This window comes from Jaculus jaculus, chromosome 9 (assembly GCF_020740685.1).
Source record: "Jaculus jaculus isolate mJacJac1 chromosome 9, mJacJac1.mat.Y.cur, whole genome shotgun sequence".
NCBI lineage: Eukaryota > Metazoa > Chordata > Mammalia > Rodentia > Dipodidae > Jaculus > Jaculus jaculus.
Genome location: NC_059110.1, coordinates 113696856 through 113766824, shown reverse-complemented (window position 1 = coordinate 113766824; position 69969 = coordinate 113696856). Strand labels below are relative to the sequence as shown.

The 69969-nt window shown below is 49.7% G+C and overlaps 2 protein-coding genes across 3 annotated transcripts; both read left to right on the top strand.

Annotated features, from left to right (window-relative positions):
• Positions 1–23275: 23275 nt before the first annotated feature.
• LOC101596804 (keratin, type I cytoskeletal 14) lies at positions 23276–27370 on the top strand. Of its 2 annotated transcripts, XM_004655399.2 has the most exons (8): positions 23276–23794; positions 24959–25041; positions 25576–25732; positions 25914–26075; positions 26161–26286; positions 26384–26604; positions 26693–26739; positions 27125–27370. In XM_004655399.2, exons 1-8 carry the CDS (start codon positions 23276–23278, stop codon positions 27220–27222), a joined length of 1413 nt encoding a protein of 470 aa, XP_004655456.1. In that variant the 3' UTR covers positions 27223–27370. The 2 variants fall into 2 exon arrangements, with proteins under 2 accessions (XP_004655456.1, XP_045014448.1); XM_045158513.1 differs by lacking the exon at positions 25914–26075 and having other exon boundaries at positions 26182–26286.
• Positions 27371–38585: 11215 nt separating this feature from the next.
• Krt9 (keratin 9) lies at positions 38586–45281 on the top strand. Its single transcript, XM_045159556.1, has 11 exons — positions 38586–38658; positions 38984–39060; positions 39433–39939; positions 41207–41289; positions 41413–41569; positions 42090–42251; positions 43001–43126; positions 43235–43458; positions 43834–44246; positions 44637–44765; positions 44812–45281. The coding sequence occupies exons 1-11, from the start codon at positions 38586–38588 to the stop codon at positions 45279–45281; spliced, it is 2421 nt and encodes an 806-aa protein (XP_045015491.1).
• Positions 45282–69969: the final 24688 nt, after the last annotated feature.

Sequence of the window (69969 nt, the reverse complement as noted above, 5' to 3'; positions counted from 1 at the left end):
CATACCAAAGGCACTCCTCAAATGTCTGCTGGCCCTTGGCAGTCGTTCACATTTAAGACCAAGATGCAAGGGAACTGATTTGAGAACATGAGTGTGCAGCACAGGGGTTGTCCTCGGGAAGATCTCACCATGGCGTCCTCTGGTGGAGAATAACCAGCCCCTGATGTCAGTGTCCGCAGGCCTTTCCCCTTTGAGGGATCTTTTTCGGAAAGGATGCTTCTGCTTTCGTGTCTGGGTTCTGAAAACTATCAGCTGTTTGGAAGCTCCGTGGAGGCAGAGAGCTGGGAGTGCCTTAGTCTTACTTTGTGACTTGCTGACTGATGACTTCAGTGTGTTTACCCCGTTGCTGGGCCTGACTAGTGTCTGTGCTTCATTCAGAGTCCTTGACGGAGTAAACCTCTGGCTTCTCCCAGGCGAAAGGAGGAGTGCTTGGAGGATGGAGTCACTATGGAGGCTTCATTCTTGCTTATTTTTATTCTTTTTTGGGGGGTGGGGTCTCTCTAGTTCAGGCTGACTTGGAATTCACTATGTAGTTTCAGGGTGGCCTCAAACTCATGGCGATCCACCTACTTCTGCCTCCCAAGTGCTGGGATTAAAGGCATGTGCCACCACGCCAGGCTCTTTTATCTATTTATTTATTTTTAGGGCAAGTTCTCACTCTAGCCTAGGCTGGCCTCAAACTCATAGCAATCCTCTTACCCCATCCTCCTGAATGCTGGGACTGTGGGTGTGAACCACTACACCTGGCTATGGCTTCCTCACTTCTGATAAAGTCTTCTAACCCATCCTTCTATCTGTTTGTGTCAGGGTCTGACCACATATCTCGGGCTGGCCTCCAACTTGTGATCCTCCTGCCTCAGCCTCCTGGGCACAGGGATATTACAAGTGTGCACCATCACACTTAGCTGCCATCTTCTTGTTTCTAGATCGCCCACTCTCTATGTTCAGAGGCGCCTCATGTCTCCTATGCCAGTGATTTTCTGGGGTTTTGATGTGTGTGCGATCCGCTTGGCTCTTGCCTCTGCACCTATAAGCACTGAGTTTGCTTTGTGTCTTTCAGGTCCTCACATTTCACTGTTCCTGATTTTCTTGAATTTTGTTCATAAGGATTTTATGCACTTACACATTCTGTTACTGGTGATCCGAAGGTGCGATGAAACTACACACACACACACACACACACACACATATATTTTTAATCTGAAGTTTCTGCTTTATCCTTCAGGGTTGCTGAGCATGATTCATTATTTTATAATGAATAACCATTGTTAATTGTTCAGCAAATATGTCTCCCTTTTTATGGTCACCAACCTTGTCTTCCAGATTACAGGGTGAACCTATGACTCAGAATGAGAGCATCAAACTCTAGTACCCAAAGATAACTACTGGCAGCATAAATACAAAAATACTTATGTCTATTATACTTACTGCAATCAATTTAAATTTTTATTTTATTTTAGTTTTTCGAGGTAGGGTCTCACCCTAGCCCGGGCTGACCTGGAATTCACTCTGTAGTCTCAGGGTGGCCTCGAACTCACAGTGATCCTCCTATCTCTGCCTCCCGAGTGCCGGGATTAAAGGTGTGTGCCACCATGCCCGGCTTGCATTCAATTTTTTTTGTGTGTTCCTGGGATTGAAGCTGGGGGCTTCACACATGCCAACCAACTACTTTACCGCTGAGACCCATTCTCAGTCTCAATTTTTATCAATATTATGAAAGAAGTGCTTTTCTGTATTATTAAAACTGTTTTACATTTCGGTGTCCTTCCCACTGTTTGTTGTTGCTGGTGCCATAGGAAATACCATAGCAGCAAACATTTTCCTGCATGACATTTTTTATCAATATTTTGGATTATTCCCTTAGGCTAGATTCTCAGAAGTGTAGTTATTAAATCGGTAGATATGAATGTTTCAAGGTCCTTGGTTTGCAATGCCAAACTGACTTAAGGAGACACTATGCCAACTTGTGTATATGCCAGTAGGCAATGGGACTGACTCTTTCACAATGTGCTCCTCAGGTTTGTGTGTTAGTTTTCTAGCACTTCTTTTGCGAAGTCATCCATCCCTTTTAGAGCTGATGTTGTGAAAGGACCCTTATGCAGAGACACGGTCTTGGGCTATAAAACAACTCCCGGGCTTGTGCACTTGATCATGAGCTGTTCGGGAGTGAGCTGTCGGCACACAGGAAGTGGATCATGCCACCTGGGTGTGGTCATCATCTTAGACAGTGTACCTCCACTCAGCGAGCCCGTGAGAAGCTCCATGAGAAAGCAGCTCTTTGATAGATGTAGAAAATGAGCTCTGTAGTAGTCAGTTTTGCAATATTGTAATGAAATACTTGAGGCTGGGTAACTTTATACAAAGGTTTGTTTCAGGGTTGAGGAGGTGGCTCAGTGGTTAAAAGCGCTTGCTTGCAAAGCCTGCTGGCCCAGGTTTGATTCCAGTTGGGCACACGTGTGCACACACACACACACACACATGTGAAAGTAAATAAAATGAACAATAAAAAGGGTTATATTGGCTTATGGTTTTGGAGATTAAAAGCCCACAAGTGGGTCAATCCCATTGGTTCAGTCTGCTGATGGCTTTCTTGTAGGCTGTCTCAAAGTGGCCCAGACCCTCGCTTGACACAAGGCAAGGGTGTGTGTTTTTATGTCTTCTCTCTTTATGTATGTATGTATGTATGTATGTATGTATGTATGTATGTATGTATGTGTGTATACACACACACACACACACACACACACACACACACACACACACACACATATTCCCACAAGAATTCATTTATGACCTTAATCACTTTTCAACAGATCTGACCACCTCTAAACACTGTAGCTGGGTTAAGTTGTACCCTCTAAATATCATTAATACATGACTATAGGAGTTGATTGCCTGAATTTCTTTCTTTCTTTCTTTTTCTTTTCTTTTCTTTTTTTTGTTTTTGGTGTTTTGAGGTAGGGTCTCACTCTAGCCCAGGCTGACCTGGAATTCACTCTGTAGTCTCAGGGTGGCCTTGAACTCATGGCAATCCTCCTACTTCTGCCTCCTGAGTGCTGGGATTAAAGGCATGCACCACCACACCTGGCTAAATGTCTTCTTCTTCTTCTTTTTTTTTTTTTGTTGTTCTGTTTTTGTTTTTCGAGGTAGGGTCTCACTCTGGCTCAGACTGACCTGGAATTCACTATGTAGTCTCAGGGTGGCCTCGAACTCACGGAGATTCTCCTACCTCTGCCTCCCAAGTGCTGGGATTAAAGGCATGTGCCACCACGCCCCGCTTTAAATTTTTTCTTTTTAAAATTTTTTAATATTTATTTTTATTTATTTATTAAAGAGAGAGAGAGAGTCACACACACACACAAGGAGAGAGATAATGGGTGTGCCAGGGCATTTAGCCACTGCAAACAAACTCCACAGGCATGCACCCTCTTGTGCTTCTGGCTTACGTGGGACCTGAAGAATTGAACCTGGGTTCTTAGGCTTTTCAGGCAAGCACCTTAACGGCTAAGCCATCTCTCCAGCCCCCTGCCTGAATTTCTATGGGAGAGAAGTGGCAAAGGCCATAACATGGTCTAAAGTAATTAAAGAAAAAAAAAGGATAGAAACCTTTTTGGGGTCTGACAGCAAGTTAGATACTTTGAAGAGCAGGAATGATGTTTCTCTTCTCCAAAGCAGTTTTGTGTCTTGTGGACACAAAACATTTACCTTTTGTTATTTATTTATTTATTTATGTGTATATTTGTAGTGTGTGTGTGTGTGTGTGTATGTGTGTGTGCCACTCAGGGTCTCTTTCTGCTGCAAATGAATGGCCATCTGACTTTTCATAGGTGGGTAGGGTATTGAACCTGGGCACTGAGTGATCTTCCCAGCCTCACATCTACTTTTTTTTTTTTAATTTTAAAAATTTTTATTTATTTAATTGAGAGTGACAGACACAGAGAAAAAGACAGATAGAGGGAGAGAGAGGGAATGGGCGCGCCAGGGCTTCCAGCCTCTGCAAACGAACTCCAGACGCGTGCGCCCCCTTGTGCATCTGGCTAATGTGGGACCTAGGGAACCGAGCCTCGAACCGGGGTCCTTAGGCTTCACAGGCAAGCGCTTAACCGCTAAGCCACCTCTCCAGCCCTACTTTTTTCTTTTAAAAAATTGTATTTTTATTTATTTGAGAGAGAAAGAGGGAGGGAGGGAGGGAGGGAGGGAGGGAGAGAGAGAGAGAGAGAGAGGGAGAGAGAGAGAGAATGGCACATCAGGGCCTCCAACTGTTGCAAATGGACTCCAGACACATGGGTCACCTTGTGCATCTGGCTTACTGGGGTCTTGGGCGATCGAACCTTAGTCCTTTGGCTTTGCAGGCAAGTGCCTTAACTGCTAAGCCATCTCTCCAGCCCCACTTTTTAAAGAAGGACAATATGAAGGCAAGAATGTGGGAATCTGGTCTTCCTTCTGGAAAGGCTTACTACCCCTTAGAATTCTCAAGCTAAGATCCAAGTCCTAAACCAGAGTGTCTTTCCTACTTCCTAAGATCCTAGGTCCAGGAAGCAGTGTAACTCAGTGTGCCTGGCACTCGCCTGTTTTTGAACACACCCTTGGCTTCCTTCTGTTTGAGTTAGTGTCAAAGTTTGTGAAATACTGTTTTAGATAATTGCACAAAGTGCTAGTCATTGACTAGCTTCAGAGTTAATGACAACCCCATAAAGTGCATCTGCTGATGTGAATGAATTAGTGGTGAGCCTGTAAGGTTTTGCTTTCTTTGGGTCCTTTGTTTTCAAGAGCTATAAAAAGCTCCTGGTGTCTGAGATAAGCAGTTTCTTATGCTAGACCTCTCACTGATGGGGCTTGTTTAAAACCTGCCTGGCTCCCTGAAAGAGGAACACAGATGAAGCTTGTTTTGCTCCTCCACAGCAACCCTCCGTCAGTACCCAACGCAGGGCTGCTCAGCGCTCAGTGATCACTGGTGGGGCCAAGCCACCGGGCCTTGTCTGAGAAGTCTATTCTTTCAGGCTTCTGTAGAACTATTTTTGTGAAAAATATATTTTATTTATTTATGAGAGAGAGAGAGAAAGAGAGAGGAAGAGAAGAGAATGCCAGGGCCTCCAGCCGCTGCAAATGAACTCCAGATGCCATGCGCCCCTTTGTGCATCTGGCTTACATGGGTCCTGGAGAGTTGAACTGGGATCATTTGGCTTTGCAGGCAAACGCCTTAACTGCTAAGCCATTCTCCAGCCCCCTTCTGTGGAACTTTCTTAGAGGAGTTTATGGAGGCCTCCACTGGGAGGTATTGGCACTATAGATGAGAAAATAAATACCTTTCTGAGCTCTGGGAGGATGGAGCCCAGAGACTCTTTGTGTGTGTGTGTGTGTGTGTGTGTGTGCGCGCGCGCGTGTATGTGCGTGGTTTTTCAAGGTAGGGTTACGCTGTAGCTCAGGCTGACCTAGAATTCACTATGTAGTCTTAGGGTGGCCTGGAACTCATGGTGATCCTCCGACCTCGAGGTCCTGAGTGCTGGGATTAAAGGCGTGCGCCTCCACGCCCTCTATACTTTTTGCTCTACCCGCTGAGCCGTCGCTCCAGTCCCGGCGCTCTTTCTGCTTCCTCCGCTTCACACAGGATCCTTCTTCCTCCTTCACTGTACAATTGCTACACAGACAGCAGATATGTTTTTTCCTTTCCAGCTTTCCCCCTTCCATGTGAATAATGTGAGTATATGAAAGATACAGAAAACAAGCCAAGATTCAATCCCCCAACCTCCCACATAACTCCAGACGCAAAAAACTGGCACGGTTTCTAATGTTTATTTGCAGTGGCAAGAGATCCTGACATGTTCACACACACATGTGCATAAATAAACAAATAAATAAAATAAACCATCAGGGGCTGGAGAGATGGCTTAGCGGTTAAGCGCTTGCCTGTGAAGCCTAAGGACCCCGGTTCGAGGCTCGGTTCCCCAGGTCCCACGTTAGCCAGATGCACAAGGGGGCGCACGCATCTGGAGTTCGTTTGCAGAGGCTGGAAGCCCTAGTGCGCCCATTCTCTCTCCCTCTATCTGTCTTTCTCTCTGTGTCTGTTGCTCTCAAATAAATAAATAAATAAATAAATAAATAAATAAATAAATAAATAAATAAAAATAAACCATCAGTATGCGAGGACACATGAGTGGGTACTATGGCATCCTGGTAGTTCTAGTTACGAGGAGGATGAGGCAGGAGGATCATTTGAGCCCACAAGTTCACCTGGGAGACCTCTCAAAACAAACACACAGGAAATGCTAACAAAAAGGCATGCACCAAGGATATTGACTGCTGCCTTATTTGTAGAGACAGAGACTGGAAAATTAAAATTTCTGCTAGGCGTGGATGGGTTGTATAAATAATGACTCACCCATAATGTGGAGTACTAAGCAGCCAGCACGGTGGATACATTGGACCTACGTCAGATGATAAGGAGGGATTCCTCTAGGCATGTGAAGAGAGAGACAGAGAAAGAGAGAGGGAGAGAGAGGGAGAGAGAGAGGGGGGGGAGAGAGAGAGAGGCGCATGTTGCAGTGCTGTTGTTTTGCCCATGTGAAATAACCAGCCCGTCTTTCCTTACTGTAAATGTATGTGGCACGTGTATGATTATACCAGTAACAGGATCATGAAGGACTCGTAAGAAGCTGTTAACAGATCACTGTGGGGTGTGAGGTGGGTGAGAGTGAAAGGGGCCAGGAGAGGGGATGAAGGAAGTCAACAAAAACAGAAAAGGGGAAAAAAGTGAACATATTTTTTTCTACATATGCATAAAATTGTGTATATGTGTATATAAATAAATAAATAAATTAAATGGGGCCAGGGGAGTTCTGTGGTGAGGCCAGAGTGCACAAGACCCTGGAGGCTCCATGTCCAGCATTACACACATAAAAAAAAAAGAAAGGAAGGAAGGAAGAAAAAAGAAAGAAAAAATTAAATACCAAAGAATCAATTTGTTAAGCCAGGTTGCACATACCGGTAGTCCCAGAACTTTGCAGGTGGAGGCAGGAAGAACAGAAGTAAATTCAAGGTTATCCTCACAACATACTGTGCAAAAATATCAGTTAATCAACTTGTTAAATATCACATCAATTTTCTAATTAAAAAATAGATTGCTGGACTGGAGAGATGGCTTAGCCGTTAAATCTTAGGACCCGGGTTTGATTCCCCAGTACCCACATAAGCCAGGTGCGCAAGGTGGCTCTTGTGTCTGGAGTTCCTTTGCAGTGGCTGGAGGCCCTCATGCACCCATTCTCTCTCTCAAATAAATAAATATATTTTTTTAATTTTAGGGAAAAAGAGAGAGAGAGAGGGAGGGAGGGAGGGAATTGGCATGCCAGGGCCTCAACTGCTGCAATTGAACTCCAGCCACTTGTGCCACCTAGTGGGCACGTGCAACCTTGAGCTTGCCTCACCTTTGCATGTCTGACTTTCATGGGATCTGGAGAGTTGAACACCAGTCCTTAGGCTTCGCAGGCAAGCATCTTAATTATTAAGCCATCTCTCCGCCCAAATAAAATATTTTTTTTAAAAAAAATATTGTTATTGGGTGTGGTGGCACACACCTTTAATTCCAGCACTTGGGAAGCTCAGGTAGGAGGATTACTAAGAGTTCATAGCCAGCCTGGACTGCAGAGTGAGTTCCAGGTCAGCCTGCAGTAGAGAGAGAGAGACCCTTTAAAAAAAGGTTGGAGAGATGGCTTAGCAGTTAAGGTGCTTGCCTGTGAAGCCTAAGGACCCAGGTTCAATTCCCTAGTACCCATGTAAGCCAGATGCACAAGCTGGCACATGCATCTGGATTTGTTTGCAGTGGCTAGAGGCCCTGACACACTCATTCTCTCTCTGTCAGCCTCTTTTGCTCTTTTTCCCTCTCTCTCTCTCTCTCTCCAATAAATAAATAAATAAATAGGGATTGGGGAGATGGATCAGTGATTAAAGGCACTTGCTTGCATAGTCTACTGCTTAGGTTCAATCCTACAGCTATCCGTGTAAATCCAGATGGGCATTTGTTTGTAGCAGCAAAAGTCTCTGGCACATGTGTGTGTATGCATACACACACACACACAAATAAAATTAAAAAATAGATTGTAAGGCAGAGTCTGTAAGCCAAGCACTAGGGAGGCAGAGGTAGGAAGATCTTGAATTCAAGGCCAATTTAGGATCTACATTGTGAGACCCTGGAAACTCCTCCCTCCCCCAAACCAATCCACCAACCAAAATAAACTATTAAACTATTCAAAATAAACTATTAAAACAAACAACAAAAAAACCCAAAACCAAAACGAACAAACAAACAAACAAACAACAACAACAAAAAACCAGAACCCAAGCCACGTGGTTAAATTCCCTGTTTTGGCTTGCCTACTTTAATATACTTTGTGCTCAGAATGATGATCAAAAATGGAAAATCAGGGGGCTGGAGAAATGGCTCAGTGGTTAATGTGCTTGCCTGCAAAGCCTAAGGACCCAGGTTTGATTCCCCAGTACCCATGTGAAGCCAGATGCACATGGTGGTGCATGCACCTGGAGTTCAATTGCAGTGGCTCGAGGCCCTGGCTTCTCCTCCTTCTCCTCTCTCTCTCTCTGCCTCTTTCTCTTCTTAAATAAATAAATAAATAAATACCAGAAAGTCCAACTGCAGTGGGAGCGCAGGCCTGGAGGAAGGCAGCGTGGAGCAGTGGGAGCGGCCGGAGACCATCCTGGGGTTGGCCTGTGAGTGTGACTGGGGCCAGTCTGGCATCTCTCTGGTTCTGTTTCCTCACTGGCACACCGCAGGTCTTAGCACCTGAAGCCGTTCACGTGAGGGTTCAAGGTGGCAATGAGCGGACAAGGCACACGGTTTGTTTCAGTTTCCAAATTGGCCCAGTCCGTTATTGCCTCATTTGATTCTTGCCACAGACAGTCAGCTGTGTCCTGCCTCCTGAGGCGGAGCTGGAGCCAATGCCTCCTCTCTGCTCTCTGCCAAGCCTCCTTTGCCAACTCCATGAGACTGACTCAGTGTCCCATTTTATTTTTATGTGAAAAAAAAAAAACACCAAAAGTGAGGCTCAAGGAGGCTGGGCAACTTACTCTAGGGAGCATGACTGGGAGATGGAGTGTCAGAAAGGTTCACAGGTGATCAGACCTCTGGATTCATTACGTGATGGGATCGGGCTTGCTCCAGCCCCAGCCTGGCGAGGCCAGCCCACGTCCGCTTGAGACCGCTCCTGGCCAGGTCCTGCGCTGGGCTCAGGGTGGGGCTGTGGTGAGAAACTCAGGAGCCACCCTGGCCTCGGTGAAGCACTTCCTCATGGCATGCCACCTCGCGGGGAGGGCGCTCTTTGCCCTCTTCAACCTCGAGCAGCTGGGGGTGGACAGTGGGCGGCGCCCATGGTGGCAGAACTCTTTCTCGACAGGCTGGCTTGGGCTCATGTCTCCCCTTTCCCCTTCCGCCTCTGGGCGAAGTTGTGGGGGGCTGGGCACTGCAACCTACAAAGGCCTCAATAGTGGCTACTGTCTGCCCTGTCTGCTAACGTTGCCTAGAGAAGACTTGAACTTTACTTGGCTGGGGGTGGGGGGTGGGGGATGGGGAACAAACCTCCTGGGAGCAGACCTGTGTGGGCTGGATCCCATCCTTCCACCTGCCTCTGATGAGAGAGAAGAGACCAGGCCAGTTCTTAGTCATGGTAAGCCCTTGCATGGCATAGGTAACCTTTTGGAACTCAGCCCTAAGAGGGTAGCTTTACCTTTAAGAATCCACAGGGGCAGCTGGAGAGAATGGCTTAGTGGTTAAGCACTTGCCTGTGAAGCCGAAGGAACCTGGTTCCAGGCTCGATTCCCCAGGATCCGCGTCAGCCAGATGCACAAGGGGGCGCTCGCGTCTGGAGTTCCTTTGCAGTGGCTGGAGGCCCTGGAGCGCCCATTCTCTATCTGCCTCTTTCTCTCTCTGTCTGTCGTTCTCAAATAAATAAATTAATAAAAATAACAACATTTTTTTCTTTTTTTAAGAATCCCCAGGGGAGACCTGCTTCAGCTGGCTTTGCTCCGTCCACCAAAAGACTGGATGCACAGGTGTGCGTTTCGTACTTCTCCCTCCCCTTTCCGTCATCTCTCCGCTGGCACCGTCCACCCCTGGTGCCGCTGTCACAGCCGTGCCCACCACTGCAGCCGTGCCCACCACTGCAGCCGTGCCCACCACTGCAGCCGTGCCCACCACTGCAGCCGTGCCCACCGCCACCACTCCTTCCCAGCACCATCTCTACCAGCGCCACCACCACCCCGCATCCCGTTTCCAGCATCTCCGCCGCAACCTTAGCTTTCTTTCTTTCTTATTTCCTATGCAGTAAGTTGGATAAGGTGTAAGAAAAGTCATGGAACACACAGACGTCACTCAAGCTAGGATTGCTGAAGGACAGATGCACCCTGGGTGTGACAGCAGAGGGATCCTCCTCACTGCATGATGACAGAGAGCTCAATTAACAGAACACTGATGTCAGGACACCTTTCAAACAGACAAACAAAAGACCCAGCAAATGTGGCAGCACAGACTCCCATGAGGCTTCCTGGAAGCAGTGTGTCTGGTGCTGGATAAATGGCTGCTGGGTGATGCTTCCAGTTCTTTTTTGTTTTTATTTTATGTATTTATTCTGAGACAGACAGACAGACAGACAGACAGAGGAGAGAGAGAGAATTGGTGCACTAGGGCCTCAGCCACTGCAATTGAATGCCAGACACTTGCGCCATCTAGTGGCCATATGTGACCTTGTGCTTGCCTCACCTTTGTGTGTCTGGCTAACATGGGATCTGGAGAGTCGAACATGGGTCCTTAGGCTTTGCAGGCAAGAGACTTAACTACTAAGCCATCTCTCCAGCCCATTGCTTCCATTTCTGTCCATCTCGATAATCCTATCTTTTCATGAAGGCCACCATCTCTTCTTCTCCTTTGCTTTGCCAACATCCTCACTCCCATAATCTAGTTTTTTAAAAAATATTTTATTTATTTACTTATTAGAGAGGAAGAGGCAAATAGAGAGAGAATGGGCATGCCAGGGCCTCTAGCCACTGCAAATGAACTCTAGAAGCCTATGCCCCCTTGTGCATCTGGCTTATGTGGGCCCTGGGAAATAGAACCTGGGTCCTTAGGCTTCTTAGGCAAATGCCTTAACCACTAAGCAATTTTTACAGCACCCTCCTTTTTTGTGTTTTTTTTTTCAAGGTAGGGTCTCACTGTAGCTCAGGCTGACCTGGAATTCACTACGGAGTCTCAGGGTGGCATTGAACTCATGGTGATCCTCCTACCTCTGCCTCCTGAGTGCTGGGCTTAAAGGCATGCGCCACCATGCCTGGCTACTTTTATCTTTTTCTTTAACATCATAACAGACATTTCTACTAGCATTCAGGTCAAAACTACATTTGCTTGTCAATTGCAATCATAAGTTGTAAGAGTTTGAGAAGGCATAACACACAAGAGTTTGGCTAAGAAAAGTCAGGGCTGGAGAGATGGCTTGGCAGTTAAGGCGATTGCCTATGGAGCCTAAGGACCCATGTCCTATCTTTCTGCAGATCCCATGTAAGCCAGATGAACCAAAGGTGAGGCAAGGGCAAGGGCACACATGCTCAGTAGGTGCTGCAAGTGTCTGGAGTTCAATTGCAGTGGCTAAGGCGGCATGCCAATTCTCTCTTTCTCTGTCTTTCTCACTCTTTCTAGAAAAAATTAAAATAATTAGTGAGGCGCTGGGAAGATGGTTCAGTGGTTAAAGATACTTGTTTGCAAAGCCTGCTGTCTCAGGTTCAATTTCCTAGCAACCACATAAAGTCAGATGCAAAGTGGCACATGCGTCTGGGATCCCAACACGCTGGGACAATGAGAGTCAGTGCCCGGAGACTCCAAAGCCCAGGGGCCACTAGTCTGACGTACCTTTGCACTCTGACAGTGTTTTTTTTTTTTTTTTTTTTGCAACAGTAGAAGACCCTGTCTCAAAGAAGGTGGGGAGCATGGACACCTAGAAGTTGTCTTTTTTTAAAAAAATATTTTAGCCGGGCTTGATGGTGCGTGCTTTTAATCCCAGCACTTGGTAGGCAGAGGTAGGAGGATCGCTGTGAGTTTGAGGCCAGCCTGAGACTACTTAGTGAATTTCAGGTCAGTCCGGGGTAGAGCGAGACCCTACCTCAACCCCCACCCCCAGTATTTTATTTATTTATCTTCAAGGATAGAGAGCGGGAGAGAATGTGAAGGGGGGTGTGCCAGGGCCTCCAGCCACTGCAAACAAATTCCAGATGCATCTCTAAACACATAAGCCACTTTGCGCATCTGGCTTTACATGGGTCCTGGGGAGTCTAACCCTGGTCTCTAGGGTTTGCAGGCAAGTTCCTTAATTGCTGAGCCTCCACACATAACACACACACACACATGTGTGTGGGCTAATTAAACTAATTCATAAAAAATCAGTGAGAGTCTCCTATGAGAATAAATTGACCATATAGAATTTACAACAAGGAGTATTTTTATATGTAAATCGACTTTACCCATCTCATTTTAGTATAATTTATAATAAATTTAAAATAAAGCATATCCCTTTTATCTCCTGGATAGATGGTTAAACATTTTCTGGTGCACACATGAATTAAAACTCAAAAATTCAGGTGCCTGGGCTGGAGAGATGGCTTAGCGGTTACACGCTTGCCTGTGAAGCCTAAGGACCCCCGTTGGAGGCTCAATTCCCCAGGACCCACATTAGCCAGATGCACAAGGGGGCACACGCATCTGTGGCTGGAAGCCCTGATATGCCCATTCTCTCTCTCTCTGTCACACTCAAATATATAAATAAAAATGAACAAAAAAAAATTCAGGTGCCTAGTTTGTATTCTCCAGAAGCAGACCTTTGGAGGCCAACCTTGAACCCCAGTCTCTCCAACTGTGGGGGGCGCTGATCCTCCCACTGTCCCACATGACCTCTCTCAGTCTCTGGGAGTGAATGGGCTGTGGGACCTTGGATCTGCTCTTGGACCTCTGCCTGGTGGAAAAGATTCCTCCTGTCTACCCTTGAGGTAGGAGTACTGGGATGGCCCCTCTCTCTGTCCCCGTCCCTCAGTCCTGGTGGCTCAGGACTGCTGACACAGCCATTCTGACCGGGGTGCTGACTCTCTGGCGACTCACTCTCTGGTTCCCACAGCCCTGCCCCTGGCTGGGAATGCCCTCCCTACCCCACCCTCCAGAACTCTTCCTGCTTTCCAGCACTGAGTCAAGAAGCCCTTTCTAAGAAGCCGCCCCACCTGGCAGCTTCTGGGCTCGGACCTGCCTTTGGCCTGTGTGTGTGTCCTTCACCATCAGACTGCTTGATGGCAGGGAATGCCTTTGATTTTTATTTATTTGTGAGGAGGGAGAGAGTATGTGTGAGTATGGACATGCCAGAGCCTCTTGCCACTGCAAATGAACTCCAAGATGCATGCTCCACTTTGTGCATCTGACTTTACATGGGTGCTGGGGAATTGAACCCCAAGCTGGCAGGCTTTGAAGGCATACACCTTTAACTGCTGAGCCATCTCCCTGGGCTACTATCCATATTTTTAACAAACTGAATATGATTCTGGGTACAAACACAGCATCCCACACATATTCTTACCCTGCCTCGCTTAGAATCCTGGTGGCTTTGTTAAGTATTTTTCACTTAAAATTTTTTGGGGTCTGGAGAGATGGCTTAGTGATTAAACACTTGCCTGTGAAGCCTAAGGACTCCAGTTCGGGGCTCGATTCCCCAGAACCCGTGTAAGCCAGATGCACAAAGTAGCGCATGCATCTGGAGTTCATTTGTAGTGGCTGGAGGCCCCGATGTGCCCATTCTCCCCCTCTCTCTCTTTCTCTGCTTCTTTCTCTGTCTGTTGCTCTCAAATAAATAAATAAAAATAAAAAAATTTATTTTTATTTTATTTGTGTGTGTGTATTCATGAGCAAGCGAGCGCGGGCACACACACACACACACATACTCTCTCTCTCTCTCACACACACACACACTCACACACTCACATACTCATATATGAGCTCCAGGGCCTCCTGCTGCTGCAAATAAACATCAGATGCTTGAAGTACTTTTTGCATCTGGCTTATGTGGGTGGCTGGGGAATTTAGCTCAGGCCAACAGACTTTGCAAGCAAGTGCCTTTAACCATGGAGCCATATTCTCAGCCCCATTTTTCACTTTTGAAGCCGGAAGTGCTAGGTGTCTTTGGACATGTCCCTTTCTCTCTCTGAGGCTTATGTTTCCACCTATTAACTCATGAGGCTGGTATAGACTGAAGCCGTGACTTTTGGAGACCTTCCAGAAAGAGGGAGTTTCTTCCTGGCAGGCTTGAAGCCAGGCAGGGCAACTTCCTTGATGCAATGGTGAGAAATTCCTCGACCCTTGGCCCTTCTTTATCTTTGGTGTGGGATTTGATCTCTGCTCTGTCAGCTTTGCAGCAAAGGTAGGAGACATTGACAGGTCCAGACACTGAAATGCTTGCCTTGGCCCATATATTGAGTTCTCACAAGCGCATGGCTCTGATAGGCAGGCTGGCCTGGAAACCGGTAGGTGGAGGCCCAGATTTCTGGGGGAAAGGGAGCCTGAAGCCTTGGGGTGGTGTTCTCGGCTGGTGGTTGGTTTTTGCGCCTGTAGTGCGGGATGCTGGTCTGTTCCAGGCCTCTTTCTATCTCCACCCTCCGGCCACAGAGGCTAGAAAATGACGGCCCTGAGTGCTCTGAGCACCGAAGGCCGAGGCTTCATGGGGACAGAGATGACAGGGTGAAGGGTTGGCAGAGAAGGAAAGTCTCTCCATTAGAAGGAAAGTCCCCGGGCCTGAAGATCATATTGCCCACCTGTGGCTTCAGAAGGGCCCTTCCCACGTCTTTCCTAAAGAGTTGACCGGACAGGAAAAGACTGTACAAAATAAGGACTAGGCATACTTTTAATCCCAGCACTCAGGAGGCAGAGGTAAGAGGATCACCGTGAGTTTGAGGCCACCCTGAGACTACATTGTGAATTCCAGGTCAGCCTGAGCTAGAGTGAAACCCTACCTTGAAAAACCGAAAAAAAAAAAAAAAAAAAAAAAAGGATTAGGGAATTTGGCCTGGATATGGTGGCGCACGCCTGTAATCCCAGCGCCCAGGAAGATGAGGCAGGAAGAGCACTTTGAGTTCAAGGTTAGCCACGGCTACACAGTGGGACCCTGCTACGAACAAACACAAAACTCGAAACAACACCAACCTTTCTCTCCCAGAGGAAAACAAAATAAACACCAAACTAAAAATGACAAGAGAAAGCCATGGTACCTCTCCAAGTAAGGTCAACATGGGAATGTCTTTGGCTGGCCAGTGAGAGGGTTCCAGGACACCCAGAGTTGCTTGGGGGTTGGAGGAAAGAGCAAGAGAGTTCTTCCTGTGGGCATGGGCCCCCCCCACCCCTTCCTCTCCTGGAGCCATATCCCCTCAGAGAATCCAGGACAAATGAGGCTCTTGAGCCCAATGGATGATAAGGAAATGCTCTTTAAAAAAAAAAAAAAATATATATATATATATATATATGTGTGTGTGTGTGTGTGTGTGTGTGTGTGTGTGTGTGTGTGTATTTAGGTCAGGGGAAGAGATTGAGTAAAGGAAAGGCAGAGGGAGGGCTAATCAAAATCCAAGATGATATAAATAAATCATATGGAAACCTACTTTTTTGGACAATGGAACACTCGGGAGCCATAGATTGTTGCTAGAAAATATCAGTGCCAGGGATGGGATGCCTTCCAGTGAGTTGTTGGCCAGGGAGGTCCCTGATGCCATTATAGGCCATTGCCAAGGCCCTTATTTTCCCACCAGGATTAGATGATAAGACCCTACTTCTGAAGACTCCACATACTTGGGCTGCGAGGCCACTGAGAAATCCTGCTGGAACTGAGCTGATAACCTCCTCCATGTAGACCAGCTGACAGGAAGCTGGAAGAAGCCATCCTGCCTGCAGTTCAATGGGAGAGAGAGAAATCACCAGTGAAGATACTCAACAGTGGACACTGCAAGCCTTATATTTGGCCAGCCAAGCCCGTTCCATGGGAGGAATACATCCCTGATACTGAAAACCTACAACAGGGGTAGTCATGAGCCTTAGGGGTGTAACGTCTGCTGCTGTCTGGCTAAATGTATATACTATGCTCGTCAAACTGTCCAGTAAGCACTTCTCTTAATGTTCATACCTGTATATTAATGCTACTCTCACTTTTGGTAGAGAACATTTTCTTTTCTTTTCTTTTTTCTTTTTTGGTATGACTCAGAAGGCATCATGGTGCTGGGAAGAAGTGAGAGAGGAGTGCTCAGCACTGCAGTATCTCTACCACAGCTTCCAAGGCTCAGGGTCCATTGCGGAAGAGGGGGCGGAAAGAATGTAAGAGCCAAAGGAAGGGTAGGACTCCGTACAACGTGCTCCCTCCAGACGTAAAATGGCCTGGATATCCATGACCTCACAGGGCCTGACACTACCTACATAAGACCATCATAATAGGAGGAAAAGATCACGACATCAAAATTAAAGAGAGACTGATTGAGAGGGGAAGGGGGTACGATGGAGAGTGGGGTCTCAAAGGGGAAAGTGGGGGGAGGGAGGGCATTACCATGCAAGATTGTTTATAATCATGGAAGTTGCTAATGAAAAATAGTTAAAAAAATAAATAAAACAAGTACCAACGAGCCAAAAAGACATATATATTTAATTTATTTGAGAGAGAGAAAGGAGAGAGAGAGAGAGAGAGAGAGAGAGAGAGAGAGAGAGAGAGAGAGAATGGGCACACCAGGGCCTCCAGCCATTGCAAATGAACTCCAGATGTGTGCGCCTCCTTGTGCATTTGGCTAATGTGGGTCCTGGAGAATTAAACCGGGATCCTTTGGCTTTGCAGGTAAATGCCTTAATTGCTAAGCCATCTCTCCAGCCTGAAATGCTCTTTTCAGGTATAAAGTAGAGGTTCAAAGATGAAAGAGAAATAGGATTTATGCTTTATTTCTGTGGGTTTCTTGCCAAGTTTGATTGTGAGAAAACAATAGGAAAATCTAAACAGATATTATCTATTGTTCAAAAGTGTCAACTTTGGTCAGGCCAGGCGTGGTGGCGCATGCCTTTAATCCCAGCCCTCTGGAAGCTGGGGGCTGAGGTAGGAGGATCACTGTGAGTTTGAGGCCACCCTGAGACTACAGAGTGATTCCAGGTCAGACTGGACTAGAGTGAGACCCTACCTCAAAAAATGAACAAAAGAAAGTATCAAGGTCACTAAAGACAGGGAAAGACTCAGGCAGTGTCCTGGACAGTGCATGGACAGAGGAGACAGGCCAGCAAATGCACTGTAGGACCCAGACCTGGGCCCTATAACAGAAGGGAGCATTATTGAAAAAACTGCCAAAACTCCAGGAAATCCTGGGGCTGATTCGTGGCGTTGTTTTGAACCAATGTTAATTTATTGTCTTTGAAAACTGTACAATGCTTATGTGATATGTTCTCTGCAGGGGAAACTGGGTGAAGCGTACAGATAAGTTAGGTGGCTTTGAACTCATTTTATACCTGAGGATGACCTTGAACTCCTGACCTTCTTTCCTCTACTTCCCAAGTGCTGGGATTACATATGTATGTCACCATGCCTGGGCAGTGGTTTTCTTTTTCTTTTGCAACTTCTTTGGAGAGTCTAAAATTTCAAAATAAAGGCTGGAGAGGTGGATCAGAGGTTCAAGGTGCTTGCTTGAAAAGCCTATTGGCTTGGGTTTGATCCCCCAGTACTAATGTAAAACCAGATGCACAAAGTGGCACATGCTTCTGGGATTTGTTTATAGTGGCTAGAGGTCCTGACCTGTCTATTCTTTCTTTTTTTCCTCGCTCACTCTCTATGCTCACAAATTAAAAAATTAAAAATATTTAAATTATTTCACAGTAAAAAAATGAAGAGACAGGTATGAGGCCAGGACATCCTAACACTGGGGAGATGGTAAGTGGAGACAGGAGGATTACAAATTCAAGGCTGGAACTGAGGACATGGCTCAGCAGATAAAGACCCTTGCTTGCAAAGCGTATGGGCCCAGTTTTGATTCCCCAGTATCCACGTAAAGCCAGATGCTTAAAGTGGCACATAAGTTGAGTTCATCTGCAGTGACAAGAGGCCCTGGAGTGCCCATCTCTTTCTCTCCCTCTTTTCCTCTCTCTCAAATAAATAAGTTACAAAATAATAAAAAAAAATCTAAGGCTGGCCTGGGCTACTTAGGGAAAGCCTGTCTCCAAAAATCAAAACCAAGGGCTGCCGAGATGGCATCAGGCGCTTGCCTGTGAAGCCTAAGAACGCAGGTTCGAATCTCCAGGTCCTACGTAGTCAGGCACACAGTGACGCAGGCATGCAGGGTCGCAGTTGCACATCTGGAGTTCGTTCACAGCAGAAGGGCCCTGGTGTGTCCACTCTCTCTCTCTTCTTCTTTCTCTCTCTCAAAACTAAATACAAAACAAAAACAAAACAAAATGAAAAGCGCTGTCTATCCCAGTGCAGCCCTCTCTGTGAAGGAGATAGCGAAGGGGATGATGGGGAGCATTGACACAATACTGAGAACACTGCACCTCCCTGACCCCAGCACACCAACGTGCGTGGCTCAGAGCTGCTTCCAGAAGCCTCTAGTTGCCCACCACCCCCATTTCTTATCAGGACCATCTCCACCAAGTTCTCGCTTTCCATCTCCGTGTCTCTGAGGTGTGGCTAGGAAGACCTCGTCGGTTAGACCGTGCAGTAGCTGTGGTCAGTTCCATCCAAACCAAGTACAGTCTATGGGTGGGACAGGGGTATCTGAAGCTTACAGATCCAGGGGACGGTCCATAACGGTGGAGGGAGCTGGGCCCCCTTTACAGAGATCCACGCAGAGAGAAAATTCCCCACTGGCACCACCACCAGCGAGCACACTCCGGGAACCTCTGGCAGAGATCAAGCACCCTGTATACCTTAGGCTGGAATTCAGATCCACCCCCAAACACACCTTAGAGCTGGGACACAAGGATCTGCCCACAGGGACACCACTTCCAGGCAGGTGGATAAAGATCTAAGTTGTGAGCTTTAATGAACTCCTGAATGTACTGGGGGACGTCCATTCAAACCACAACTGTGGGTTAAGCAGTTTCCCCATGGTCAAGGGCACTTGGAGATAGGGTCCCTGCAATGAGGGGGAAGCAGGTAAGGACCATGAAGAGATCATGCTGGGTTTGAGGGACACCAGGTCCAACGAGTGAGATTCTCCGAGACAGAAGAGGATGCAGAGACACATGCAGAGGCCATGGGAAGATGGAGGAATTGTTTTGGGTTTTGCAGCTAAGGTCAGGGGAAAAGTCTATCCTTGGGTATTCAGAGGGAGTGTCGCCTTGCCACCTTGATTTGGGACATCTGGTCTCCCCACCTGAGAGAATAGGTTTCTGGGGTTGAGGCAATTGACTTAACAGTGACTTGGGAAGGGCAGCCCTGTGAACCATGCATGTGGTCAGCTGTTTCCTGACACTTGTTTATAAAGGATATTTAAAAATTTCTTTATTTATTTGAGAGAGGGAGAGAGAGAGAGAGAGAGAGAGAGGCGGATAGGTAGAGAATGGGTGCATCAGGGCCTCCAGCCACTGCAAACGGACTCCAGATGCATGTGCCACCTTGTATATCTGGCTTACGTGGGTGCTGGGTCCTTTGGCTTTGCAGGCAAGTGCCTTAACTGCCAAGCCATCTCTCCAGCTCCTATTCTTACCATCTTTTTTTTTTTTTTTTTTAGTAAAAGGCGAAAGATTTATTCGATCTGAAGAGAAACCAGAGTATATTCTTTTTTTTTTAAATATTTTTTGTTCATTATTTATTTATTTATTTAAGAGTGACAGACAGATAGAGGGAGAGAGAGAGAGTGGGCGCGCCAGGGCTTCCAGCCTCTGCAAACGAACTCCAGACGCGTGCGCCCCCTTGTGCATCTGGCCAACGTGGGACCTGGGGAACCGAGCCTCGAACCGGGGTCCTTAGGCTTCACAGGCAAGCGCTTAACCGCTAAGCCATCTCTCCAGCCCCAGAGTATATTCTTACCATCTTTATCTTTTGGGTTCCCTTTGGAGGAGGGTCAGCGGGTGGAGGTGGAGCAGAGGAGGAGAATGCAGAACAGGGGCTTAGAGAAGAGGAACAGGAGAATGGGGGAGGAAGGAGGAGGAGGAGAAATGGGGGGGAGAAGGCTGGGGAGGAGGAGGGGGGGGGCAAGGGAAAAGAAGGGTCTGGGATGGAGAAGGAGGGAGAGCCGTGACGAGGAGGAGGGAGAGCGGGTGGGAGAGGAGGATGGGGAGGAGGGAGAGCAGGGGAGGATGAGGAGGAGCGGAGAGGGGAGGCGGGAGTGCGGGGAGGAGCAGAGGGAGCAGGGGAAGCAACAGGGGAGGAGTGAGGACGTGTCTCTGGAGCCGAACCTGACGAGGGAAGACTTCCGCTGGCCTCGGCTCCAGAGGTTCCTGCACAAAAGGGGACAAGGGTCACCGGTCATGCGCACAAGTGGGGTTGGCTCCAGGAGGGATCCCCTCACCTCCCACCCTGGCCAACAGCAACAAGCCTCCTACCCAAAGCATGTGTCCCTCAGCGAAAATCCCTACTGCCTCTCACGGGGGAAATTGCAGGGCTGGCCCAGGGCGGAGAGGACCGCTTTTTGGAAGGAGATTAGAAGCGTCTGTCAGGAGCGGGTGGAGCCGGGTGGAACCCTGGCTTACTCACATCCTCGCCGGTTCCTGGATTGGCAGATTTGGGGAGCCTTGAGCCTCAAGCATCTGCCTCAGCCTTGCCATCTAAGCTCTTAAGTCCTGCTGGGGGTACGAAGTGACCTTGGCTCTGCAGGCAGCTGGGGCAGGGTGGAGCTCCGCAGCCCGGGCACCGCTTCCACCCTGAGCCAAGTAGATCCTTGGAAGACTGCGGCCTCCAGCGGGGGTTGTCGGGGCCTGTCTGGGGAGATAGGACGCGTCAGACAGCCCCAGACAGGACCACATTCCTTCCTCCCAATACGCCCGCCCGCAGGGGTCTGGGATGCTGGGGGGGGGCTGGTAGGAGGAGGCTGGGGGCCAGAAAAATGCCGTTTGGGGAAGTTTCAGGGAGAGCTGCGAGAGCTGAGGTCTTCACAGACACACTTCCAAAGCAGTCGACCAGGCCTCTCTCTGGAAGTGTCCCTTGGCTCTTGGGAGCCTCAGAAGTCAGAGCTTCCACGTCCATCCTGGCCACACCTTTGGCATAGCCCTGCTCCTCTTCCAGGTGCCCGCGGCCCTCCCAGGCCCAGCTCTTGGGTCAGCCCCATAGGGGATCAAAGGAGGGTGCGGGAGGGAGTCAGTCCCTTGCCTCCCACCTTAGCTGCTTTGGGCTTTGCGAATACACGAATACACGAATACACGTGGAGCCAGAGGGAAAAAGTCCTCTAGGCCTGTTCTAGGGATGCAGCCCCACTCACTTCAAGATGGGCTCCAACCCAGCTTGCTAGACTTTATGCCACGAGCAGTTGACAAGACCCTTTCAGTCATCTTCTTGTGGGACCCTTGGAGCTGCCTGCACTAGGAACAGTGGGTGCTCTTTTTTTTTTTTTTGCCTGCATATGTGGGTGTGGTGTACATACTTATATGTGTGTGTGTGTGCATGTGTGTGGCCACACATGTGTGTGGGAGGGCACGCACGAGTGTGTGTGTCCATGTACAGAGGTTGATATCAGAAGTCTTCCTCAGTCACTCTCCACTGTATTCTTTAGTTTTTTTTTTTCTTTTAGGGAGAGAGAGAGAGAGAGAGAGAGAGAGAGAGAGAGAGAGAGAGAGAGAGGAGAGAGAGAGAGAGAATTGGCACGCCAGGGCCTCAGCCACAGCAATCAAACTCCAGATGCTTGCACCACCTAGCGGGCTGTGTGACCTTGTGCTTGCTTCATCTTTGTGCATCTGGCTTATGTGGGATCTGGGGGAGTCAAACATGGGTCCTTAGGCATTGCAGGCAAGCGCCTTAACCACTACGCCATCTCTCCAGCCCTTCACCGTGTTCTTTGTGACAGGGTCTCTTGCTGAACCTGAGCTTGTCAGTTAGGCTGGACTAGCTGGCCAGCAAGCCCTAGGATCCTCCTGTCTCAGCCTCCCTGGTGCTGGAATTATAGGCAAGCATTTCTGTGCCCCACATTTTTATGTGGGCACTAGGGGATCTGAACCCAGGTCCCCATGCTAGTGTGGCAGGTGATTTACCTGCTGAGAAATCTCCCCAGCTCTAATGGCTGCTTTTTTTTTTTGTTTTTGGTTTTTTGAGGTAGGATTCCATCTAGCCCAGGCTGACCTGGAATTCACTATGTAGTCTCAGGTGGCCTTGAACTCATGGCACTCCTCCTACCTCTGCCTCCCGGGTGCTGGGACTAAAAGTGTGTGCCACCACACCCAGCACTAATGGGTGCTTTTTATTCCCATTTTTCAGAGCAGCAAACTGAGGCTCCGAGGATTGTCAAGTCCTGGGTCACACATGACTCTATGCTCTTTCTCAATGTCTTTGGCTGTGTCCATTAGGCTACCTGCCCTTGTTGACTGAGCACCTAATGTCACAGGTATGCGCGCAGGGGTGTGATGAATGGTAGGGTCTGTGCCCAGGGCTAGGGAGACCTGCCCGGAGTCTGAGCTGCCACCTGGCTGGCTGATAACGTGACAGGCTCGGTGGCATGGCCAGCTCGGAGTAAAGGCTGAGAGAGAGCGCCTCTGAGCAGATTGGCGTCCTTAGCAGAGAGTAGGGGTGGGGGTGGGGGACAGCCAGGCTGGTATGCCTCCAGCCAGCTGCCATTCCCCGCAGTGGTGGGCTCCCGCCACAGGGAGTGAAGGGCTGTGCAGGTAGTGGCACTAACAGCTAACTAGCTTTATGGTGCCCCAAGACTCTGTCCCCCGCCCCTCCCCCCTCCCCCCCTCATCCTGGCTGAGCCCAGCCATGGGGTTCCTGAGGGCTGCGGCTCCCTGGGCCCCATGGGAAAGTGTAGCCTGCAGGCCCACCTCTCCCCTGGTGAATCACACCTGGCGGGACAAGAAAGCCCCAAACACCCCAAACAATGAGTTTCCAGTAAAATATGACCGACATGACGAGGCGGAGGAGAGGAGGGATCTGGCTGGGAGTTGGCGCTGGCTTGTGGGTGATGAAAGCCAAGGGGAATGGAAAATGCCAGGCCCGCCCCCTACTCATAAGTATAAAGGCCTGGTATCTGCTTCCAACTCACCTGAGTAGCTCCCTCTTCTCTCTGCCTGCTCGCTCGCTCGCTCAACTCTCCAGGCACCATGACCACCTGCAGCCGCCAGTTCACCTCCTCCAGCTCCATGAAGGGCTCCTGTGGCCTTGGTGGCGGCTCCAGCCGCATCTCCTCTGTCCTGGCTGGAGGCTCCTGCCGAGCCCCCAGCACCTACGGGGGCCTGTCGGTCACCTCCTCCCGCTTCTCTTCCGGGGGAGCCTGTGGGATGGGGGGTGGCTACGGGGGCGGCTTCAGCAGCAGCAGCTTTGGCGGGGGCCTCGGCGGGGGCCTGGGTGTTGGCTTCGGTGGGGGATATGGTGGTGGCTTTGGTGGTGGAATCAGTGTTGGCTTTGGCGTCGGTGATGGTGGCCTCCTCTCTGGCAATGAGAAGGTGACCATGCAGAACCTCAACGACCGGCTGGCCTCCTACCTGGACAAGGTGCGGGCCCTGGAGGAGGCCAACACAGACCTGGAGGTGAAGATTCGCGACTGGTACCAGAGGCAGCGGCCCGCCGAGAGCAAGGACTACAGCCCCTACTTCAAGACCATCGAGGAGCTCAGGAACAAGGTGAGTGCACTGGACAGTGCCATTCCTGCTCCCTCTCTCTGTTGGAAAATGATAGATATCTCAGACTACCTTTAGATACTCTAGATAGGACAGACTCCAACTCCAGCTCCCTTTTCTGAGGTCCTCAGCACCCCCAAAAGGGCTGGTCAGTGGGAAGATGCTTTTTTATCATCTTGCTCATTACTTTTCTGGACTCCAATCCTCTGACCATGGGAGGCCGGCGATTCCTACCCTTACCGATGTGCAGAGGAAGAAGATGGGGCTTAGAAGAGGTCCCACAGCAGGACTACAGCCCTGACTCCCCACCTTCTAGCATGGGAGGCAGCTAGCTACCTGTTCTCCAGCACGGGGGGTGGAGCGAGGCTGTAACGGGACTAGGCTAGACACCCAAACCGCTCATTAGCTCGTTAGTCTGGGCTGAGGTCGACACCGCCCATGAGCCTTGGCTCTGGCTGGCCTCTCCCTACAACTCAGCAGGCATAGAAAACCTACAGCTACAATCAATCATGGCTCGCATAGATGCCCTGCATAAAGGGGAGCCTGGTAGATTTGTGCTGTCCGCCCTCCAACATACTTCTTCCTGCTCCTAACAGTCACCCCAGGAGCCCTCTTGCTGAACCTGCCTGGCTCTGATGCCTCCCATAGATTAGGGAAATTAGACAACCTAGGCAGGGCCTCCAGCCAGGCCTATCTTCTTTTTCTTCCGTTGTTTTTTTCTTTGACTTTTTTTTTTTTTTTTTTAATCCTCTGGGCCTGTTGGGTCTCATCTCTTGGGAAAATCCCACCTGGTGAGCTTGCAAAGGAATGTGTGTGGCTGCAGAGGGCTGGTGGGCTAGATTACACAGAGAAAGGAGAAGCCTGGAGCCTGAACGGGGTGCAGGGAGACCTAGGAGTTCCGATTTAGGTTTTGTATAAAATGAGCAGAGGTCCTGGATCCCGAACTCCATTCTGGGGCCGGTTCTCTGCTTATCTGCTGTGTTGGTGGAGGTGGGGCGCCAAAGCTGGCTGCTTGGGGTCTTCCCCTCAGGCTGCTGAGGCGAGCAAGGGCTGTGGGGCTAGAGGGGGACTGGAGCAAGAGCTTGAGGGCAAAGCCACTGTGGGCCGCAGTGACGTGTGCCTACTGATGTCCGCTTAACAAACGACCTGTGCCCTTCCATTCTGCAGATCCTCACAGCCACTGTGGACAATGCCAACGTCCTGCTGCAGATTGACAATGCTCGTCTGGCTGCCGACGACTTCCGCACCAAGTGAGTTTGCAGTGGTAGCTCCAAACGCCCAGCTTCCCTAGGCGGGGCATTTTAGATCAGTGTTTTCCAACCCAAGCAGATCAGTGCCAGGAAACCCCCTTGGGGTGCTTGTAAAAAAATACAAGACGCTGGGGCTCCACCCTTGGAGTTTGGTTCAATTATTTGTAGCAGGTTACCTGGGTAATTTTGATCCCTAGCCAGGTGTGGGAACCATTGCTCCAGGGAGAGGTGTGCCCCACTTTCCCCATCTGCCCCTAAAGTGTAATAGGTTGTTATATTTGTAGGCTTTGAACCTTATTGGTTGGCTGAAGCTGGAAGTATCTTCCTCCAGGGCAATGCTTGATGATGAATTGCCTTGTTCCCTGGACCCCAGGAATGTTCAGACCTGAGCAATCAATGGGCACTGTGTCTTAACACTGGCTCCCTTAAACACCCTCTGGGTGCCAGCTATGGGAAGAAGCTGTAAGAGAACAAAGCTTTAAGTGTGTCTGGGATGGGCATCTCATTCTTTTCTTCCCCCTTGGGTCATTCCAGGTATGAGACGGAACTGAACCTGCGCATGAGCGTGGAGGCTGACATCAATGGCCTGCGCAGGGTACTGGATGAGCTGACCTTGTCCAGAGCTGACCTGGAGATGCAGATCGAGACCCTCAAGGAGGAGCTGGCCTATCTGAAGAAGAACCACGAGGAGGTGAGCACTAAATGGAAAAGCCAGCTTACAGGAATGGCTGGCAGAGGAGATGAGAAAGAAGCTGTGGGAGGAAGGTGGTGCTCAGGTGCAGAGAACTTCTGACTAGGGGTTCCCCCGCCCCCAGACACACTCAGCTGCCTGGATGAGGCTCCTGACTGTGGGCTTTTCTCTGGTTGTGCAGGAGATGGCCTCCATGAGAGGCCAGGTGGGCGGAGATGTCAACGTGGAGATGGACGCGGCCCCTGGTGTAGACCTGAGCCGCATCCTGAACGAGATGCGTGACCAGTACGAGAAGATGGCGGAGAAGAACCGCAAGGACGCCGAGGACTGGTTCTTCAGCAAGGTGGGTGGCCGTGTGGAGAGGGAGGGGACCAGGACCACCCACCTTCCAGGGCTTCCTGGTGTGAACAGTGTTGCTTTTTCTACAGACGGAGGAGCTGAACCGCGAGGTGGCCACCAACAGCGAGCTGGTGCAGAGCGGCAAGAGCGAGATCTCGGAGCTGCGGCGCACCGTGCAGAACCTGGAGATCGAGCTGCAGTCCCAGCTCAGCATGGTAGGGATGCTGCCGTGCTTCTGCGTGGGTCCTAGGACCAATGTGGGAGGGGATGGACATCTTCAATGACCCCTCATCTTACTCCCCTTCCTCACAGAAAGCGTCCCTGGAAAACAACCTCGAGGAGACCAAAGGCCGCTACTGCATGCAGCTGCAGCAGATCCAGGAGATGATCGGCAGCGTGGAGGAGCAGCTGGCTCAGCTGCGCTGCGAGATGGAGCAGCAGAACCAGGAGTACAAGATCCTGCTGGACGTGAAGACGCGGCTGGAGCAGGAGATCGCCACCTACCGCCGCCTGCTCGAGGGCGAGGATGCCCAGTGAGTGGAACCCCCTCCACCTTAGGGTGCTCTCCACTTGCCACCTCCCCCCATTGTCTAATGGACCTTCCCTCTTCTGCTTTTGCAGCCTCTCCTCATCCCAGTTCTCTTCCGGCTCCCAGTCATCCAGAGATGGTAAGACTCCCTCCCCTTCCTTAAGCCTGCTCTTGCGACCACCTGAGCTCTCCCCTCAGGTCTAGGGCATAGGTTAGAGCTTCTTGGGAGTTGAGCTAAGTGTCCTCACCCGTTATACTTTGTCAACCTCTTTGGATAGGAAAAAAAATATCCCTATGGATACCAGGGTAGACCCCACGGTGGTGACTATCAGCACCACGGACAGCGCCCACGCGGTTCTAGTCCATTTGGGTTCGCTTGGACTGAACTAGCTGGGTCTGAGTTCTCAGGCAGGTCCGCTATGAGGGGTCACACTGAGCACGGGAAGCCCTCTTGTCCTCTCTGCTCCCAAGTACCCCATCGCCTGCCCTCCTCCGCTTAATGTCTTATCTCCCGTCTTCCCCAGTGACCTCCTCAAGTCGCCAGATCCGCACCAAGGTCATGGATGTGCACGATGGCAAGGTGGTGTCCACCCACGAGCAGGTCCTCCGCACCAAGAACTAAGGCTTCTAGGCACCGCTGAGGCTTAGGAGAGCCCTGTTGTGGACACAGCTATCCCTGGAAGAGTCCCTTTCCTATCGCCAATCAGTCCACACTTTACCTGGCCCTTCTCCCTCTTGGCAGTCAATAAAGCTTCTTTATCTGAGTTGCATAATCGTGACCTCTGCCTGGTCATTGTCAGGAGTGGAGGCGGAGGAAGGTGGAGGAGCTGTGAGAGCACCTGGCTGTGGCCTCAGGGACTGGGAGAAGGGGCCTGGGGGCGGGCTGGGCTCAGGTCCCAGGATGACTTTCACCATTTCAGAGCACACACACATAGCTGTGTGTCTCAGGTCATGCGTGGGATCTCTGAGGGCATGGCTTATTCCCTTTTTCACTCATTGTTTCCCACACTCCCCTGGGCCTTTGGTGCTGGGTGTTCTGCTAGGCTTTCTTTTTTAAGAAAATATTTATTTATTTATTTATTTATGAGAGAGAGACAGGGAGAGAATGGGCATGCCAGGGTCTCTAGCCACTGCAAATAAACTCCAGATGTATGTGCCACCATGTGCAATACGTGGGTGCTGAGGAATCAAACCTGGGTCCTTAGGCTTCCCAGGCAAGTGCCTTAACCACTAAGCCATCTCTCAAGCCCAGAATCCTTTTTTCTTTTCTTTATTTTATTTTTGTCTTTTTTGAGGTAGGGTCTTGCTCTAGCCCAGGCTGCCCTGGAATTCACTATGTAGTCTCAGGGTGGCCTTGAACTCATGGTGATTCTCCTACCTCTGCCTCCCAAGTGCTGGGATTAAAGGAGTGTTCCACCACGCCTGGCCAGGCGACTTTAAAAAAAATATTATTTTGAGGTAGGGTCTCATTCTGGCCCAGGCTGACCTGGAATTTACTACGTAGTCACAGGGTGGCCTTGAACTCATGGCGATCCTCCTACCTCTGCCTCCCAAGTGCTGGGATTAAAGGTGTGTGCCACCATGCCTGGCTAAAAATATATTTTTAATTAAACATTTATTTATTTATTTAATAGACAGAAATAGGGGAAGAGAGACAGAGAGATAGAGAGAGAATGGGCACACTAGAGTCTCTAGCCATTGCAAACAAACTCCAGATGCATGAGCCATCTTGTACATCTGGCTTACATGGGTCCTGGGGAATTGAACCTGGGTCCTTTGGCTTTGCAGGCAAGTGCTTTAACTGCTAAGTCATCTCTCCAGCCCTAGGCTAAGGATTCCTAAAGTTTTTGAGATCCTTCCAGACTGTTGTTGGAAGTTGTAGATTTTCTCCTTCCATTCTATCTCCAAATAAGGATGTACATTTGAATGCAGTTTTATGGGTTCATAAATTCCATAAAATTTGTTAATGGAAGGCTGTGAATCCAAGGTAAGAACTCAGGGTCAGCTGGCAGTCTTCTCTCCCTGACCTGGGACTAACTGTCCAGAATCCAATCTAAGTAAGTCTATATTTAGTTGACCTAGGGCAAGTTGATTTCTCTCTGCCAGCCTCAGTTTCCCTAACTGTGCGGTGGGAACGCTTGTGAGCACTCACTAGGAGAATGGCAGAGCCTCTGTCTGACGTGGTGCCCAGCATGTGCAGGCTCAAGGCATAGCTGTGTTAGCCACTCTGGGTACCAGCTGTTCATGCTGCGGGAATTTTTGGAGGCCTTTGGGATAGGCTAACTGGTTTCTAACCCTGGCTCTCGTCAGTATTAACTATAACCTTGGAAGTTCTGGGCCTCAGTTTCCTTCCTGGAAAAACAGAGACAAGGAATCCTGCTTTGAGGGGTTGACATAAGAATCCAATGAGAAAATGTGTCTTAAGAGCCAGAGCTGACCTCTGGGTCTGGTGGCTCACCCCAGAAATACCAACACTGGGGAGGCCGAGGTAGGAGAATTCCAGGCCAGCCTTACATACACAGTGAGGGCTTTAGAGACTCACTTTGGTGCAGAAAGGTCTTTTGGTCTCCCTGGGGGCTGGGTGAGGAGCAGGAAGGGGAGGAGCCTCTCCTGGAGGAGGGCAAAAGATGCCTGAAGTGGGTGGGGCTGAGAGCCTCAGGCTAGGAAAGCGTTGACTAGTCCTGTATCAGTTTCAATAGCTCCTTCATTTGGCTGTGTGACGAAAACCTCTTGGTAGAGTTGGTGGGCGAGTAGGAATGAACAAAGGCTTAGTTTGGACTGTGGGGCTAAAACCTTCGGAATCAGACATCTTGGGCTCTGGTCTGGGAATCCCATGTTTTTTGACCTTGAAGTTTGGGCAAGACACTGACTCATATCCCTCTCTGATGGAAAGGGGGATTAACAAGCTCCCAGTGCTGGCGGAGGTTAAATGAGCGCACGGAGGCAACGAGTTCAGCACTGCACTTGGCGCATGGCCACTGCTCCGTATGTGGTAGTGGGAGAGGGGGAGTTATTAGCCAAAAGAAGGAGGAACGTTGGTGTCTAAGTGTGTCCCACAGAAAACACAATTTGTGACCCTGAAACTCTGAGATGACATTTGTTTATTTATCTATCCCTTCATTTGTTTATTTATTTATTTTGGGTTTTCGAGGTAGGGTCTCACTCTAGTCCAGGCTGACCTGGGATTCACTGTGCAGTCTCAGGCTGGCCTCAAACTCATGGCGATCCTCCTACCTGTGCCTCCCAGGTGCTGGGATTAAAGGCAATGTGCCACCACACCAGACTTCATTCATAATTTTGGACAATTTCGTATACGCACATAACATGTTTTGATCTCGTTCCCCTCTCTCACCCCTCTGCCACCCACACTGACCGGGCAACGTTCTAGCTCAGTCTTGGCATCAAGAAGGGTGGAGCTGGGGCGGGCCCTCAGCGAGGATGTGTACTCAGGAGTGGAAGGACTACAGTTTGGAGAGAGAAGGAGACGGCTCATGGGAGAGAGAGGTCTAAGGGAGCTTCCTCAGAAAGGAAAGGGCTGGTTTTCAGGTTCCAGAGCCCTAGCACCCTTGCAGAGAGGGGGCTTCGTGATACCTGTAGGGAGGTTGGGCCGTGGGGGGAGCGGGGAGCTTAGGTAGGCCAGGAGCTTCTTGATCAAATGTGACATGAAATCAAGGAAGCGGCTCACATATGAGGGGTCATCTGGGCTGCATGGGGCTGGGGGGGGGGCAAAACAGCCATGGGCTGGAGAGATGGCTTAGTGGTTAAGCGCTTGCCGGTGAAGCCTAAGGACCCCGGTTCGAGGCTCGGTTCCCCAGGTCCCACGTTAGCCAGATGCACAAGGGGGTGCACGCGTCTGGAGTTCGTTTGCAGAGGCTGGAAGCCCTGGCGCGCCCATTCTCTCTCTCTCCCTCTATCTGTCTTTCTCTCTGTGTCTGTCGCTCTCAAATAAATAAATAAAAAAAAAAATAAAAAAAAACCACACAGCCACATTCACCGGTGGGTTAGACCGCCACAGACTGCTTATGAAACTGCAGCCATCGCTGTGCCTGGGAGTGGTGCCGGGTGTAAGCCGACGCTTCCACGGGGGCCGCGGAAGATGGAAGTGTGAGTTTTTCAGACTCCCAAGCGGTGCCGCCAGTGTCTTTGGTGCAGGCTTGGGTAGCTGTCGTTGCCGTCTGGAGGAAGCGCAGGGGAGAGATAGGCTTGCTTGAGGATGAACGTGGGGGGCCACAGACTTCCTGGCTGGAAGCGGTCTCGGAAGGGAGAGGGGAGGGAGTCTAGAGCACTGGGCTTCCATCTTGTACTCTAGGGCCCCAGAAGGAAAGGGCACACTTGGCAGTCACCCTTGGGTCTCACCTGGACACCCCTTACCCCCTGGTCCCCATATCCATGTCCAGTGGGAGAGGCAGAACCAACATCTGGTGGTCCTGATGACCAGCGCTCTTCTCCACAGGTCCTGGAGGCCAAGGCCCCCACTGGAGACCTGGGCTCTGGCCTCACCTTTGAAGTAGAGCAGAAAAGTGGCTCGATAGCACCTTCTAGTGGAGGTGCATGGGGTTGCGGCTCAGATTCCCCGCGGGTCGCGTGAGGTCTGTGGCTCCTGGCTGGTGCAAGGCGAAGGGACCGCCTGGTGCCACCAGCAGCCAGGATAATGTCCCGTGGAGTCATGGACTGTGCCGCTCACACGAATCACTTTATATTAGCTCCTCTAAGCCTCACATGAGGTTGAAGCTTTTTTCTTTTTTTCTCTCTTCCAAAACCTGCTGCTTATTACTGCCTGAGCTCTTTTTTTTTTTTTTTTTTTTTTTTTTTTTTTTTTTTTTGAGGTAGAGTCTCACTCTCCTCAGGATAACCTGGAATTCACTATGAGGCCTCAGGCTGGCCTCAACCTCTCGGGGATCCTTCTCCCTGTGCCTCCCAGAGTGCTGGGATTAAAGGCGTGCGCCCTGCTGGGCTACTGTTCTTGCAGTCACTCCTCTTAGTCCCTCAGGACATTCGCCCGTGCTTTTGGTCCCTTTCTCTGTTTTATCCTGTCCCCGCTCGTCACGCTCTCCTTGGCTCTCAGTGCTTGGAGCACACCAAGTAGATACTCGATACAAGACACATCCAAATTCGTGGTGGGAAAGCAGCTTCAGAGAGGGGAAGGCACGTTCTCCGAATCAGTGGAAGGATCCAGCCACCTTGGGTTGCTGGGGTCTGGCTAGGTGGAGTGGTGACCAGCGACTATTGTCTGAGAAGGAATCTGCTCCGATAGATGTACAAGGCACCTCTAGCCCAGTGCCAGAAGGCGGTGCGTGGCTGCCTGGGTGGCTCATGGAGGGGCGGGGCGGGCCCACCCCCACCCGCTGGCAGAGGACCCTGAGACAGGTCTGCACTCCCTCTCCCAGCACCCAGGCACAGCATGGCTCAGGGCCTCCCCCTGAGCTGCATCTGGGTTCAACAGCACACAGTGGTGGGAAGCAAGGGGGCGGGGTCTGGGCAGCTGCCTACAGGCAAATAGGTTTCCAGCGGAAGGGCCAGGCCACCCCCTGCCTCCCCTCAAGTCCCTGTGCCCCCATTGGAGGAACCCTTTCCCCTGATGCATCGCAGGCGGAGTTTCTGCGTGACTCCCTGTCTGGTCCTCTGTCAGCCTCTTTGGGTCCTGCCAGCTCTCCCCTCCCACTCCAGCCACACTCCAAGGGCAAGGACTGAACTTGGGGGTGCAGGCGTGGTGAGCCCAGGCTGCAGCCCGAGCATGCGCTGTGGGGGATGGTGCTCGTTCTCAAGGGAATCCAGGGCAGGGGGTCCTGGGCTGTGACCATGGGATGCTCTGCTCCTCATTCATTCTTCAGAGCCTTCCACCAGGAGGTGAACCGGGTCGTACAAGCAGGAAGAGGTCCCTTACTTAGGTCAGGGCTGTTGGCTTTCTCACCACCCCGGCACCACCCTGTCCATGCCAGGCAGAGAGCTTGGGAAAAGGGAGAAGGTGGTGCTTCCCTGTGGCACCACCTCACATCTGGATCCTAGGAAGTACCCAGCATGACAGAGGGCATCACCATCTGGAACTGAGGAAGGAAATCACAGACGTCCCTGTAGCCTTGGTCTACCAGTTTCCCGGGTGTCATACCTTCAATGCTTTACCTACTCAATTGCCTCTTCTTTAATTTTAATTGTAATTTTTAGAGAGAACAAGCAAGAGAGAGAGAGAGAGAGGGAGAATTGGCATGACAGGACCTCAGCCACTGTAGTCGAGCTCCAGATGCTGCTGCCACTTACTTGGCATGTGCCCCCTTGCGTTTGCCTCACCTTTGTGTGTCTGGTTTACCTGGGGTCTGGAGAGTCAAACATGGGTCTTTAGGCTTTGCAGGCAAGTCTTTAACTGCTAAGCCATCTCTCCACCCATCTTTTTTGACTTTTTAAAATATTTATTTATTTATTTGAGAGAGAGAGAGAGAGAGAGAGAGAGAGAGAGAGAGAGAGGCAGAGAGAGAGAATGGGCATGCCAGGGCCTCTGGCCACTGCCAATGAACTCCAGACACATGTGCCACCTTGTGCATCTGGTTTTATGTGGGCCCTGGGGATTCAAACCTGGGTCCTTTGGCTTTGACAGCAAGCACCTTAACCAGCCCATTGTTTGATTTTTTTAAAACTTTTTTATTGACAATTTCATAATTATAGACAATAAACCATGATAATTCCCTCCCCTCCCCCACATTCCATTTCACAAATCCACCCTCCATCATATCCCCGCTTCCTCTTAATAGCCACTCTTTTATTTTGATGACATCATCTTTTTCTCCTGTTAAGAGGGTCTTGTATAAGCAGTACAAGGCACTGTGAGGTCATGGATATCCAGGCCATTTTGTGCCTGGAAGATTTCATTGTAAGCAGACAAGTTCTCACTTAGTTTGGGCTGGTCTCAAACTCATTACGTAGCTAAGGATGACCTTGATTTCTTTTTGGTGTGTGTGTATGTGCATGCATGTGTGGGTATATGTACAAATAGCATATGTGTGCCGCAACACACATGTGGAGGTCAGAGGACGACCTTGGGATATAGGTCCTGGCCTTTTATCTTTTTTATTTTTAATTTTACTTTGAGGGAAGACCAATACACCAGACTTCTAAAAAAGAAATTATTATTTATTTGAGAGAGGGAGAGAGAGAATGGGCATGCCAAGGCCTTCAGGTGCTGCAAACAAACTCTAGACACGTGTGCCCTCTTGTGCACATATGTGACATTGCTCACTTGCGTCATTGTGCGTCTGGCTTATGTGGGATCTGGAGAGTTGAACGTGGGTCCTTAGGCTTCTCAGGCAAGTGCCTTAACAGCTAAGCCATCGCTCCAGCCCTGACCCTTTTTTTTTTTTAATTCAAGTGAGTGAGAGCAAGAGAATGAGAAAGATAGAGAAAGAAAGAATTGGTGTGCCAAAACGCCTCCAGCCACTGCAGTCGAACTCCAGATGCGCGTGCCATCTTGTGTGCATGTGCAACCTTGTGTGCATGTGCAACCTTGTGCGTCTGGCTTACATGGGACTTGGAGAGTTGAACATGGGTCCTTAGGCTTCACAGGCAAGCGCCTTAACCGCTAAGCCATCCCTCCAGCCTCTGGCCTTCTACCTTGATTGAGACAGAGTCTCTCCTGTTTCACTGCTGGGAAAACCAGACTAGCTGGCCTGTGAGCTTCAGGATTCTCCAGTCTCTGCCTCCTACTGCCATAGGCACCTTGGCATTTACAGACGTGTGTGCTATTTGCTTTGGGTTCTGGGGTTCCAAACGCCTGCCTTCAGGCTTACACAGTAAGCCCTTTGAATAATTGACCATCTCCCCAGATGACCCTGAACTTCAGATCCTCCTGCCTCCACCTTCCAAGTGCTGGGATTTTAGGCATATGTCACCCTACCTGATTTTATGTTGGCCTGGGATAGAACTCAGGGCTGTGTGCGTGCTCTGTGCCAATTAAGCCACATATCCAGAGCTCTTGTCTGTTTTTTATCATCTTTTTAAAAATGTATTTGAGAGAGAGAATTGGTACGCCAGGGCCTTCAGCTGCTGCAAATGAACTCCAGATGTGTGCGCCCCCTTGTGTGCGTGTGTGACATGGTGCGTTTGTGTCACTGCCTGGCTAATGTGGGGCCTGGAGATTTGAACATGAGTTCTTAGTCTTCACGGGCAAGTGCCCTAACCACTAAGCAATCTCTGCAGCCTTGTCTATTTTTTTTAAATAATTTTTTTTCTTTTTTGTGTTTTTGAGGTAGGGTCTCACTCTATCCTAGGCTGACCTGGAATTCACTCTGTAGTCTCAGGGTGGCCTTGAACTAAATAATATTTTTTTAAATTTAGTTTTTCCAGGTAGGATCTCACTAGTTCAGGCTGACCTAGAATTCACTAAGTAGTCTCAGGGTGGCCTTGAGCTCACCTCCTACCTCTGCCTCTGAGTGCTGGGATTAAAGGCGTGCACCACCACGCCCGGTTCTAAATTACCTATTTGCATCACTCAGATAGATCTTTTATTTCCTTTTCTTTTTTTAAAAAAATATTTATTTATTTGCAAGCAGAGAGAGATAGAAGAGAGACAGACACAGAGAGAATGGGTGTGCCAGGGCCTTCAGCCACTGCAAATGAACTACGGATGCATGTGTCCCTTGTGCATCTGCCTTACGTGGGTCTTGGAGAATTGAACCTGGATCCTTTGGCTCCGCAGGCAAATTCCTTAACCACTAAGCCATCTCTCCAGCCCTTAAATATTTTTTAACTCATTTTTGTAAACCACTTCATGTTTCATCTCAACAATACAAAATACTGTATTGCTACAGGAAAAAAACAAACAAACAGGAAAAGCAGAATCATTTGCCATAAATAGAAGAAAATGATACAAACACAACTTATAACTAGTTGCTGTTGCTTTTTGAAGGTGCTTTTTTGTTTCGTTTTGTTTTTCGAGGTAGGGTCTCACTCTAGCCCAGGCTGACCTGGAATTCACTATGTACTCTCAGGCTGGCCTTGAACTCATGGTGATTTTCCTACCTCTGCCTCCTGAGTGCTGGGATTAAAGATGTGAGCCACCACACCCGGCTTAAAGATGCTATTTTTCTTTAACAACAAAAAAAACCCTATTTATTTATTTGCTAGGGGAGATAGAGAAACACACACAGAAAGAGAAAGAGAAAGAGAAAGAGAGAGAGAGAGAGAGAGAGAGAGAGAGAGAGAGAGAGAGAGAAAGAGAGAGAGAGAGAAGATATACTAGGAGGAATTTCAGACTCATGCACACTTTGAGCATTTGGCCTTATACGGGTACTGGGGTATTGAACCCCCGCCATCAGGCTTTGTAAGCAAGTGTCCTTAACTGCTGAACCGTGTCTCCAGCTCTGAAAATGCTTTTTTTTTTTTTTTTTTTTTAATGAGAGAGAGAGAGAGCGAGAGAGAGAGCACATATGCACACACCAGGGACTCCTGCCACTGCAAACAAACTCCAGATGCATGAGCCACTTTGTGTGTCTGGCTTTATAAGAGTACTGAGGAATTGAACCCTGGCCTGCAGGTTTTGCTAGCAAGTGCCTCTAAGCGCTGAGCCATCTCTGCAGCTTGCTTGGATGGTTCTGAACCCAGGGCAGGCTTGGCTTTATTGAGCAGGATGATTGACAGGTGCATGCGCGTGCAGATGGGCATGCCCATGTGCCTGCATGTGGCGGCCCGAGGAAGACGTCACGTGTCCTCCACTGTGGCTCTTCCGACTTACTTCCCTGCAATTGGAGCTCACCATTTATTTGGTTAGACTGCTTAATCAGTGAGCCTTGGTGATCTTCCTGTCTCACCCACACCCCACTCTCCCCCAATACCGGGGTTACAGGCACGAACGGCCGTGCTTGGCTTTTTACATTAGGTGTTGGGGATTGAACTCAGGTTCTCATGCTTGGGCAGCGAGCACTCTTACCAACTGCTTTCCCTAGCCCCTGGTGCCCCCTTTTTTTGAGATACACACACACACACACACACACACACAGAGAGAGAGAGAGAGAGAGAGAGAGAGAGAGAGAGAGAGAGAGAGAGAGGGAGGGAGAGGGACAGAGAGAGAGAATTGGCATGCCAGGGCCACAACCACGGCAATAGAACTCCAGCCTCTTGCTCCACCTAGTGGGCATGTGCGACCTTGTGCCTGCCTCATCTTTGTCTGGCTTGTGTGGGATCTGGAGAGTAGAACATGGGTCCTTAGGCTTTGCAGGCAAGTGCCTTAACCGCAAAGCCATCTCTCCAGCCCCCATTTTTGTTTTGTTTTAAGATAGTGTCATGCTATGCAGCCTAGGTTCAGCTCAAACTTGTGATCTTCCTGCCTTAGCCTCCCAACTGCTGGGGTTATAGGTATGCGCCACTACGCCTGGCTCAGTGCTGTATTACTGAGCAGTCTCCATGCGTTCTTGGGAGATCCAGGAATGCTGTCCTTTATGACACCAGCCAACAAGAGGCTTGCTTTCATACCTTCTCTAGGAAGAGCCTTCTAACCTTCAGCCATGCCTCCAAGGCTTTTGGCCCTGGCTGACCCTCCTTGCCTCTCTTCTTGTCTTGGGCTTTTTAAAATATTTTACTTATTTATTTATTTGAGACAGAGAGGGAAGGAGGGAGGAGGGGGAGAGAGAGAGAGAGAGAATGGGCGCACCAGGGCCTCCAGTCACTGCAAATGAACTCGAGATGCATGTGCCACTTTGTGCATCTGGCTTATGTGGGTTCTGGGGAATATAACCTGGGTCCTTAGGCTTCACAGGCAAGTGCCTTAACTGCTGAGCCATCTCTCCAGCTCTTATGCTTTGAAAAATGTATGTGTGTGTATTGGTGTTCACATGCATGCTGGTACATGTGTGTGTGCATGTACGTGTGGAGGCCAGGGGCTGACCCTGGGTGTCTTCCTTAATCTCTCTCTACCTCATTCTTTGAAACGGGGTCTCTCACTGAACTGGGAACTCACAGATTCAACTAGAGCAGCCAGCCAGTAAACCCCATGGATCCTTCTGTCTCTGCCTCCCCATGGCTGGGATCATAGATGTGAACCACCATACCTGGGTTTTATGTGGTTGCTGGGGGTCTGAACTCAGGCCCTCAGGCTGGCGTGGCAAGCACTTTACTGACTGAGCTGTCTCCCCAGCCCTTTAGCTTAAAAAAAAAAAAACCAAATTTGTTTGGGCTGGAGAGATGGTTCTTCAGTTAATGTGCTTGCCTGAAATACCTAATGACCCAGGTTTGATTCCCCAGTACCTATGTAAAACCAGATGCACGAAGTGGCACCTGTGTCTGGAGTTTGTTGGCAGCAGCTGGAAGTCCTGGCTAGGGTCTCTTTCTAGTGCAGGGGTAGGGGAGGCCGTAGAGACTGAATGAGAAATCTTCTTAATAGGACAAAGTGGAAAAGTAGAGAGGGAGAGCTCAGGGAGACTTCCTGGAGGAGGGGGCACGCAGAGGGGGTTGCCAAAGATGAGTAGGAATTTTTTGCATAGAAAAGATGTGGTGGGACTTCTCCACTGGAGGCAATGGCAAAAGTTTGAAGGGAATTTGGTAAACATCATATGATTTGGTCCCTGTTCTAGAGAACAGGGATACAGGGCACAGATGTAAAGACTGAGGAGGATGGCCTTGAGTGCCAGGAATGTGGACGCTGTCTTGGGGGACACAAGAACATCAGAGGAGGGTCCCGGTTATCAGATCATCACAAGGACCCTGCAGGACGTCAGAGGGAGGGACAAGGAGAGGGGTCAGAAGCTGATACCTCAGGGCCTGGGGGAGGGCAGAGTTGTGAGGGCCACAGTCTGACAAGGGTGCCATCTGATCTTTCTTGAGCCTTTCTCATGCACCCCTTCCTGGGAGATGAGAGGAGGAAACCGAGGCACAATGTGGTTGAGTTAGTTGGCAAAATCACACAGGCAGCGAGTGTGAAGCCCAGCTTGAGCCTGGGTGGCCTGGCACCAGTGCCCATGGCCATCGCCATCACCCTCTTCCTGGCCCTGGTGACCATTAACAGGCATGGCGTTCTTCCAGGAGAAAGGAAACGCCACACTGTGGTATCCTGACATCCCCAGGGCTCTGCACAAGATGGGTACGTAACCGAGGTCAGCTCCACACCGACCTCTGGGCCCCGCTGAAAGACTGGGGCAGTCAGGTCTTCAGTGTTCCTGCTCAGAGGCCAGCCAACCATAACAGCGCCGCCTCTGGTTCACTTTCTGGGGTCCCGGAGAGGGGAGGGGTGTGTGTCTCACTGTTCCACACCTCTGTCCACCTTGCTGCCACACGCTTGTCTCCCCAGCAAACTGCTGTCTCCAAAGAGCAGAGCTCTGGCCCCCTGTTAGCCTGGAAGAGAACTCAGCTTCCATTAGATGGGGGCTCCACTGGGGCAGGAACTGCGCCTCCTCTGGTCTCCACAGTGACTCCCACACCAAGCTCTCAACTTGCCCACAGTGGGCACCAGGTGGGAGCCGGGAAGGCTGCAGTGAGAGTGAGGGTGAGTTTCAGTCTTAGAAGGTGAGAGGGGCTGAATCTCCTCAGGGTCACCAGACATCAGACAGTAGGATATAGGTCACCCCTCCACAGCGGGGCTTGATTTATGGTGCCTTTGACAGCCTAATATCATTAAATTACTCCACACAATGGAAAGGTTGGGCCTCCCTTGGGCAGTCACCAAGGGACGCGGAGCCTGGGGCTGCCATCCTGTTCCCCTATCCCAGGCCTTTGAATCTGTTGTGTGTGTTGGTGGGGGGAAGCTGGCACGGAAGAGGGCACACCCAGGAGTGCCACCTTCAGCAGGTGGTATAAATAGGCAGTTCTGGGGACAGCTCAGTACCCAGCAACTTTGAGACGGCTTCCTGCCCCACAGACCCGGCGGGCAGGCAGCACCATGAGTTGTAGTCGGCTCTCCTCGTCCTTCCGGGGCAGCGGGGGCAGCATGCGGGCTTCCTCCAGCCGCTGCTCGGGCGCTGGGGGCGGAGGGGGCCGCTTCAGCTCTGCCAGTAGCTTCGGTGGGGGCCGCTCTCAGGCCGGTGGCTGGGGAGGCGGAGGTGGTTACGGCGGAGGGTTCGGAGAGGGCTTCAGTGCCGGGAGCTCGGCTAGTCTCCTTGGAGGAGGCGGAGCTGGAGGAGGCTTTGTTGGGTCTGGGGGCTTCGGTGGAAGCGCTGAAGGTGGCATCCTGCACATCAACGAGAAGGTCGTCATGCAGAATCTCAATTCTCGGCTGGCCTCCTACTTGGATAAGGTGCAGTCACTAGAGGAAGCCAACGCCGGCCTGGAGAGACAGATTCAGGAATGGTATAACAAGAAGGGGTCCCGGGTCTTCCAGAAGGACTACGCTCATTTTTACGACGTTATCGAGGACCTCAAGAACAAGGTAGGTGCAAACAGATCTCTCTCCCTCCCGCCCTCTCTGTCCAAGAGGTATGATGCTGGGTCCAAGCTAGACCACACCCATGTCTTCTGGAAGATGCCATCCTGTGGAAACTTGACATGTTCATCAGAAACAAACCCGTCTTCAGCTCCTAAAGGGTCTTTGGGGTTGGAGCTATGGCCAGAGCTCTGAGTCTTCATTTCTACCTCCTTGACCTTTCAGAACTTGGGCAAAGCAGGGATGTAGCTTGGGTTGACATGAGCAAGGTTGGGACATGAGGTGAAGCCTCCTTTTGACCTGGTCTTAATTCTCCCCCGCACCACCCATTTCTCTTGGGATCCTAGAGGGGCTTGTTGACATCTTTTCAGGTTCTTTAGACTCAGTTATACATGCTGCTTGTTCATCTAACAAAGAGATTCTCCAGCTCTGAGGATGAAACCCATTCCACCCATCTACATTTATTCATCCACGAACTCCATGGGTGACTACGTCAGTGCTGCTTGGGGTGATGAAACACTCTCAATCTCTGTCCTCAAGAAGTTCACAGTTGGGTGCTTACTATTCCCACCCAGTCCTCTTTCTTTCACCCCTGTGTGTGTGTGTGTGTGTGTGTGTGTGTGTGTGTGTGTGTGTGTGTTGAGGTCGGGTCTCACACTAGCTCAGGCTGACCTGGAATTCACCATGTAGTCTCAGGGTGGCCTCAAACTCACAGCAGTCCTCCTGTCTCTGCCTCCCGAGTGCTGGCATTAAAGGGGTGCGCCACCACACCTGGTTTCCGTGTGCTTTTGAACGTGATATTTCTTCAACTTCAGGCCTCTTCCGTCTATTTATTCACACGAAGTGTCAGCCATCCAAAAGGGTTTTCCATTTAATTGCCATCTCATTCCCAAAGTTTCCAGCAGCCAAACACCATTTCTTCTCTCCTTGAACTCTTTTAGGCTACTTTTAGGCTACTTTTAGGCTACTTGGACTTTGTAGTCAATGGTGGGCCCCTTGAGGACATTTGTCATTGATCACTAAACCCTGCAGTGTTCTTTGTAGTAGATCTGTAAATACTGGCTGTGTGGATAAAGAGCACACTGAACGTGTTTTTGCTGAAGGCTGTGCGGGCTCTGTCTCACGCTTCTGCTGTTGGAGGCGTATCTTGTCTTCGGAACTTCTTCCCACACGGCAGCCTCCTCTCCTACGGCTTTGTCTGGTCTCCTCCTCTCTTGGCAGTGGGTCATAGCAAGGGAGCACGGCGTTTTTCATGCCATCCTCTCCATTTCAGATTGTGGATCTGACCGTGGACAACAGTAAAACTCTCCTGGACTTGGATAACACTCGCATGACGCTGGATGACTTCAGGATGAAGTGAGTTCTGACCACCGCCTTCTCCCTGTGCTGTTGTGAACACAGCCTCCACTTGCAGAGGTCTGGAGGTCCCCGTGGGACATGGTGCCCTCTTGATCAGCCTCTACTGGGGTTGGCCCACAGGCTTGAAGTGGAGCAGAACCTGCGGCAAGGGGCGGAGGCCGACATCAATGGTCTGCAGAAGGTGCTGGATGATCTGACCATGAAGAACTCTGACTTAGAGATACAGTTTGACACTCTGCAGAGTGAGATGAAGGGCCTCAACGAGAGCCATCAGGAGGTAGGGTCCTGCTACTATGACTTATTGGGTGCAGGGAGGGACAGACAGGCAGAGATTGAAGGGGACACTATGGAGCATTGACTGAGAGATCCTTCTTGCTCGACTTTTTTTTTTTTTTAAAGAGGCAGGGTCTCAATCTAGTTCAGGCTGACTTGGAATTCACTTTGTAGTCTCAGGGTGACCTCAAAGTCACGGTGATCCTCCTACCTCTGCCTTGTGAGTGCTGAGATTAAAGGTGTGCGTCACCACACCTGGATCTTTTTTTTTTTTGAGGTAGGGGCTCACTTTAGCTCAGGTTGACCTGGAACTCACTCTGTAGTCCCAGGCTGGCCTCAAACTCACAGCCATCCTCCTCCTTCTGCCTCCTGAGTGCTGGGATGACTCAGACATTTTCATCTCCTTCTCAGGGCTTCCAGTGATGGTGATTGGCTTAGCTTTCACAATTGTGTCCCCCTTTTGTACCCTGAAGGGACCAGAAGGATCCCATTTCATGACATTATGTCCCCTTCTTCCCTGGCAGGAGATGAGCCAGTTGACTGGCCAGAATGATGGCGATGTCAATGTGGAGATAAATGTTGCTCCTAGCAAAGATCTGACCCAGATCCTCAACCACATGCGCCAGGAGTATGAACAGCTCATCTCTAGGAACCGTAAGGAAATTGAACAACAATATGAGTCCAAGGTGAGCAGAGTGAGCAAGCAGCTCATGCCATTTTCTATGCCTCCATCCACGTCCTTCTACCTCACTATGCTTTCCTTCCATACATTTATGCATCCATTGCTCCATATCTCCATGCGGCTGCATGCACGCACGCACGCATCCATCTTCATTTGCTGCGCACAGATAGAATGGTGGAGTAACTTTCACTGTCAGGTTTTAGACAAACTGCTGATGTCTCAGAGATGAGCCAAATCAGATTGCTGCACTTGAGAAGCTCATAGTTCATGAGAGAGAGGGAGAGAGAGAGACAGAGAGAGAGAGAGAGAGAGAGAGAGAGAGAGAGAGAGAGAGAGAGAGAGAGACAAGAATGTGGGCCACCTACCAGAACGCTATGGGGTACAAGAGTCTACTAGAGAGATTCAGCGTCTTCCATGCTACATTCCATTCCTGATTGCTCACTGAGTCTTCAAAGCTTGCATAGAGCCTGGTAGATAAAGATATGGTCATGTGTGAGTGTGCGTGCATGTGTTTGGAAGGAAATAAGGTTAGAAAGGAGACTTGACATAGTATGAACTCTGCTGAGAAGCAATGCCTTGTTGAGAGAACCGGATAGCCCTGCCCAGCTGAAGGCACCCAGAACTCAGAATAACTTGATATTGGCTTTGACTCAGCGTGGTCTTCAGGCAAATGAGATCCTGGTGGCAGAGACAGTGTCTTGCCTATTGATGCTCCTGGCCTTGCCTGGTCCTAACTGAGCCTTTGGTTTGCAGATGACCCAGATTGAGCAAGAGGTGACAAAGAGTGGCCAGGAGATGGACAGCAACATGAAGGAGGTGTCCGAGCTCCGGCGCAATGCCCAGGAGTTGGAGATCGAGCTGCAAGCTCAGCTCAGCACGGTTGGCACTCCTGTTCTAGACTCCTAGGGTACAGGAAGGCTCTACAGCAGCCCCGGGAGTGGGAAGGGGAGTATAGCATCCCTGCTAAGGTCTCCTCTTGCCACCTAGAAATCGGCCCTGGAGAAGGCCTTGGAAGACACAAAGAACCGCTACGGCGAACTGCTGCAGCAGATCCAGGAGCAGATCACAGAGCTGGAGGCCCAGATCTCTGAGGTTCGGGCGGAAAGCGAGTGCCAGAGTCAGGAATACAGCATTCTGCTTAGCATCAAGACACGGCTAGAGCAGGAAATTGAGACCTACCGCAACCTCCTTGAAGGCGGCCAGGAAGACTTGTAGGTCCTCAAGATTCTGTGGAGCCCCATAGGATCCTTAGACTTCTGACACTATCTCTGGCCCTCTGAATAGACGCAGCTAGACAAGTTCTTGTGCATGAGGGTCTGATAGATTGCGGACTTCTTCATCCTGTGTTTGCGTGTCCTGTGACAGGGGCCCACTCAGGGCTTTGGGCTTGAGAGAGGAGCATAGGAACTATGGGAGAAGGGCATACCTTCTGCTCCAGGGCGGGGAACTCTTCCTTCCCAGCCAGCTTGCTTCCTGGCTTCTGTCCTCTACCTTCCAGGAAGGAAAACTCCTCCCCTCTGTCCAGATCCATCTTGTATGTGTATGTGAAGACCACTCATTTTATGCCTGTTTTCTTTTATTCTCAGTGAATCTTCTGGAGCTGGACAAATTGGCTTTAGAAGTGGCAAAGGAAGACAAGGAGGAAATGGGTCTAGAGGAGGAAGTGGAGGCAGCCATGGTGGAGGAAGTAGTTCTGGAGGAGGAAGTGGAGGCAGTTATGGAGGAGGAAGTAGTTCTGGAGGAGGAAGTGAGTCCAGGAGAGGAAGTGGAGGTGGCTATGGAGGAGGAAGTAGTTCTGTAGGAGGAAGTGGAAGCAGCTATGGTGGAGGAAGTAGTTCTGGAGGAGGAAGCGGAGGTGGCTATGGTGGAGGAAGTAGTTCTGGAGGAGGAAGCGGAGGTGGCTATGGTGGAGGAAGTAGTTCTGGAGGAGGAAGTGGAGGCGGCTATGGTGGAGGAAGTAGTTCTGGAGGAGGAAGCAGAGGTGGCTATGGTGGAGGAAGTAGATCTGGAGGAGGAAGAAGAGGCAGCTATGGTGGAGGAAGTAGTTCTGGAGGAGGAAGTGGAGGCAGCTATGGAGAAGGAAGTGGGTCTAAGGGAGAAAGTGGGGGAAACTATGAAGGAGGAAGTAGTTCTGGAGGAGGAAGTGGAGGCAGCTATGGTGGAGGAAGTAGTTCTGGAGGAGGAAGCAGAGGAGGCAGTTATGGTGGAGGAAGTAGTTCTGGAGGAGGAAGTGGGTCCAGGGGAGGAAGTGGAGGTGGCTATGGTGGAGGAAGTAGTTCGGGAGGAGGAAGTGGAGGTGGCTATGGTGGAGGAAGTAGTTCTGGAGGAGGAAGTGGATCCAGGGTAGGAAGTGGAGGTGGCTATGGTGGAGGAAGTAGTTCTGGAGGAGGAAGTGGGTCCAGGGGAGGAAGTGGAGGTGGCTGTGGTGGAGGAAGTAGTTCTGGAGGAGGAAGTGGAGGCGGCTATGGTGGAGGAAGTAGTTCTGGAGGAGGAAGCGGAGGTGGCTATGGTGGAGGAAGTAGTTCTGGAGGAGGAAGTGGAGGCGGCTATGGTGGAGGAAGTAGTTCTGGAGGAGGAAGCAGAGGTGGCTATGGTGGAGGAAGTAGTTCTGGAGGAGGAAGCAGAGGTGGCTATGGTGGAGGAAGTAGATCTGGAGGAGGAAGTGGAGGTGGCTATGGTGGAGGAAGTAGTTCTGGAGGAGGAAGAAGAGGCAGCTATGGTGGAGGAAGTAGTTCTGGAGGAGGAAGTGGAGGCAGCTATGGAGAAGGAAGTGGGTCTAAGGGAGAAAGTGGGGGAAACTATGAAGGAGGAAGTAGTTCTGGAGGAGGAAGTGGAGGCAGCTATGGTGGAGGAAGTAGTTCTGGAGGAGGAAGCAGAGGAGGCAGTTATGGTGGAGGAAGTAGTTCTGGAGGAGGAAGTGGGTCCAGGGGAGGAAGTGGAGGTGGCTATGGTGGAGGAAGTAGTTCGGGAGGAGGAAGTGGAGGTGGCTATGGTGGAGGAAGTAGTTCTGGAGGAGGAAGTGGATCCAGGGTAGGAAGTGGAGGTGGCTATGGTGGAGGAAGTAGTTCTGGAGGAGGAAGTGGGTCCAGGGGAGGAAGTGGAGGTGGCTGTGGTGGAGGAAGTAGTTCTGGAGGAGGAAGTGGAGGCGGCTATGGTGGAGGAAGTAGTTCTGGAGGAGTAAGCGGAGGTGGCTATGGTGGAGGAAGTAGTTCTGGAGGAGGAAGTGGAGGTGGCTATGGAGGAGGAAGTAGTTCTGGAGGAGGAAGTGGAGGTAGCTATGGTAGAGGAAGTAGTTCTGGAGGAGAAAGTGGGTCCAGGGGAGGAAGTGGAAGTGGCTATGGAGGAGGAAGTAGTTCTGGAGGAGGAAGTGGAGGTGGCTATGGAGGAGGAAGTAGTTCTGGAGGAGGAAGTGGAGGTAGCTATGGTAGAGGAAGTAGTTCTGGAGGAGAAAGTGGGTCCAGGGGAGGAAGTGGAAGTGGCTATGGAGGAGGAAGTAGTTCTGGAGGAGGAAGTGGAGGCAGCTATGGTGGAGGAATTTCTGGAGGAGGAAGAGGAAGGCCATCTCAATCTCAGTCCTCCTCTAAGTCTGAAGAGTGTGATGACTCACAAGGTAAGTGATTTTAGGTGGTGAGTGGGGAAAGATGGGATCCTTCCTTAAAAAAAAAATTAATTAATTAATTAATTAATTTGTGTGTGTGTGTGTGTGTGTGTGTGTGTGTGTGTGAGAGAGAGAGAGAGAGAGAGAGAGAGAGGGAGAGAGAGAGAGAGAAAGAAAGAGAATGGACACAGCAGGGCCTCTAGCTGCTGCAAAGGAACTCCAGATGGCTAAGCCATCACTCCAGCCTGACCCTCCTTTTTTTTTTTTGCAGCACTGGGGATTGAACTCGGGGCCTTGTGTGTGCTAGGAAACCACTTCACTTAGTATCTTTGTACTTCTCTGGGGGAAATACACATTCTGAAGAGAATTAGAATTTACGGAAGTCTCTAGTGAAGTGTTAGAGACCCATCCTTGGTTCTCAATTGTTGTTTTCAACAACTTTGGGTAAGATTAGAATCAAATCTGCACATGACCCAAGTCTCAGTAATATAGGAGGTGGTTTGAAAATTGTACATGATCATATTTATTCCCCACTATACCCTATGAGGTAGGTTTTATTTAAGGAAAATGCAATTCAGAAAGAATAAGTAACTTCCTCAAGGTCATACAATTCATAAATGAGGGATTCAGCTCTGTGGGGCTCCACCGTTGGTACTTTTCCATCATGATGATGATGGGAGACCTGAGTCATTGACAGTTTGGGTGGGAAACAGATCCAGGGGGTTCAGTCAATGGCTAGCCTGCACACCCACTGAACGACACAATTACTAAAGGAGGGATGTAATGGATGCCATCATTTATATGTCCAAAAGCATCACACAGGTGAGGTTGTCTCTAGGCCAGGGAAAATTTCTCATGTATGCATTGAATTTGATGTAGTTAAAAAAATTAATATGTGTAGTAGTGCATGCCTTTAATTCAAGCACTCAGGAGGCTGAGACTGGAGAGTGTCATGAGTTTGAGGCCAGTCTGGAGATAGAGAGTGAACTTCAGGTCAGCCTGGGTTAGAGAGACCCTACCATGGCTAAAAACCATCCCAACTTAACGTGAAGTTACAATAAAGCTGGATAATAATACTGCCAATATATAGCTCAGAATAGCCTTGCAGTAGCAGGGGATTGTTCATCTACAAGGTGTCTGGTGTTCAGCGGCCTTGTGAGGTGTGGCTGTATAGGTAGGGATGAGGCTGGAGCTATCTTTGCCTCAATAGTTAGGGAATTTATGGACAAGGCCATGGGATGGTGGAGATTGCTCCATGAGAGTCCCTCTCTGGGTTGCTTCAGAAAAGATTCATAATTGGATGGAGCCCGAGGTTTGGTGACCCCACAGCCCTTCCACCTCAGGATTCTCCAGCTCTTGAGGTCCAGGCTCCTTGCTCCCAGCTTCCCCATGTTTCTCCACACAAATCCCTCTCTTATTACTCTCACCTCCTTTCCATCCTTCTGCAGGACACCAGATACGATACTAGAGCCCCTGTCCAATATGCCTGCCTAACTGCAGCTGAGCATCCCCAAGACCGGCAGAACCTGGAGGAAGCCTGCCTGCTGCATCATGACATCAAGACTGGTTGGCAGCGAGCCTGGGTGTCTATTTGGGGCTGGACTGGTTTGTCATTTTGCCTCTGGTTATCTGGTGGCTCTCTTGCCTATTGGGTTTTGATGTTTTTGAGGCTGGGATTGACCCCATTCCCTTCTAATCTTGGCTTTCTAATAAAGCATCCCATTGCAAATTAATTGCGGATTTAGATCATTTATACTCTGGGATTAAGTAATGTGATGGTTAATCTTGATTGTGGACTTGATTGGGACTAAGAAGCACCTGTGAGGTTAGTAGTGCATATCTGGGTGTGTCTGTGAGGATGATTCCAGGGAGAATTAACTGTGGGGAGAAGACTTGCCTTGAGTGTGGGTGGCACCATCCTAGAGGGTAGGGGCTTGGGTGGAATCAGAGAGGAAAGGGAGACATCCAGCACCAACCTATTTGGACATCTAGAAATGGAGCAACTGGCATTCAACCCAGCAGAGGCTACCAGTACTTGTTAGTTACAGTGTGCACGTTCTCAGGCTGGGTAGAAGCCTTCCAGAACCACACAGAAAAGACCCAAGAAGTGTCCTGCTTTCTGACCTGGGAAATTATCCCACACTTTGGAATCCCAATGAGTATAGGGTCAGATCATGGACCAGCCTTTGTCAGCAAGGTGGGTCAACAGGCGTCCAAGGCGGGGGATTAACTTGGAATTTCCACACATGGTACCACTCCAAGTCTTCAGGCTCAGCTGAATGAGTGAATAGGACTTTAAAAACAAGCATGACCAAGAAATAGGTCTCCTTTGGCCAGAGATTCTGCCACTGGTACTTTTTAGGGTGCATTGCACACCCTGCAAATGTGGATACTCCTCTTTTGAGATTGTATTTGGTTGTCCACTTCCACTCCTCATTAGAGACTCAGGGGACCTCTGAGAGCATAGGGACACCCACCTCCAGTGGTTCTTAAAGAACTTGGCTAACACTGCCCAACAGTTAAGTTTACCCTCCCTTCCAGTGGCTCAGGGTCCCATACATCCCTGATACCCAGGGGACTGGGTTTGGGTAAAGGTCCCAGTAAGGGGAAGTCTAGACCCAAAATGGGAAGGGCCTTATCAAATTATCCCCACTACTCTCTCAGCTCTGAAAGTCGCAGCCTTCAAGCTGTGATTCATCACTCTCACATGAAGGCTGCCTCCTGCCCAGATTAGACCTGGATGTCGATAGCAGTCCCTAACAATCCTTTGTGGCTAAGAAAAGCCAAGACGAGGAGCAGGCTCCAGCCTCTAATGACCACAATGCTGAGCTTAATGGTGATAGTGACCCCAGTGGCAACTGACACATGCTTAGTCCTATAGGCGATGCTTGCTCAAGTTCCTGGAGGAGGGTCCCTCAGAATCAGTCACATTACCTTCAGGACTTCTGTTGAAGGTCTGTTGACTTGGATTTGATTCCCAAGTACTTATGTAAAACCAGATGCACAAAGTGGCATGCATCTGGAGTTATAGTGGCTGGCGAAGAAAATATCTAATAGGGCTGGAGAGATGGTTCAGAAGTTATGGAACTTGACTGCAAAAACCTAAGGATCCAAGTTCGGTTCCCCAGTACCCACGTAAAGCCAGATGCACAAAGTGGTTCATGCATCTGGAGTTCATTTGCGCTGGCTAGAGGCCCTGGCACACCCATTTTCTCTGCAGTGGCAAGAGACCCTACTGTGCCCATTCTATCTCTCTTGCAAATAAATAAATAAATAAAATTTTAGGGCTGCAGAGATGGCTTAGCAGTTAATGTGCTTGCCTGCTAAACCTATGGACCCATGTTCCACTCTCTAGATCCTATGTAAACCAGACTCACAAAGGTGAGGCAAGTGCAATGTTGCACATGCCCACTAGGTGGTGCAAATGTCTGGAGTTTGATTGCAGTGGCTGAGGCCCTGGTGCAACAATTCTCCCTCTCCCTCCCTCTCCCTCTCTCTCTCTCTTGCTCTCTCTAAAATAAAATAAATTAAAGGCAGGCATGGTGGTGCACGCCTTTAATCCCAGCACTTGAGAGACCGAGGTAGGAGGATCACCATGAGTTTGAAGCCATCCTAAGACTACATAGTGAATTTCAGGTCAGCCTGAGGTAGAGTATGACCCTATCTTGAAAAACAAACAACAACAAAAAATTCAAAAAAGGAGAATCCATTCCATTCCTAGACTGAGTCTTCACATTTCTGCTGATGCAAACCAGCAATATCTTGAAATTTCGCTGTTGTGAAAGCCTTCTTCACCAAGTTCTGACTTTGACATTGGCCTCCTCCCCCAGGCATTTGACTTAACTACAGTTCTGGAGTCAATTCAGGGTGGCAGGGTGGAGCTTGGGACTAATTGGAGCTCAGCGTACTATGAGTCAAGTAATTTTCCTGATAAATATGATCATATTCCAAACTCGTGGGTGTCCCTCTCTGGTCCATGGTCTAACTTACTTATTTTTTGGTCTGCATTTTTATTTCTGTACTGGGGATAGCACCTGGGGCCTCAACCCTGCTGGGCAGCCACTCTGCCACCAGGTATATCCATAACCTAATTGTTACTTTTTGAAACTTTTGCTAGGACTGAGTAGATGGTTCAGCAGTTAGAGGCACTTGCTTGCAAATCCTGAAAGCCTGGTTCAATTCCTTAGCCACCCCTATTAAGTCAGGCAGGCATCCATTTACAGAAACAAGGGACCCTGGCATGCACACACATGTGCAAAGAAATATATAAAAATTACAAAAAAAAATTAAAACTATTTTATTTATTTGAAAAAGAGACAGGAAGAGGCAGATAGAAAGAGAGGGAGAATGGGCGTGCCAAGGCCTCCAGCCACTGCAAACAGACTCCAGATTCGTGCACCACCTAGTGCATGTGGCTTACACGGGTACTGGGGAATTGAACTTGGGTCCTTAGGCTTTGCAGGCAAGTGCCTTAACTACTAAGCCATCTCTCCAGCCTCCCCTCCCCCACAAATTTGTGACAGGATTTTGCTAAATTGCCCAGCTTGGCCTTGAGCTAGGAACCTTCCTGTCTTGATCTTCCAAGTAGTTGGGATTATAGGCTTGTGCCACCAGGCCTGGTTTGGTCTAACTTTTATTTATTTTTATATTTTTATTTATTTATTTGCAAGCAGAGAGAGAGAGAGAGAGAGAGAGAGAGAGAGAAGAGAGACAGACAGAGAAAATGGGTGTGCCAGGGCCTCTAGCCAGCGCAAATGAACTCCAGATGCATGAACCACTTTGTGCATCTGGCTTTATGTGGGTACTGGGGAACCGAACTTGGATCCTTAGGTTTTTGCAGTCAAGTTCCATAACTTCTGAACCATCTCTCCAGCCCTATTAGATATTTTCTTCGCCAGCCACTATTCTAGCTGCTGGGAACACACCAGAGGACAAGAGAGGAATATTCTGCCTGTATTGAATTGACATTGCAGGTGAGGGAGGGAAAATATGTCAATGTAGTGAATACATGACTAAATAAGTAAATAATACATTTGAAGTTGGTAGATTTAAAAAGAAATCTGCAGTGGGAGGGGGGCTCCAGGGCTTTGGGGGTGGGGGTGAATGCTGAATGCGTCAAGGTCAGGGTCACAGAGAAGCGATGGCAGGGTGGGGGAGATAGCAGGCAGGTTTGTGGCCAGGCATCCCTCCAGGACAGGACTCAGCTGGGGAAGGCCCTAAGATGAGAACGTATTTGGTGTGTTCATGGAAGAGTTAGGAGGTCGCTGTAGCCAGAGTAGAGTGAGAGAGAAACTAAATAGAAGAAGACGAGAACAGGATAGGAGAGAGCGCATATGGCCTTGGAGGGCTGTCTAAGGAACTTGGCCTGACTCTTAGAGAGCCTCAGAACGCACAGATAAAGGCAGCCTGCTCTTGGATGGGAGGACAGAAGAAGTGCCCATAGGAGCTCTCTGCTTGGATTGGGGCTTCAGGAAAACTGGCCAACCAGGAAACGGTCACTCTGTCTTTATGCGATCAAGAAACAAATGATGACATCAAAATAAAAGAGAGGCTGGTTGAGAGGGGGATGGAAAGTGGAGTTTCAAAGGGGAAAGTGGGGGAGGGAGGGAACTGCCTTGGGATATTGTTTACAATCATGGAAGATAACAATAAAAAATAAATAAATTGCGGGGCGTGGTGGCGCATGCCTTTAATCCCAGCACTTGGGAGGCAGAGATAGGAGGATCACTGTGAGTTCGAGGCCACCCTGAGAGCAGAGAGTGAATTCCAGGTCAGCCTGGGCTAGAGTGAGATCCTACCTCAAAAAACCAAAATAAATAAATAAATAATAAATAAATTAATGAGAAATAAGAAAGAAACAAACAAATGATGGGGGCTGGGTATGGGGGCGCACGCCTTTAATCCCAGCACTCGGGAGGCAGAGGTAGGAGAATCGCCGTCAGTTTGAGGCCACCCTGAGATTACATAGTGAATTCCAGGTCAGCCTGGGCCAGAGTGAGACCCTACCTCGGAAAAAAAAGAAACAAATGATGGGTTGGGGAGATGATTCAGTGTGTCCGTGCACTTCCCATAAGCATAAGTGTTAGAGAGCATCCAAGATTGCCTGAGTTCTATTCCTCAGGACCCTGTCAACAGCTGGGCCCCACAGTTCTGTGGAGAGCAGATTCCAGAAGATCCCTGGGGCGTCTGAAAACTCAGGTTTGAGTTCCGACACAGAGGCCACAGAGACTCTGTCTCAAGAAAGTACGTGGATGAACAGCAGAGGAAGAATAGCTGATGTTCTCCTCTCCTCTGGCCTCCACGTGCCTGTGAGCATGACCACCCCTCCCCATGCCCCATATGCAAAAGCAAGCCAGCAAGAAGCGAAATTATCACCGCAGGAAGCCAAAGGGATAGTGAGGAGGCCACAGCAGCTGGCACCGATGAGCAGAGGAGGGACATGCCATTTTGGAAGCGGCCAGAGGGCCAAAGCCAGCCGCATAGAGATGGGATGGAGAGCAATCATCTATAGGGAGGCCTTGGCACTGCTAGTGAGGATTGTCAGGTGTGTTTGGGTTCTGGAAATAGTTTGAAGGTAGCACCGTGAGGGTTTCTGAAAGCACTGCATGGTATTAAAGAAAGAGAGGGGCCAAGGGTGTCTGGGAGTCTCAAGGAGGTGTCCTCCCCTGATAAGGAAAGGTCTGCGTGGAGGTGGCTGGGGTGGAAAATGAGGAACAAGCTTTCATATGATAAGTTCACATCTTTTCAACACTAGAGAGCTGGCTGCAGAGGACTCCCTTGTAAACAGTGACACCCATCCCTGAACTCTGAACCCTTCTGTTTTTTTTTCTTTTTTCCTTGTCATGTTCAGAAGCGAGGTTGTTAAGAGACGTTAGGCAAGTCATAGAACCTCCAGGGAGAAATTCCTCCAGAACAAGCCTGGAAGGCCGCACGGCGTGGAGAAAGCCCTCTCTAGGTACCAACTGGGAGGCCTGGATTTGGCAGCACATTCCACTTGATGCTGGCATTGCTGCTTCTGGAAACTGGGTGTCGGCAGTCACTCCTGACGGGATGGATTTCGCGAGACCCCTCTCTCTTCAGAACATTAGCAACTGGAGTTTAGGCCTCTGCAAATGTGTTGGGCTGGGGGGGGGGGGGGAGTTGGCCATGAGCCAGAGCTGTCTAAGAAAGCTGATTGAGGGCTTTTAGATTGGGCAGGCACAGTCAGCTGATGGGGATTCCTTTGCAGATAAGCTGTGGGGTCAAGACTGAGGACAATGGACTGGAGACAGGGAGATAGCTTAGCTGGCAAAGTGAGGACCTGCACTTAGATTCCCCGGTTTCCACTTGAAGTGCTGAGTGTGGCGGGACACTCTTAGAGCCCCAGTGCTGGGGAGGCAAAGACGGGAGGATCCCTACAGCTTGTTGCCAAGACAGGGTAGCCTAATTGGTGAGCTTCTGGCTAAGGAGAGAGAGAGAGACAGACCCTGTCTCAAGATGAAGTCGATGGCATAGCTGAAGATGACAGCTGAGGTTGTCCCTTGGCCTCCACACGCAGCACACATATGAACACCCACCCACCCACACCCAGCCACACATATGCACACACATGCCCTACATGCAAAAGAAAAAGAGAAGAAGAAAGAAAGACTGAATACAAGACGAAGGAGCAGGGACTCACACTCCCTGAGCGCTTACTACGTGCCAGGCACTGCTAAGAACTTTACACACGCTCCCTTACGGCAACCTCCTGGTGCTGTTCACGTTTTCATTTTATACATAAGGAAATCGATTTCATTTAGAGAGATTAAATGACTCACCAAAAAAAAAAAAAAAATCAGCCTGTTAACAGTGAGATCAAGATCAATCTAGAAAGTCTGGCCACTCAAGCCAGGATTCTTTAAAATATATATATATATTTTAATTTATTTACTTATTTGGGAGAGAGGGAGAGAGAGAGGCAGATATTAGGGCTGAATTAACTCCAAAATGGGTGCTCCTTACAACACCATATTTGACTGAGCACCTCCAAATTTGCAGAAGGCCCCCTCTGTCCTAACCCTGACCTTCAGCTCTCAGGTGAGTGATGCATGCAGCTAGGAGCTGCCGCGCTGACTCCTAAGGAAGTCTCTTCTCTGGAGAGGACAGCGTGCAGGTGTGACTGCTCGCCAGGACAGGGAGGTTGAGGGGCCTCTGGCATTACTGATGTATGGTCTAAAACTCACCAGTCTTCCAAACAGCGCGAGAAGCCCCACATTCCCAAGCTCTCTTCCCCCTCCCCCCGTATTCCTCTCCAGGGTCTCAGCCGGTCTCGTTTCCTCTTATGTCCAAATGCACCAAAACAGATTCTTCTTTGCCTTCTCCTTGGCACTCTTCTCTTCTTGGTTGTACTTTGGAGTTTCCAGAGGAAAAGTCTGGCAAGCCGAAGGAGGACAACGGAAACGAACAGGGAACATTTAGAGCCTATTAAATACACGGGACAGAATCTAGTTGGCCTGGCTAAATGAACAGGAAGTTGAAAGTGACTGTTTTTAGAGCTGTTGCCGCCAGGAATCCACCCTGCAAGCCACACTGGAACCCCCACCTGGCCTTCCAGGTCACACATGCATTTGACAAATGCTTGGTGTGCACGTGGTCACCCTGCCTCACGAACCATACCACCTACAGGGGACCCACCAGTGGTCAGAACCCATGGCCAGTGAGAGCTTCGATGGAAGGGGTATACAGCCTAGGGAGCTTGGAACAGGGACAACCATGTGGCCTTAGGGAGGGCGGAGGTGGGGGGGGGGTTAAGGAGAAGCAGGTAGAACGGAAGAGTGAAGGAGCTGGTGGAGGTGGAGCGGGAGGTGAGGCCTGAACCAAGAGAGTGAAGAGCTTTCTAAAAGCCACTCCAGACCATGGGGCTTGTGAGGGCTCTGGGTTCAGGCTGTGGTGCCTTCTAACGTCAGATTATCAAAAACGTATTTTATTTATTGGAGAGAGAGAGAGAGAGAGGCAGATCAAGACAATGGACTTGCCAGGGCCTCTAGCCGCTACAAATGAACTCCAGACGCATGCACCACCCTGTGCGTCTGGCTTATGTGGATCTTGGGCAATCAATCCCCGGTCCTTAGGCTTCGCAGGCAAACACCTTAGCCGCTAAGCCATCTCTCCGGCCCATAACATCGGATTTTTAGTGATCTTGGAGGCTCCCCAGGGGTTCTGTGGCCCTCCTGCATTTCCTATCTGTGTGGGGTACCTCTGGAAGATGGGGAGGACTTAATGGGGGGGTGCCCATGCCAGAACTGACCTCTGCTCCAGAATGCCCCTCACATCAGGTGGTCCAGGGGGAAGCTGAGATTGAACAAATGACAAATGGCTAGTTGGGATGGGAAGGGTCTGGATGTGAACCCACATGTGTGGGATTCCTAGACTGGTTGGACTTCCTTTGGTCACCTTGTCTTAGCCTATGTGGAGAGCTTAGACATGCTTCTAGGTCTCTCACTGGTTGTGGGTTCCAAGTTTGTCCCACTAAACTCCGCCTCTAATAGAAATGCGATGTGTGGTCTGTCCTATTTGGGGAGATTCTTAAACACTCGGGTTACAGGCGAGGCACTGAGAAGGCAGGAGGCTGGGCTGGCCCCGAGGCGGGTGAGAGCAGTTCGCGCAACCTGATGCCTCACAACCGTGGCTACAGCGTCCCCTTGTGGCCATACTGCGTATCAGGAAATTAAGTGTCACAGTTTTTGGGAGGGGAACTCGCTTTCTTTGGAGAGAGCACCACCTTCGGGCCTTTGTGCACCAGGGCCCGAGAGACGCGTTCCTAGACTATAGAACACAGGTCTTTGGACTTCTGATCTTCCTGGGGCTCCTCGTCTTATACCACAACCTGCACCGCCATTGTAGGGAGGATTAGGGAGCAGTCTGAGTGCTCAGGGTCTGCAACGCCCTCTGTGGGCTCCTCCATTCAGCATCAGCCTGGGTCACAGATGCGGGACAAGGGAGGAAGGAGCAGGCCCGGTTGCAGAGCGGTGGGTCTCCTATGGCCTCACGGGGGCGCTGTGGCGCTGCATTGTGCCAGCCCCGTAAGCACCTTACACGGGCGAGAAAACTCTGCAGGCTGGAGGACAAAGGGCTCGCGTTTTATCAGCTGCCTGGCCTTGGGCACGGCTCTCAGACTCTCTGCAGATACTTCTCGGTCTGTGACAGGGACAATGACCCCCGCCTCGCCAACCTTTCAGAGGCCCGGAAAGAAGCAAGCAGATAGATTTACAAGATACAGTTTGGCCCAGGCGCTTGCAAGGGTGGGTCAGCGCACCAGGGGTGGGGGTGGGGGTGGGGGCAGGGGCGGGGGTGGCCAGCAGCCAGCCCTGTCCTGGAGCTGCAGCTGGCCTCTCCTGGGCTCCAATACTGGATTTCGGAGAGGCCCAGGGGCTTGCCCCAGGTAGAGCAGATGAGAACCGACAGACTTGGACGAGAGGGCTTTGGTCTCTAAATGCCAAACCTTTTTTTACTCACAGTTCTCCGCCTCCCCGGAGGTTGGCACAGGCAGGGTATGGTATGGAGGTGTGTGAGCTGGAATGGAAGGCAGGGGCTTTGTGGCTAGCTCTACAACCACCTGCCCATGTAGCCGTGGGCACATCACTTAACTCCTCTGAGCCTCAGTTTCTTCTGTGAAATGTTAAAGAGATGGTCCGCAAGGGCCAGGCTACTCCTGACCCGGGGTAGCCAGTGCTGTGAGTGCACGGCTGCCCTGTGGATATCTGGGCTGGGAAAGTCCCAGCCTGCTTGAGGGGGGTGGGGAGGATGTATGGGGTCTGGCATGGCCTGAGGTGCAGAACGTGGGGGTGGGCATGGCTCCTCTCTCAGGCTCCCCAGAAATCAGTGCAGTGTGGAGATGCAGCCAAGAGGGGCCAGGGTTTGACGGGGCCTAGGACAGGGTAGGGTAGGAGGCATGTGGAATGAGTCATTCACTAACTAGCCAGCTCAGCCTGGTGGGATGGGGAAGCAGCGAGGAGGCCCAGCTGCCTGGTAGCACCAGGTACAGAAAAAAACTGGGTGGAGAGGCTGGTGTGGGGAAAGACATGGCATCCTGCCAACCTCACCCACTGACCAGCCCCTACTCTGCCCTGTGCAATCCGGAGGGTGGGGTGAAGGAGAAATGTGCTCTGGGACTCTCAGTGTGAGCCTGTGAGGCAAGTGGAGTCTCTGCAGGAGCAGCAAGTGGCTCTGCGTGCCAAGGCCTTTCTGGCCATGGGCTGGGGATGGAGGAGAATGCTCACAGCTACCCTCACCTCTGTGGGGTTGCCACCTAAGATAGACAGCCTGGGCAGAGTCCACACGTCCACCAGGCGCACTGCAGCTGACCTCCATGCAGACTTTCAGCCACAGCTGGGCCCATCAGTGCTAGAAGAGTGCTCAGGGCTCCTGAGTGGGCACATGTCTGGAGATGTACACAGGCTTAGTGCCAGAAAAGCTCAGCAGTCAAGGGACATTGAGAGTATAGCACAGGCTTGCAAAGCCTGTTAGCCTGAAGTCAATTCCCTAGCCATCCATGTAAAACTGGATGGGTATTTGTTTGCAGTAGCAAGATACTTCAGCATGTACATGCACTCACATACACACACACCAATAAAATTTAAGAACCCACAAATATACTATTTTTATTTATATGTGTGTGCACACACCGGGGTTTCTTGCTGAAGCAAATAAACACCTGTCTGGTTTAACATGGGTGGCTGGGGAATTGAACCTGGACCAGTGGGCTTTGCAAGCAAGTCCATTTAACCACTAAATTGACTATCCTTTTTGCTTGTTTGGTTGTTTCAAAGTAGGAGGGTCTCACTGTAGCCCAGGCTTACCTAGAACTCACTCTGTTGCCTCAGGCTGGCTTTGAACTTAGGGATCTTTCACCTCAGCCCCTTGAGTGCTGGGATTACAGGTGTGCACTACGCCTGGCTTGAATCTTGCATTTTATAGTTCGGGAGTTTACAAATAAATGTGTGGTAGGTTTTATGGCTAAAATCCGGGTGTTGGCAGAAATGTGCTCTTGTGGCTGGGACGGGGAAGGGAGAAACATGCACTTGTGTGATTAATCTTTATCGGTACCTTGGGTTTGGAGTTACCTATGAGACAAAACTATGGGAGGAGGTTTCCAGGGAGGTTTAGCTGAGGAGGGAAGACTCTGAAAGTGGGCAGCCCGATTCCACAGGCTGGAGTTCTGGGCTGAGTAAAAAGGAGAAAGAAACAGAATACATACATTCACCTCTCTCTGCCTCCTGACTGGACACAATGTGAGCATTCCCCCTGGCTCCTGCCACCACGCCTTTCCTGCAATGGTAAACTACACCCTCAAACCTTAAGCAAAACAAGCCCTTCCTTCCTTAAGTTGCTTCTGTCAGATACTTTGCTGTAGAAATGAGACAAAAGAAAGTGAGGAATGCATCATTTTCTGGCTTTCCCAGCTTCTAGAGCTGCTTGTCTTCCTTGCCTTGAGGCTCTTTCGCCTTCAGAGGTCACATGGCTCTGACGTCGATCATCCTGTCCCCTCTCTCGAAAGATCTTGTGACTACACTGGACTCAACCAGATAATCTCGGGATTATCCTCCCATCTCAGAATCTTTAATTTAATTACTTCCCCCAAGCCCCTTTTGGCTGCACTGATGAGCTGGCTATCCCCTGAAGAGATGATGAGTATGTATCATCGAATCCTCAAACTGGCGATGTTGGCCATCAGAGATGCATATTCACAGTACCCATACGCCTCTGGTGGGGGGCTGCTGTTCTGCTGGGGGGGGAATGAAATGTGAGATGGCCAAGGGGAAGGGGACTTCAGCTGCAGAGGGTGTAAGCAGCGTCTGTTGGCTTCTGTGTGGGGTTACGGGAAGGCGTGGCTTTAGGGAAAAGGGCTGGAAAGCTACTTGACATGAGCAGAGCCCTGCTCCATTTCCAACGAGGTTCCCATGATGGGCGAGCGTTAGTCCTGAGGGTTAGAAGAGGCAAGATGGTCAAGGTCAGAAAGGAGATGTGGCAGTGAAAACACATTTATTTATCATTGGGGGGGGGGGAGGGATGGAGAGAGAGAGAGAATGGGTTCAGCACAGCCTTCAGCAACTGCAAACGAACTCCAGACACGTGCGACCCCTTGTGCACATGTACCACGTTGCATGCTTGCCTCACTGTGCATCCGGCTATGTGGGACCTGGAGATTTGAAGGTTGAGTTTTTGGGCTTGGCAGGAAAGCATGTTAACAACTCAGCCATCTCTCCAGCCCCACTTTTTTTTTTTTTTTTTTTTTGCTTTTGCACTTTGAAGGAAGGGACACAAAGTATGGGATGCAGGGAGCTCTAAAAGCTGGCCAGGTCAGCCTGTGGCTGGCCCCCTCCCCCACCCAGTCTCCAGAAGGCATGCACTGCTGCAGGTACCTGGATTTACCTGTAAAATCAAGACTGCCTGGGGCTGGAGTGGAGTGCCCGGCGAGCCTTACTGTTCACTGTTCAATCTTGTCATGACTTCTAGTGCCTTCTCCAGACACTAGCCAGGGCCAGTCTGATCCTTCACTGTCCACTCAGGAGTGTCCTCCAGGGCTCCATTGCCAATCCTCAGGACCAGGGCCACTCTTCCCCATGGCATTCCCCAACCTTCGGTTTCACTTTCTTCTAGTTTTTATTTTAATGTTGTTTTTAAAAATATTTATTTATTTGAGAGAAGCACAGAAAGAGAGAGAGAGGGAATGAGTACGGGCATGCCAGGGCATCCTGTCCCTGCAAACGAACTCCAGATGCATGCTGCCAATGAACACCTGACGGGCTTTCTGTGGGTGGCTGGGGAATTGAACCCAGGCTGTCAGGATTTCCAAGCAAGCAGCTTTAACCACGGAGCCATCTCTCCAGCCCCTTTCTAGTTTTTTTTTGTTTTTTTTTTTTTTTTTTTTCGAGGTAGGGTCTCACTCTGGTCCAGGCTGACCTGGAATTAACACTGTCATCTCAGGGTGGCCTTGAACTCATGGCAATCCTCCTATCTTTGCTTCCTGAGTGCTGGGATTAAAGGCATGTGGCACCACGCCCGGCTCCTTTTCTTCTAGTTTTATGTCTCAGATCACTTGAGCTGCTCTTCACACTTTTTTGTCATGCCACGATAGTTTTCTCTCTGGCAGAACCACCCTTCACCAGGCCCCTTCCCAGCTCTTATAAAGAACATCTTTCCCATCCCATGCCCCCCAATGAGTGGCTCCCACAAAACCTTGTGTGAAGTTCTATCCCTGATGCCTGGCTGTCCCGTGACGGCATGATGGACACATTATGCTGAATCCTCGAGTTGGTGACAGTGACAACAGCTGTCCAATACTGAGGGCAAATGATCCACCATCAGTGTGTGCTTTGCCCCACTTCAAAGATGAAGAAATTGAGGCTGTGAGACATGAAGTACTGACCCTGTGTGTGGAGAGTGTGTATGGTGTGTGCAGATGTGTAAGCCCAGTGTACATGTGTGTGGATGCTTCTCTCAGTACCTCTCTAGTTCCCATCCCTTATGGACCGGGTTACAGACCTTACGTACCAACACCGAACTTTTTTTTTTTTTTTTTTTTTTTTTTGACGTAGGGTCTCACTCCACTCTAACCCAGGCTGACTTGGAACTCACTCTGTAGCTTCAGGTTGTCCTCCTACCTCAGTCTCCCGTGCACTGGGATTAAAGGTGTGTGCCACCACGCCCGGCCGCACACCCAGCTTTTTACACAGGTTCTGAGCAATCTAATTCAACTGTCTTTTGCCCAAGAGGCCCTCGGGCTTAAATGGCAAGTGCTGTAAACCGCAGAGCCATCTCCTCGGCTCTGATGATACAGTCTTAAAGTCAGTGGTGACTCTGTCACTCACACCTGGGGCCACCTCCGTTCTAAGATTGCTCTCTAAACCTTCTTAGGTTTGGTATGATCCTTGCCTACATGTTAGGAGAAGAAACTGAGGTTTGGGGAGGTGAAGGAAACTGGGCTAGGTTAATGAGTGTCACTCAAACCCAAGTGTGACTCATTTCAAGGCTAAGCTTGTCACTCCCTGCCTCCATGGTCACTTATTAAGCTTAACTACTCCACCGCTCTGGTTATCAGCCCCCATGGCTCTTTTCCAGCTCCCCCAGCTTGTGGGGTTAGTCCTGGATCCCATTCACCTCTGTGTTCTGACCCTGCTCAGGGCCTGGCTCAGAGGGCAGAGGCATGGGTGAGTGACTGAATGGTGCTTCCTGCACATGGTGTCGGGCAAAGCAGGGAACTGCGTGTGGAGGCTCCCAGCAGCCACCAGACCCAGAGGGGCTGCAGCTGTGAGCGCCTTCCCATCCCAGGACTGGGTCCTCTGTTCAAATTCCATATTGGCAACGAATATTGGAGTCTAGCATGGTGGTGTCCATCTACCAATCCAAACACTCAGGAGGCTGAGGCAGGTGGATCAAGAGTTCAAGTCCAAGGCTAGAGAGATGGCTCAGTTGTTAAAGGCACTTCCTTGTAAAACCAGCTGGTCTGGGTTTAATTCCCCAGTATCCACATAAAACCAGACCACAAAAAGGTAATGAATGTGACTAGCTTTTTGTTTTGTTTTGTTTATTTTCAAGGTAAGGTCTCACTCTAGCCCAGGTTGACCTGAAATTCACTATGTAGTCTCAAGGTGGCCTTGAACTCACGGCAATCCTCCTACCTCTGTCTCCTGAATGTTGGGGTTAAAAGTGTGCACCACCATGCTTGGCCAAGTGTGTCTAGCTTTTATATGCCATAACAATAAATTATTTTTTAAAATAAATTAATTTATTTTTATTAACAACTTCTATGATTATAAACAATATCCCATGGTAATATCCTCCCTCCTCCCACTTCCCCCTTTGAAACTCCATTCTCCATCATATCCCCTCCCCATCTCAATCAGTCTCTCTCTTATTTTGATGTCATGATCTTTTCCTCCTATTATGATGGTCTTGTGTAGGTAGTGTCAGGCACTGTGAGGTCATGGATATCCAGGCTGTTTTGAGTCTGGGGGGAGCACGTTGTAAGGAGTCCTACCCTTCCTTTGGCTCTTACATTCTTTCTCCCACTTCTTCTGCAATGGACCCTGAGACTTGGAAGGTGTGATTGAGATATTGCAGTACTGAACACTCCTGTCACTTCTTTCCAGCACCATGATGCCTTCTGAGTCATCCCAAAGTCACTGCCATCTGAAAAGAAGATTCTCTACCAAAAGTGAGAGTAGCATTAATATAAGGGTATGAACATTAAGAGAAGTGCTTACAGGGCAGTTTGGTAAGCATAGTTTATACATTTAGCCAGACAGCAGCAGACATTACACCCCTAGGGCTCATGACTACCCCTGTTTTAAGTTTTCGGTATCAGGGTTGTATTCCCTCCGATGGAGCAGGCCTCTAGTCCAATTAGAGGGCAGTTGGTTTCCAACATGATAGATGTGTCACTATTATACCCGTTGGCTCATTTGGCCTGGCTGGCCAAATATAAGGCTTGCAGTGTCCACTGTTGAGTATTTTCACTGGTGTTTTCTCTACTCCCATTGGACTACATGTAGAATGGCTTTTTGCAGCTTTCTGTCAGCTGGTCTACATGGAGGAGGTTATTAGCTCAGTTCCAGAAGGATTTCTCAGTGGCCTTGCAGCCCAAGTATGTGGAGTCTTCAGCAATTGCCCCCGACCTGCGGGGCCAATGTTACGCGGGGTGCTCGAGGAGGGCTGCAACCTGAAAGAACGGGCAGGAAAGAAAAAGGAGACCAAGCGGAGGTTTTGTCAAGGTCTCGTTTAATGTTGGATTTTTTAGCTCTTTTATAATCAACCAGCAGGTAGGGCAATAAGGAGGGAAAAAAGGGGGAGGGGGTACAAGGAAGGAGGAAGTAGAGCCACCTGGCCGTAATCTTCTGGAGCATCTTGTGGTATTTCTGGAATCTCTCTTGTGACATCTCCCAGAGAAGCTGTTTGTTCTTGGGGGAGGGGCTGCATGAGAGCAGCTAGTTCTCTTTTGTCCTAGGGTGGTGAGGGGCCATATAAAGGCTGTTAGTTCTTCTTTTGTCCTAGGGCGGTCAGGTCATGGTCTCTGACATTTCCTCCCTCTTTATATAATTGAAATGGGCGAGGTACCCTGTCTTAGGCTATATGGTATGCTTCCAGTCCCAGCACCAGTTACTGAAGATGGCCCGCCTGTCTTAAGCTATGAGGGCTGCCTCCACCCCTGAATCCACAATAATCCTGTCATTGGCTGCGATCACAGCTCATGGAAGGCGATCCGCCTGTCTTAGGCTATGTGGATGGCCTCCAGGGAATGGGCCCTACAATATTCTCGTCTCTGGCTGCGGCCATAGCTTAGCGGTGTGCCCCTGGGCTTGGTACCATAATAATCCCGTCATTGGGAGCCTCGCAGCCATTTAGGGAATTGAAACCATGACCTATTGTGAGCCAAGGGAGAAAAATCAAGTCAGGCTGAAGGAGAGCCAAGGGTGCCTCATGTGTTTGGCCCTCTTCTTCTTGTAGCTGCAATCTGTGGTAATGGACAGACACCGAATTTCTGGTGGCAGAATCAACTTGTTCTTTGACAAAAGAAGTTAGTTGTTTAAGTGCCCAAGGTCCAAAAGAAAGAAGAAGGAGGAGTCCTAGGAAGGGACCAAGAATAGAGGGGAGTAATGTGGAAAACAGAGGAGAAGAGGAGAACCAGTTTTGGTACCATGACTCCTGCTTTTCCTGGTTACGCTTTCGTTCCTCCAAACTGGAACGGACCTTGTCAATACTATTTTGAACTAGGCCAGTTTTGTCCGCATAAAAACAACATTCTTCCTTAAGTGCAGCACAGAGTCCCCCCTCTTGTAGAAAGACTAGGTCTAGACCGCGTCTGTTTCGGAGGACTACCTCAGACAAGGATACCATAGAGTCCTTTAAGTCTTGAAGACCCTTTTGTAATTCCTGCAAGTCTATCTACTGCCAAAGAGAGTTGATTATATTGTTGTTGGGAGGTGACTAATGAAGCGATGCCTGTGCCGGCTCCGGCGGCACCCAACCCCAGGATAACAGCAAGAGTGATGGCAGTGATAGGCTCCCGTTTGGCACGTGACGGAGTTGTTCCTCCCTCCCAAAAATGGAGGAACTCATCTTTGGAATGTATTGTTAGCTTGGGGAAGAGTTGTACAAGGACACAATAATCTTTGTGAGCTAAGAAGGTGGAAGTTACAACATAAGGAGTGAGACCAGTAGAGCATGCGAAGTAAGTGCCAGCAGGGGCAACAATACAGAGAAAGCTAGAGTTAACAACATGAGTGAGATTGCAGGTTGTTTGAAGCTCTCTAGGGGGAAGCATGGACGGACCCAGGAGGCACATCCCGCACCCACATACCTGGGCGACCGTGAGGCCAACCCCATCTTGCCGTTGCCACCGTAAAGCCATGGTGTCATTGGTCACCGTTAATTCTGCATATAAGGCTATCCCTTCATACAAAGGGGGTCGAGGTGAATAACATACCCAGCATTCCTGAAATTCAGATATATTGGTCTGATGTATGGCCTCTATCGAGGCGTTAACCATGGTCAGAATAAGGTCTGCCGATGAAGGCAATCCTAACGGTAGGGTAGGTCGAAATAGAGTGACATCAGTAACAGCTTGTGGTGTTGGGGGGGGGGTATGTTTTTAGCCTGGCTGGGAGGGGGCTGATGAAGAACGGGATTTTGTCCTATAGCAACTTTAGAGAATTGAGGGTTTTTTTTTAAGAAGTTTAATTTTAAAAGTGAGGCCGGGGTCTGTCCCAGAGACATATAACCTAAGGCCCCACTCAAATCCTCTATGGTTTTCCCATTGTGCTTCCTTTCCCTTTTCCGTGAAGGATATCAGTATGGGGTTGCACCAATTGTTACATTTTTTCAGGGGAAGTATCATAACTCCTCCTTGCCTCCCAAGGAAGGTCTTGGGTAAGTCTTTTTCCTCTGTTGGGTATTTTCTTTTTACTGTAATATAGTCCCATGGAGAGGAGGGATGCCAGTACCCATCTCCTGTAGTCTCACATCCCCAGGAAGCACAAAAATAATCTTTATTGTAGCCGCAATAATTAGATGTTCTTGGCCTATGGGAGGGTCCGGGGCCGACATAAATTGGGGCCGCGCTGAGAAGGGTTCTATCAACCGCGCTGCCACACCCATACTGGGGGAGGTATTGACCTCCAGTATTTATGGGTTTGCTTTGTGGCCAGAAATGGTTTGGGGTGCCCCACAGTGGGTTGGCTCCTAAGGCGAGGGCACATAGGTCCATTTCTAGAGTGGGCCAGGGGGTTTGATGATTTACCTGAGAGGTGGTGTTAACAACGTCATTGGCCTCATTTACTATTTGCCACGTGTAGTTAAATACCTGATATGTTGTTCTTGTGGCATTAGTCAGTGAATGTAAGGTTGTCAATAGTAGGACCACTATCTTGGTGGTCTCCATTGTTCTGACTTTCCTGTAACAGAGCACAATTAAGGAATTTCTCAGGGTTTTCCCTGGGTGGGCTATATAACTTTATTAATCTCTCAGGTAGCCACCTGGCGTTGCTGCTTTGTGTATCATAGACACATGCGTGTCCCTTGCCCCAGATAAGCACAGGGTGGGGTCCCTGCCATTTGAGTGTCAAGGGGTCCTTCCAAAGGGCTTGTGCATAGTTATCAATAGTGGAGGGGTGCCATAGACGGCCTGCAGCAGATCTCCCTTCTTGATCTAATGTAAGGAAGTTTATTACAAATAATGCATGATTAAGCAGATTTTTATAGTTCCCTGTAAGTGGGTATAGTATTCCCCCACTCGACTGTAGTTTGGTAATGGTATTTTTGAGAGTTTGGTGAGCTCTTTCAACAATTCCTTGTCCCTGTGGATTATAGGGAATTCCTGTGATGTGTCTGATGCCGAGCTGTGAGCAAAATTGTTTAAATGTGTTACTTGTGTACCCGGGCCCATTATCTGTCTTTATTGTTTTAGGTTGAGGGAGGACTGTTAGACAAGTGAGAACATGATTAATTACATTTTTTTGTGGCTTCCCCAGATTGGAGGAAGGCAAAGATAAATCCACTATATGGATCAATGGTGACATGGATAAACTTTAGTTTGCCAAAGGCTGGCATGTGGGTAACATCCATTTGCCATCGTTCCCCAGGAATAAGCCCGCGGGGCTTTACGCCTAAATGTGCCTCAGGTAAGAAGGTTAGACATCCTTTGCATTGACGGACTATTTGTCTGGCTTGTTCCCTAGTGATGTGGAATTTTTGCCTAAGTGTCTGAGAATTGAGATGGTGTAAATTATGGGCAGCCTGTGCTTGTTGTAGGGGGTCCAGTGACTTAAGGTCAGGATTCTGCATGAGACCTATAAGTTGTGTAGCTTGGTCCACCTGTCTGTTGCCTTGAGTCAGGGGTCCTGGCAACCCAGTGTGTGCCCTTATGTGTCCTATAAAAAAGGGATGGACACGGTTATGAATGAGAGACTGAAGGGTGGAAAACAGGGGGGGGGGGCGTTGGTTGTGGGCTTAATATAGGGGGCTGTTTTTAAGAGGGGAACAGAGTAGGCTAGATATGAGCTGCCAGTGTACAGATTAAAAGGCGAATGTGGTAAGACCCTAAAGACTTCAATAATGGCTTGTAACTCGACTAATTGAGCTGAGGAATATGGTGTAGTCAGTGGAGTTACTTTACCATTAATAGAATAAGCGGCCCTGCCATTGGAAGAGCCATCAGTAAAGACCAGATCAACACCCAGGATTGGAAGATGTTTGGTAATATTTGGAAAAATAATAGGTGTTTTATGTAGAAATTGGATTAATTTATCTGGTGAGTAATGATTACCCATCCTTCCCTGGAAGGACACACAACTTATTGCCCATTGATCATCATTCTGAAGTAACCAGGATACTTGGGATGTATTGTATGGGGTTATTATAACTTCTGGATCCTTCCCAAATAGTTTTCGAGATTGTTCCCTTCCCAAGCAAATCAGTTGTGCTACTAAGGACATATAGGTGGGGAGGACCTTGGGAGGGTGGCGGGTAAATGAACCCATAAAAGGGGGTTGCCTTGCCAGAAGATTGCAGAAGAAGAAAAGGGGGTAGGGAGGATTATGAAATGTAAAGGCTTGTCAGGGGAAAAATAGGTAATGAACTGGGCAGAGATAGCTTGCTCCACCAGACCCAAGGCATTAATGGCTTCTGGGGTAAAATGTCGAGGGGAAGAAGGATCAGTTTCTCCTTTAAGGAGATCAAACAGAGGCCTTAATTCGCCGGTGGTTAGATGTAAATAGGGGCATAGCCAGTTGATCTCCCCTAGGAGTCGCTGGAAGTCATTTAAGGTATGAAAGGAGTCTCTTCTTAGTTGTATCTTTTGAGAGACAATCTTATGTGGAAATAATTCAAAGCCTAGAAATAAATGGGGGGAGTTTATCTGAACCTTATCGGGGGAAATTTGGAGGCCTCTCTGCTGTAAAGCTTTTATAAGCTGTTGTGAAACAGCATGAAGTTGGGAGGCATCAGGTCCTGCTGGTAAAATATCATCCACGTAATGAATAATATAGAGAGAAGGCCAATGGAGGCGAAATGGATCAATGGTTTGGGCGACATATTTTTGACAGAGCGTAGGGTATTAGCCATGCCTTGAGGTAGGACCCTCCATTGAAATCTAGGCATAGGTCCAACAAAGTTAGTAACAGGGAGGCTGAAGGCAAAGCGTTTCCAGTCTTCTGGGTGTAGGGGAATGGAGAAAAAGCAATCCTTGAGATCAACGACTATTTTTTGGTACCCTTTAGGAATAGCCACAGGGGAGGGCAAGCCTAGCTCTAGAGCCCCCATGGGGCCCATAGTTTTATTAATTTCCCTGAGATCTTGGAGTAGTCTCCATTTTCCTGTCTTTTTTGTATAGCAAAAATGGGAGTATTCCATGGGGAAGTAGATGGCTCGATATGACCAGCGGCTAACTGTTCCTGCACTAACTGTGTAGCCGCAGCCAACTTGACTGAGGAGAGGGGCCATTGATCTACCCAAACAGGAGAGTCATTCTTCCAAGTGATTTTATCTGCCTGCTGTGCAGGAGGTGCAGTGGCCCTTAAGAAAAATGGTGATACCCCAAGCCTGAGCGAGTAGATCTTTGTTGCTGAATAATAGGCTGCGTAATGCCTTGATTATTTTTTCCTAGTCCTGTCCCTGGTATAAAGCCCTGAGATAGCATTTGATGAGTGAGTGTCTTATTTGGGCTGTAAATAATGACCTTCATTTGGTCTAGTATATTATGCCCCCACAAATTTATAGGCAAGCCATCAACCACAAACGGTTTGACTGTCCCTGAGTTTCCTTCTTGATCCTCCCATGTCAGAAATTTAGAGCTCTGTAAAGTGTTCTGAGATTGACCAATTCCTTGTAAGTGGGTAACAGAGGACTGAAGAGGCCAAGCCGAGGGCCAATGATCTTTTGAAATTACAGTGGCATCGGCTCCTGTATCAATGATGCCTAGAAACCATTTTTTATCTAGTTGGAGGCGAAGGGTGGGCCGGTCGCGGGTGATAGCCTGGACCCAGTAGATATCAGAGGAGCCCGGGTTGGTGTTTCCACGAGGACCGTGAAGGGCAGGGCCATTTGTCTGTGAGGGTAGGGGGAGGGCTTGTGCCACTCTTTGGCCCCTGGATATAACTAAGGGTCCCAGGGTGGCACTGGCCAGGACTTTTATTTCCCCTGTATAATCATTGTCCACTATGGAAGGATGAATGGTGAGCCCCTTAAGGGTGGAGGACGCTCTTCCCAAGATTAAAAAGAACATATCAGGAGGGGGGGGGTCCAAAGGTTCCTGTGGGGAGGACCTGGACTCCATCCCCTGGTGTTAATATTGTATCAGTGGAGGAACACAAGTCCAATCCTGTGCTTCCTGCTGTGGCTCGAGAGAGGTGGGGGGTCAGTTGAGTTGAGGGGGGTGGGAGGATTGGGGAGTCAGGTACAGAGGGGTGAACTGCTGGCTGTTCCCCGAGGCCTGCAGGAAATGGATGGGCTGAGGGGCCTGGGGCTGGCCCCTCAGCCCGTTTCCCTGGAGAGGAGGTAGGGGGTTTCCTGAGATATCTGTTTTAGAACGGCAGGTATTGGCCCAGTGTTTGCCCTTTTTACAACGAGGGCAAAGAGTAGCAGGTTGGAGGGGGCGTGTTTGTGGCCCTGCGGACTGCAAGGGGGTCACGGCTGTCATGTTAGAATTATTGGGGCATTGTCTGGAAAAATGCCCAATTTGGCCGCATTTAAAGCAGGCTTTGTTGGAAAATGGTTGCTGAATAGTGGCCCCAATCGCAAGATTGACAGCTTGGGAAATTTTGTGGGTGAAGGTATCAACATCTTTGCAAAGTTGAATCATGTCCTCAAGAGAGACTGTTCTAACTTTGCCGTGCAGGACTGACCTGCAAGCTGAGTTTGCATTTTCATAAACTAATTGTTTTAGGAATTTAGATTCGGCGCCTCCCGGGCCGAGAATACGTTCTGCTGCTTCAGTGAGTCTGTCCACAAAATCAGTATAATCCTCTTGGGCACCTTGAGTAATCTTTGACAAGGGGGAGGTAACCGAGCCCTGTGTAGGGATCATATGCCAGGCAGCAAGAGCCGCATTAGCGGTTTGTGCCAGGAGGCCAGGGGGAAAGCCCCGTTGGCTAGCCTCGGTGGCATACCTGCCTTGACCCGTTAGTTTATCAAGGGTCCAAGTTGCTGTGGGTGAGTTGGGGTCCCTTAGATTAACTAAAGCAATTGATTGGCATCTATCCATAAAGTGCGCCTTCCATGACAAAAATTGTCCTCGGGTTAGAACTGACTGAACAACTCGGGTCCACTCTCCTGGGGTTAAATGACCTCCCCCAGAGAGATCCTCTAGAAGGGAGAGAGTAAAGGGGGCTGTTGGGCCATAAGCCTGTACCACAGAGTGGAATTCTTTAACCTTTTTAAAGCGCAGGGGCGATAGTGAGTCTCCAGGGGTTGGGCACCCAGAGCAGCGGCAGGAATTCTAACAGGGGGCACTAAGAGTTCCTCGGGCCCTTCCTCTGCCTCTGAGGTTTCATCCTCATTATCCGAGACCGGAGGAGAATCATGATCTTCTAATGGGGCATCCGAGGAGGAAATCTGGGGTGTGGCGGTGGAGTGCGTAAACACTGGGAAAGCCAAGGGACGGCGTGGGGCA

Excerpts from the sequence above, each read along its gene's own strand:
- Krt9 (XM_045159556.1), top strand. The coding sequence starts at position 38,586 with ATGGCGTTCTTCCAGGAGAAAGGAAACGCCACACTGTGGTATCCTGAC. Across the intron at positions 38,659-38,983 it reads CAGGGCTCTGCACAAGATGG|TGACTCCCACACCAAGCTCT; the intron begins GTACGTAACCGA and ends TGGTCTCCACAG. Across the intron at positions 41,290-41,412 it reads CTGGATGACTTCAGGATGAA|GCTTGAAGTGGAGCAGAACC; the intron begins GTGAGTTCTGAC and ends GTTGGCCCACAG.
- LOC101596804 (XM_004655399.2), top strand. The coding sequence starts at position 23,276 with ATGACCACCTGCAGCCGCCAGTTCACCTCCTCCAGCTCCATGAAGGGC. Across the intron at positions 25,042-25,575 it reads GCCGACGACTTCCGCACCAA|GTATGAGACGGAACTGAACC; the intron begins GTGAGTTTGCAG and ends GGGTCATTCCAG. Across the intron at positions 25,733-25,913 it reads TGAAGAAGAACCACGAGGAG|GAGATGGCCTCCATGAGAGG; the intron begins GTGAGCACTAAA and ends CTGGTTGTGCAG.